Source organism: Haliotis rubra, unplaced genomic scaffold (genome assembly GCF_003918875.1).
Source record: "Haliotis rubra isolate DU_JTF1 unplaced genomic scaffold, ASM391887v1 Scf692, whole genome shotgun sequence".
NCBI classification, from domain to species: domain Eukaryota; kingdom Metazoa; phylum Mollusca; class Gastropoda; order Lepetellida; family Haliotidae; genus Haliotis; species Haliotis rubra.
Window position 1 is genome coordinate 490,254 of NW_025767404.1, and position 72,089 is coordinate 562,342.

Sequence of the window (72,089 nt, forward strand, 5' to 3'; positions counted from 1 at the left end):
GTGTGGTGGGTGTGTCCTGTATTGTGTGATGGATGTGTGGTGGGTGTATCCTGTATTGTAAAATGTATTGTGTGGTGGGTGTGTCCTGTATTGTGTGGTGGGTGTATCCTGTATTGTGTGGTGGGTGTGTCCTGTATTGTGTGGTGGGTGTATCCTGTATTGTGTGTGTAGAGTGTATTGTGTGGTGGGTGTGTCCTGTATTGTGTGGTGGGTGTGTCCTGTATTGTGTGGTGGGTGTGTCCTGTATTGTGTGGTAGGAGTGTATCCTGTATTGTGTGTGGTGGGTGTGTCGTGTATTGTGTGGTGGAGTGTATACTGTACTGTGTAATGGTGGGTGTGTCCTGTTTTGTGTGGTGGGTGTGTCCTGTATGGCGTGGTGGGTGTATCCTGTATTGTGTGGTGGGTGTGTCCTGTGTTATTGTGTGGTGGGTGTATCCTGTATATGTGTGGTGGGTGTGTCCTGTATTGTGTGGTGGGGTGTGGCGTGTATTATTGTGGTGGGTGTGTCCTGTACTGTGTGGTGGGTGTGTCCTGTATTATGTGGTGGAGGTGTGTCCTGTATTGTGGTGGTGTATCCTGTTTTGTGTGGTGGGTGTGTCCTGTATGGTGTGGTGGGTGTATCCTGTATTGTGTGGTGGGTGTATCCTGTATTGTGTGGTGGGTGTGTCCTGTATTGTGTGGTGTGTGTATCCTGTATTGCGTGGTGGGTGTGTCCTGTATTGTGTGGTGGGTGTGTCCTGTATTGTGTGATGGATGTGTGGTGGGTGTATCCTGTATTGTGTGGTGGGTGTGTCCTGTACTGTGTGGTGGGTGTGTCCTGTATTATTATGATGATGGATGTGGTGGGTGTATCCTGTGTCCATGTATTATGTATGTGTGTAGTTGGTGTGTCGTGTATTAATGTGGTGGGTGTATCCTGTATTGTGTGGTGGGTGTGTCCTGTATTATTGTGGTGTGGTACTGTATGTGTGGTGGAGGTGTATCCTGTGTGGTGGGTGTGTCCTGTATTATTGTGGTGGTTGTGTGTGTCCTGTGTGCTGTATGTGTGTCCTGTATTGTGTGGTGGGTGTATCCTGTATTGTGTAGTGGGTGTGTACTGTATTGTGGTGAGTGTATCCTGTATTGTGTGGTGGGTGTATCCTGTATTGCGTGGTGGGTGTGTCCTGTATTGTGTGGTGGGTGTGTCCTGTATTGTGTGGTGGGTGTGTCCTGTATTGTGTGGTGGGTGTGTCCTGTATTGTGTGGTGGGTGTGTCGTGTATTGTGTGGTGGGTGTGTACTCGTGTATTGTGTGGTGTGTACTGTATTGTGTGTGGAGTGTAACCACTGTATTGTGTGGTGGGTGTGTCCTGTATTATTATTGGTGGGTGTGTCCTGTATGTGTGGTGTGTGTCCTGTGTGTAGTATTGTGGTGGGTGTGTCCTGTATTGTGTGGTGGGTGTGTCCCTGTACTGTCCTTGTGTGGTGGGTGTATCCTGTATTGTGTGGTGGTAATGTGTCCTGTGTATTATTGTGTGTGGGTGTGTCCTGTATTGTGTGGTGGGTGTATCCTGTATTGTGTGGTAGATGATATTAATTGGTGGGTGTGTCGTGTTAATTGTGTGGTGGAGTGTATCCTGTATTGTGTGGTTAGTTATTGTAATGTACTGTATTGTGTGGTGGGTGTGGGTGTGTCCTGTATTATGGTGGTGGGTGTGTCCTGGTGGGTGTGTCCTGTATCCTGTATTGTGTGGTGGAGTTGTATCCTGTATTGTGTGGTGGGTGTGTCCTGTATTATTGTGGTGGTGTCTGTGTGTGTGTGGTGGGTGTATCCTGTATATTGTGTGGTGGGTGTGTGTGTGTATCCATTAGTAATGGTGGGTGTGTCCTGTATTATGTATTGGATGGGTGTGTCGTGTATTGTGTGGTGGGTGTGTCCGTGTATTATTAATGTGGTGGGTGTGTCCTGTATTGTATTGTGTGGTGGGTGTATCCTGTATTGTGTGATGGGTAGGTGTATTAGTGTATTGTCCTGTATTGGTGGGTGTGTCCTGTATTAGTGTATTGTGTGTGTGTGGTGGGTGTATTGTATTGTGTGGTGGGTGTGTCCTGTATTGTGTGGTGGGTGTGTCCTGTATTGTGTAATGGAAATTGGGTGTGTCCTGTATTGTGTGGTGGTGGGTGTGTCCTGTGTTATTGTGTGGTGGTGTGTCCTGTATTGTGTGGTGGAGTGTGTCCTGTATTGTGTGTAGTGGGTGTATCCTGTATTTATGGTGGGTGTAATGGATGGGTGTGTCCTGTATTGTGTAGATGTGGTGTGGTGTGTCCTGTGTGTGTAGGGTGGGTGTGTCCTGTATTAATGGTGGGTGTGTCCTGTATGCTGTGTATTGGTGGGTGTATCCTGTATTGTGTGGTGGGTGTGTCCTGTATTGTGTGGTGGGTGTGTCCTGTATGTATTGTGTGGTGGGTGTATCCTGTATTGTGTGGTGGGTGTGTCCTGTATTGTGTGGTGGGTGTATACTGTTATTAAGAGGTGGGTGTGTCGTGTGTGTGTGGGTGTGTCCTGTATTGTGTGGTGGGTGTGTCCTGTATTGTGTGGTGGGTGTGTCCTGTATGTGTGGTGGGTGTGTCCTGTATTGTGTGTGGTGGTGGTGTGTCCTGTATTGTGTGGTGGGTGTATCCTGTACTGTGTGTGGTGGGTGTGTCCTGTATTATGTGTGGTGGGTGTGCATCCTGTATTATGAGTGTGGTTGTGTGGTGGGTGTATCCTGTATTGTGTGTGGTGGAGTGTGTCTATGTATTAGTGGGTGTGTCCTGTATTGTGTGGTGGGTGTATCCTGTATTGTGTGGTGGGTGTGTCCTGTATTGTGTGGTGGGTGTATCCTGTATTGTGTGGTGGGTGTGTAATCCTGTATTGTGTGGTGGGTGTATCCTGTATTGTGTGGTGGGTGTGTCCTGTATTGTGTGGTGGGTGTATCCTGTATTGTGTGGTGTGTGTGGGTGTATTGTGTGGTGGAGTGTGTCCTGTATTGTGTGGTGGGTGTGTCCTGTGTATTGTGTGGTGGTGGGTGTGTCCTGTATTGTGTGGTGGAGTGTGTCCTGTATTGTGTCCTGTGGGTGTGGTGGGTGTATCCTGTGTGTGGTGGGTGGGTCGTGTGTGTGTGGTGGGTGTGTCCTGTATTGTGGTGGGTGTGTCCTGTATTGTGTGGTGGGTGTGTCCTGTATTGTGTGGTGGGTGTGTCCTGTATTGTGTGGTGGGTGTGTCCTGTATTGTGTGGTGGGTGTATCCTGTATTGTGTGGTGGGTGTGTCCTGTATTGTGTGGTGGGTGTGTCCTGTGTACTGTGTGGTGGGTGTGTCCTGTATTGTGTGGTGGGTGTGTCCTGTATTGTGTGGTGGGTGTGTCGTGTATGTGTGTGGTGGGTGTGTCCTGTATGTGTGTATCCTGTATTAATGTGGGTGTGTCTGTATTGTATTGTGTGGTGGGTGTGTGTGTGTAGTGTGTGTGGTGTGTGTGTGTATGGTGGGTGTGTCCTGTATTGTGTGGTGGGTGTGTCCTGTATGGTGGTGGGTGTGTCGTGTATTGTGTGGTGGGTGTGTCGTGTATTGTGTGGTGGGTGTGTCCTGTATTGTGTGGTGGGTGTGTCCTGTATTGTGTGGTGGGTGTGTCCTGTATTGTGTGGTGGGTGTGTCGTGTATTGTGTGGTGGGTGTGTCGTGTATTGTGTGGTGGGTGTATCCTGTATTGTGTGGTGGGTGTGTCCTGTATTGTGTGGTGGGTGTGTCCTGTATTGTGTGGTGGGTGTGTCCTGTATTGTGTGGTGGGTGTGTCCTGTATTGTGTGGTGGGTGTGTCCTGTATTGTGTGGTGGGTGTGTCCTGTATTGTGTGGTGGGTGTGTCCTGTATTGTGTGGTGGGTGTGTCCTGTATTGTGTGGTGGGTGTGTCCTGTATTGTGTGGTGGGTGTGTGTTGTGTGGTGGGTGTGGTGTGGGTGTGTCTGTGTATTGTGTGGTGTGTGTCCTGTATTGTGTGGTGGGTGTGTCCTGTATTGTGTGGTGGGTGTGTCGTCGCATTGTGGTGTGTGTGTGGTGGGTGTGTCGTGTATTGTGTGGTGGTGTGTCGTGTATTGTGTGGTGGGTGTGTCCTGTATTGTGTGGTGGGTGTGTCCCTGTGTGGTGTGTACTGTACTGTGTGGTGAGGTGTGTCCTGTATTGTGTGGTGGGTGTGTCCTGTATTGTGTGTGTGGTGGGTGTGTACTGTACTGTGTGGTGGGTGTATCCTGTATTGCTGTGGTGGGTGTATCCTGTATTGTGTGGTGGATGTATCCTGTATTGTGGTGTGGGTGTATTGTGGTGGATGTATCCTGTATTGTGTGGTGGGTGTGTCCTGTATTTGTGTGGTGGGTGTGTACTGTACTGTGTGTGGTAGGTGTGTATACTGTACTGTGTGGTGGGTGTGTCCTGTACTGTGTGGTGGGTGTGTCCTGTATTGTGTGGTGGGTGTATCCTGTACTGTGTGGTGGGTGTTTACCTGTACTGTGTGGTGTGTGTACCGTAGTGTGTGGTGGATGTGTACTGTATTGTGTGGTGGGCGTGTCGTGTATTGCGTGGTGGGTGTGTACTGTACTGTGTGGTGGGTGTGTACTGTACTGTGTGGTGGGTGTATCCTGTACTGTGTGGTGGGTGTGTCGTGTATTGTGTGGTGGGTGTATCCTGTACTGTGTGGTGGGTGTTTACTGTACTGTGTGGTGTGTGTACCGTACTGTGTGGTGGGTGTGTACTGTAGTGTGTGGTGGGCGTGTCGTGTATTGCGTGGTGGGTGTGTACTGTACTGTGTGGTGTGTATCCTGTATTGTGTGGTGGATGTGTTTGTCGTGCGTGGTACATGTGTGTGTATTGAGTGCAATAGTTTGCAGGAACATCCGTCTTGTAGTCTTCATCTCTTGAAGCTTCAATCTCAACACTGTGTGTGAAGCAATGCCCGCCAGATCCAGCATGTTCAGAAACATCACCAGTGGCCACCGTTTGGTCTTTCGTTTTGTGGTGTAGCATGTGCCCTTGATCCATTGTGTCTGCGGCGCCCTTTGTACTGTACTGTTGTAATAGAGGATGATCTCGGGCTTCTTCTTTGGGGGATCGCCAACATCAGGTCTATCATGCATTGTGCTCTACCCTTAACAACTTCACTAGACTTGAAATACACAATGCCACTTTATAAAGTGGTCAAATGTAACATATGTTATATTTGGGATTACACTTTCTTAGCAAAGTTAAGATTCTAGTACTATTTGGGGTTGAGTCCTATCCTGGATTCAAACCCACACCCTCAGAGTCAGACACCTAATCGCCAGCACACAAAGTCAGACGCCTAGACCGCTCAGCCACCGCGGCTTCCACAAAAATGGAAGTCGGATAACTGGTAGTCTAGACTGCGGACTTTGTGTACCCCTCTGATAAGTGTTAATTGGCACGGCTTATACAAAAGATACATATCTCCAATGGTTTCAATACAAACTGCTTCATCATATTTGGCCAACGAATAATAGACTTGTTAGAATGAAATATATTGACTATTACCAATGTAGCTATTGCTCAAGTTCTATAGAAACAACACCCCACCTCTTGTATGATTGTAGCAAGGTTACCCATGTATGGCAGGAACCCCAAGTTTGACTGAATGATAAACTTGATTTGAAAGTCATGTGCAGCCAAAAAAAAAACAACGTAATTAAAACACAATTATCACTTACTCATGACATATAAGATACATTGCTGATTATGAAAAAACATATACACAAAATTATAAGCGTACTATCGCAAATCAAAAGTGCAATATTTTGTACTTGGGTTTACTTCCCTCGAAACGAAGCACCTGCGATACCAAACCCAGTCAGAGCGGGTGGGTGTGCACTCAACTGTAACGAAGCTTTCATTGGCTGGTTCATTTGCCAGTGACCTCACGGTTCATTGTGTGTTATGTGTGTGTGTGTGTGTGTGTGTTTTGCGTGCGCGCGTGCGTGCCTGTGTGCGTGCGAGTGTGTGTGTGTGGAGATGTTGAGTTTTGTAAATACATGCTCATTTTCTGTGTATAACATTTTGCCATCAACAGACATCATCACATGTCATGTGTACAAGTATCACACCTGCCTGTCTGTGTAATTACATAATGTGACAGAGACCGAACTCGGGGGCACGAGACATAAATCAATGCGTTTTGTTTATGGTGTATAGCCTGATAGGCGTTAAGTTCAAATTGCATGTGGTCAGTGATCGAAGTTGTGTATTGCAGGGGGGCCGTTCTCATAATCACACATCATCATTGGGCGTCTAGAAGACTCTCTCGTGTCAAGTCCTCTGTCTTTTTAATTTGACGGACAGTTTCACTATTTGCACGAACTCAGCATACTCACTATTCGACAGGAGCTTGAACTGTTGTTAGGTTTGAGGACATTGTTGTCGCCATGGAGATGGTGCTGTTGGGGACGCTGCAGTTGTGCGTGGGGTACTCAAGGCTAGACGGTGTTCCTACAACGGTGTAAGCCCCTATAGAGATCCAGAGAGGGAACACCAATCCCAGGACACCGCCGACCACTGCACCCTGTAGAACATAATACACTGTAGACAAGAACACCGCCGACCACTGCTCCCTGTAGAAAATGATGTACCGTAAACAGGAACACCGCCGACCACTGCTCCCTGTAGAACATAATACACCGTAAACAGGAACACCGCCGACCACTGCTCCCCGTAGAATATGATGTACCGTAAACAGGAACACCGCCGACCACTGCTCCCTGTAGAACATCATATACCGTAAGCAACATTCCAAGATTGAAAGATCAAAGGCGCCGACAATACTTTATCAAACGATGATGTACATATCTAGCATTACATCACAATGTATTGGCGCCACTACACCATTCTCTCAATGCCTCCTCATAATCAAACACTTTAACCTTACGTCACAATGTAATACCCCATTTCGCTGGGCTGCGATCACCATGTTTTCTTGCAACCCAGTGTACCTTATTCGCATTATCTTATGGAGACACACGGCAGCTTCAACCATAACATAACCACATCTGGACCCTCAGTGTTGAGAAGAAATTGCCATCGCTTTACAAGAATACCAAAGGCATCCTCCAGGACTCTCCTTGCTCTGGAGATCCTGTAGTTGGCAATCAGTTCAGCTTCTGACAGACGTCTTCTTGAGTATGGTTTCTTTAGATATTGACGAAGGGCAAATGCATCATCTGCAAGTAGTATGAAGTAAAGCATATCCAGATCATCATTTGGCAATGGTTCAGGTTCGGGCAAGCATATGCTGCTATCTTTTATACACTCCTTCAACTCTGAGGGATTGAAGTTTTGTGCATCTGACATATGACCCATGCGTCCGACGTCCACCTATAGAAATCTGTAATTATCATCTACAAGGGCCAACAGGATAATTGAGAAGAAACCCTTGTAGTTGTGGTAGAGGCTTCCACTACCAGGTGGCTTACGAATCGCGACGTGTTTTCCATCGAGGGAAGCATGAGGGAGATTTCATCTATGCTCGAATTCCAGACTGATGGTCTTCCAATCCCATTGAGTGACAGGACATGAATCACTGTATCCTTGTAGTGGTCCACAATGACTTGGCACACCTCTGGGATGGCTGTGGTGTGTCTTGACACTCTGAAGTGGTAGGAGAGGGAGGAGTGCTTGTCTCCAGAGGCTAGATGCCTTATGGTAACTGCTAACTTCAGACCTGTGTGCAGCGCTTTCCTGAACTTGGTGTCTTTTGGAGTAAGTCTGGGAGACAGGGAATGATGCAGTTCATCAACCATATCAGGAGGCATTCGCAGATAGTTGAAGAAAGAAAGTTCAGACAGGAGATTGTCATAGTTTCCAAAGTTTCAATCGTCTTTTTAATCACAACAATGGACGTAGCAAAAAACGTTTCTGTTTTCTTTTTTCTTTTTGGTGCCTGGTTCCTTCTGTATTGATAGATATCTATTTCCAATCCCATACGTTGTTGCAGCAGAAGAAGTAGTTGTGCAGCTGTGAGCATGTTGCTAGATAATAAGAATCGGCTGTCATTGTCAGTTTTTATAGCCCAGAATCGGGACCATTTCGTGGTTTGGAGGCCGATTTTACGTGTCTTACTCGGCAACTATACGTACTTTACTCGGCGTCGATCGGAAATATTGGTGTGTAATTGGCAATTAAGGCAATGAGTCTTCAATATTGTAAGCCTTACATGACTGTGTTGGCAAGCTTCGTGGGGAATCGGGAGTGAATCGTAGATATATATCACCGCAGAAACGGGATTTAAACGTAGCCAATCGGACAATACTGGGTGAAATCGTATCAACAACGGGTGGTCAATCCAGTGTTATCGAGTAGTATATACGCTATTGTCCCCATCAAATTAAAATCTACTTGAGATGGACCTAATTCGTACTGCTATTGCATAATACTACTGTTTGATGTGCATGTCAGAAAGGAGATACATGACAATTATTCAGCAGTGGATGATCTTAAAGGGACTGTATCGCGGGTACAATCATCAACTTCTCTCTGACGAATGCTCACGGCGGCCCATCTTTCAAGTAGTACAAGTTCGGTTCGCCGTCTTTGATGTCGACCAGGTCTACGTTGTACGCTTTCATGGACCATATGGGATCGGTGGCACGTTTTCTGCTGTCTCCCTCGTATTCTCCTGGCTGGTACAAGTACCTAACGCTGACACGGTTCGGTAACGTTTTCTCCGCTTTATCGTGACGTCGTGCTGCCACCGGTGACGAATCGATGGATTTCATTTTGATGGCTCTGACGAGTCTGGTGACTTCGTTGTTGATGGCAGCCACCACTCAAGGCAAGCGCACAACCCATTCCGTCTTTCTGTTTCCGGGATCCACCAAATCCCGTGAGTACTGGTGCGAGAACAGACGTTAGGCTAAGGTGCGATTGAATCTCTAGACTATGGCTTGGCTACGGTGAGCTCCTGCCACACCTCGTCACTCGTACTTTGTGCTTGGCCAGCACCTGCGACACGGCTCCCATGAACTCGCGTCCGGGATTGACTTGCAGTACGTCAGGCCATGTCAAGCGACTGCGTTTGTAGATGCGTTCCAAGGCTTTGGCGACTTCGTTCGAATCTTTGGTCGTCTCGACGTCTCTACTCCATATAGTGGGGATCCCAGCGAGAAAACTGGTATGGGCGTTTCTGTCTTCTCGTGTGTGCTGTGCTTCCAGGTCTTGTGGACGACCTTCCAGAGAAACACGGCAACTAGTGAAAGGTAGACCCACCTGCGGGCTGATTCTACCATCTGCCGCACCTTCTCGATATCCAGACGAGTCTCTTCTTGTTCCTCCTCGATGCTTTCTATTTCCTCCCGTAGTTCTTCGTTGTCATCCTTGTCTTGCCTAGACAAGATGTTGACCAACAAATTCGTGGTATACTCCGCACGGGCTGACAACATCGTCGCGCTTTGTTCCACATGAGCCTCGAGCCTCCCCAAGTGGTTGTAGAAGTCCTGGACGGTAGGCGCAGTCGACGGTTCTGCAGCAGGCAATACGGTTGTGCTGGAGGTAGACGTCAAATTTGGAGCTATCTCGCCGGCGGGCAAGAGGGTGTTGGTGGACGGTTCTGCAGTTGGCAATACGGATGTGCTGGAGTTCGGATTTGTAACGGGGGAGGAAGAAATTGGCTTTGCAGCTATTTGCATATCTTCTTCTGTATTCCATATTTTGCGTAGTCGATTGGAACCGATTTCAATTTGTTGTTTCGTTTCTTGTGCAGAGACTTTTCCACGCATCTTGCGAACCTCTTCCACTTGGTCTTTCGATAGTTGTCTTTTCGGAGGCATTGTGTTTGTACTATATATCTGCATTCGCACAATTGTTTATATGGAAAACTAGGCAGAACCTTGGCGGAATAGGCACGGCAAACTAGGTACAAACTCGGTGGCAACTAGGCAGAACCTAGGCACGAACTAGGTGGACTAGGCACACTAGGCAAACTGGTATTGTCCCACCCACACGCCGCAATAGAGTCGTTCTCTCCACCAACGTCGCCTTATTCGTTGTCCACCGGCCCTTGTCCAAGATGCCTATCCCATTTATACGCCGCGATCGCGTCGTTCTCTCTGTCAACGTCTCCTTATTCGTCTTCAAACGCGGGCAAAATTGAGACGAAAACGAATGATAAAAATGTTTCTATCGCCCGATGCTTGCCGTTCGACATACTTTATTGCAAAGAAAGACGAAAAAATCATCGTCTCATGGGCAAAGTGCTCGCTGTCAAGAGCCAAGAGACACCAGAGCGGATCTATTCATCAACATATCAGTTTGTTTTCGTCTCCCAAACACGAACAACGTCTGTCAACGTCGCTTTATTAGTCTTCCAATGCGGGCAAAAAACGAGACGAAAATGAACAAAACAATCCGTTCTGTTGCATGACGCTCGCCGTTCGACGACAACATCAAAAGCTCGAGAGTGAATACTTTATCGCAAAGAAAGATGGAAAAATCATCATCTCGTGAGCAAGTGCTCGCTGTCAAGAGCCAACAGACGCCCAAGCAGATCTCCATCAACACATCACTTTGTTTTCGTCATCCAGACGGAGCATTCGTTGGAGAGGATGATGATCGTACCTCGCAATACAGTCCCTTATAGATCATCCCCTGCTGAATAATTGTCATGTATCTCCTTTCTGACATGCACAACAAACAGTAGGATTATGCAATAGCGGTACGAATTAGGTCCATCTCAAGGGCTCAGATTTTTAATTTGTGCTCTTGGGGGGACCTGGTCCCGTACCCCCACTGTATATACTACTTTTAGGCATTTATACGTTAGTCTACAGTCTCTTCATCGTCTATTACGTAGGAGTACCGTAGATACTGTGTAGAAAGGAAAATATAAACAAAACCTGGCCGATTGAGAACGATAACATCGTAGGTGACAAATCGGGACAAGTCGAGGTGGTCTTGATAGGTTGTAGCCCAGTGAAATGGGGTTATAACCGACCTCACGATGCATGTCAGTTATCATCGCTTCATACAGTCTCCTACAGTAAACTGCTCGTAGCACCCAGTTTCTTTGTTTGAAGTTGCTTCACTCAGCTAACACCACTGGTAGAAATATTGCGCATACATTTTTCGACGGACATAATGTCTCAGTTCGACTCACAATAAAACAGCGGCATGGCAACGTTCGGAATGTTTACATTCCCACAGTGAATCCTTTGAATGTCGCTTGAGAAGTCAGCTTCATATGGATCTAAACTTACGTTGGTAGTAAATATTCGACGTTCATATTGCCCCATATAATTTAAGCTAAGCACAGATAATCAAACTAATTTAGACAAGATATTTAACCTGAACGTAAACCGTCATCAAACTGTTTATCATTTGTTTTGTTTTTTGTTTTTGGTTTTTCTGGTAGCGTGCGCCCTAATGTAGGGGGCAGACTCATCAAAAGAACAGTTTGCCCTGAACGAGGATTGTTAATTTAGGTTTCTGACACGGACGCTTTTCTGTTTCATTTCTGCCTTAGATTTATTGTCGGTAAGTATTAAATTCGGCATGTTAGAAAAGAAACACAGTTTGCTCTGCCACCATATATAATGTAAGCGTCCTCCTACTTTAACTGTAATAGTTCAGGGCGAACGTGTGCATTATTACACTTCACATGGGGGTAGTATACACCACATACCCATTGAAGTCCCGATGAAAGAAATAAGAAAACTACATTCACCATGATTTAAACCCTTAACACATCTTAACACGTCGTCAGAGAAACGACTGTCTGTCTGTCCTGGTACATATGTAAAGATCATATACATAAAGTGTCTATGTAAAGTAATGATGACTCAACTTACAATCCAGTTGGCCCACGGGAAGAACGCACCGAGGATGAACATGCCGAGTATCGGGCCAGATGCTGCACCCGTGAAGCTGAGAGACACCTGGTAACATCACAACATGTGAAGCTGAGACACACCTGGTAACATCACAATATGGAAATATGTTCAAGCGGCTGCTGTTGTGTACGTGCATCAACTGATCATCAACTACCACAATTTTATGAGTAACGTCCAGTTTTAGCGACCTACGATTTTAACAAAAAGTGTAATATATTATGTTTCATTATCATGTCACTATCTGTCAAAACATGGAATAGTAGTGAAAGCAAAGAACTACACTTCCTACCTATTGCTGCCAACCAGGGATCATTATTATACACATCATTAACAAAATACAAGTAAGTAGATGCCGCCCACTTATTGGATGTAACGTTTCCTGAGAAATCCCGTTGTTTTTCTTCATACTTTCATCTGTAAGATCTTCTTACAGTTTACCTCATGATCTCACCTGTAATATTGTTCCACCCAGGTGCATGGTCATAAAAGACACACCAATACCCGCGGCGCCAAAAAACAGCACTGTGAAGTAAAGGAAATGTTATATATTATGGCCGTGACTTATCACTTTGGATTGATCAGGAAGATTCTCGCAAAAAAATGGACGTCAATCATGTCGTTCATACGCTTCAGTTTCGCGGTCACGTCACAGAGCTCTCGCCCAATACAAAAGTGGCATATCGTGTGAACCTTACATCAAATACTATTGTCAATTTGTAGTTCTTTGATGAAGGGTGTGAGGTCTAACATCGTACCGAGCAGCTTGGTGATGAGTGTCTCCTGAGCTTCTGTGAGTCTGTCTCCCAGGACTGGTTTGATGAAATCCTCCCAACATACGGCAGACAGAGCATTGAGACACGACGACATGGTGCTGAAGTGATTCAATAGGAAGTATGACACACTCAATATATGACAGACAGAGCACTGAGACACGACGACATGGTGCTGAAGTGATTCAAGGGGAAGCATGACACACTCAACATACGACAGACAGAGCACTGAGAGACGACGACATGGTGCTGAACTGATTCAATGGGAAACATGGCACACTCAACATACGACAGACAGAGCACTGAGAGACGACGACATGGTGCTGAAGTGATTCAATGGGAAACATAACACACTCAACATTCAACAGACAGAGCAGTGAGAGAGGACGACATGGTGCTGAAGTGATTCAAGGGGAAACATGACACACTCAACAAACGACAGACAGAGCAGTGAGAGAGGACGACATGGTGCTGAAGTGATTCAATGTCTCAGCACCTTAGACCATGGACCAGACAGCAGCAACGTACAGCATCTGTAATGTACAGCCTATACCTGAGTGATCCACGACAATGAACAGTCTCTACCTGAGTGATCCACGACAATGCACTGTTTCTACGCGAGAGTTCCACTTGAATGAACAGTCTGTACCTGAGCACTCCACGACAATGAACAGTTTCTACCTGAGTGCTCCACAACATTGGACATAACCTACCTGAGTGCACCACTGAAGAGACTCGACATGAAGAGTCCCGGGAGGCCAGGATAACCAAGCACTTCCATCACGAAGTAAGGCACCAGCTGGAATAAAGAGTGAGTGAAAGAGGTCTGCATAATGGCACGTTTAGCAATATTACCGCAATATTAGGTCGGAACACCAGAATTGGGCCTCCATCATTCTGACCGATCTGACCAGTAAATACTAGATCTGTCTGGTTACACCAGTTCTCCTGAGTGAAAACAGAGAGGGCTTCTACATATACTCATTTATAATAATAAAAATGTCAATTGTGTCAGAGCTTTTAATGGCACCAGTGAGAGAGTTCCAAAGCACAGGTGCAGTGTTGGATTTCAGTTTGTAAGATGGGATGAACAGTAGATTTTGTGAGTTTGAGCGCAAGTTGCGTGCGGGAACATACGGATGTACGAGCCCAGAAAAGTAGGAGGTAGCCAAACCATGGAGTAGTAGTGGTAAGGGGTGTTTTGGACCACTTCCGCTCATGGCGTTATTTATGGTTAATTAAACTCCCAGCGTCCCTTACAAATGGCGGTGGATGAGTGCATGAAAGAGAATTTTTTTATGATAACCATAATAGCTAGTGATTATTTTATAGATAATTTCTGATATAAACTGTTCGAAGACGACTAAGGAGTAGGTTGAGTACGGCGCAGGGCGTTTTGTTTGTCTCGAGGCCATAATTGACTAAAGCATCCATAAGAAGTTCTAACTATTGTACAGGGCCTCGAATTGACCTCGACTAATCACTCGGCATTGACCTGAATAAATATTAAGAACTTTCATGTCCACCCCGACGCGATTGAACAACCGTTTCTCGATCAATCTTCACATGATATTCCTCTTTTATATTCACTATTTTATATCTAATAGTGAGGGGGGTAATGTCGTGTGGTGAGGTACGATGAGCAATTCCTCTCGCACGAATCCCCTGCCTGTCCGTTCTTCAGTATAATACAAAAAGGTTTCACCTTCTTTGATATCAACCTGATCGATACTGTCTGTTTGATGGACCACACGGGGTCGGTGGCGTGTTGCCGACTGTCTCTCTCGAGTTTGCCGGGCTGGTATAAATACCTCACGCTGACCCGACCTGAAAGTTTCTGCTCTTTACTCTGTTACCATCTCTTGTCCATACTGAAACCTGAATAAACGTTCGGCTAATGTTCAAATATATTCTCTCAACAATAGCTTGGCTGTGATGGGCCCCCGCTATTCTGCACCTGACACTGACCTTGTGTTTTGCCAGCAGCTGCGATACAGAGCCCATGAACTCGCGTCCGAGGTCGGCTTGTTATTCTGTAGGCCATGCCAAAGGACTTCGTTTACAGATACGCTCCAGTGCACGAGCCACGTGAGTCGAATCTTTTGCTGTTTACGGCGACATCCACGATGGTCAGGGCATATTTATACATTTTGCGTCTCACCCTATTGTGTGGGCTTGATGTACCCTATTGGGCGTAGAAATATCAAACTTTTTCCTCAGTATATATCGTGGAGCCGGCATGTAGATTTGCCACAGAGCTTGTTTCTTCAACCAAGTTTTAGTGACCTCTTTGGAGACCTTCGCGGCTTCGACAAGCTTACGGATAGAGCGTGTGCCTTTCCAACATCCCCATGGGCTGTAGTAACTTTTATTCATTATTTATTTTATTATATTCCCCTTCACTAAACCATACGCGCATGCATAAGTCGTTACACCATCGTTAGCAATCCATCTTTTTGTATCCATTGGCGACAATGATCTTTTGTTAAACCTCAAACCATATATCCTATGGTTGTCACTTCTCAGAGTACTCATTTCGTGTTTGAACATTTGACTATGGAATAGGGCCTCTTTGAATTGTTCGTGTTTTATTGTTTTTCACCACATATTCCTTGACACCCTTAGCCTTTCTTATCTCACCGCAATCAGCTTTTTCATGGAATACATTTTAGGCCTTAACCCGATGTACTCAACAATTCGGGTCCCAACACTTTCGTCTTTCATTTTCCCGTGTATCTTTTTATTCGCCATGCTGTGTACATCGTGGTCTTTTGGGTAGTAACTCGTATCGTACGTGTCTGTTTCGCCCGCCATGTCCTCGTTCATGTCCATGGTTTGAATTTCCATCAATCGGTGTTGGTATACAACACCTTGCATCTATGGCGGTATTGTTTCTTGAGTGTCTTGTAAAAGTCGTACATCAAGTGTTTAGAGAGATCAAGAATACTCATACCGACGTACACTGGTCTGGTGAACTTGAGGTGGCTCTTGGTCATGTGCAATGCCACTAAGTCATCGTCGAATATTTTACTTCTGTTGAAGACCGGGCTCACTATCAGTTTCCTAAGTCTTTCTTCCTCATGAGATCTAGCTAACTTCACATTCATGTGCTTCCTTAAATTCTCTATTGTTTTACCAAATACCGAGTTGTTCATGTGCTTAAATAGATTCTTTTCAAAATCACTGGTGGCCCGTTTTCTTAAACCTGTGTTCAGTCTTATGTAAGGTTCCATCCAAGGACTTTGATTGGACTTAAGAACTCTTTTCTTTACCCAACGAAAAGTACAGCTACAGGTTACGATAGTGAATGATGTATTTGGTTTCATCAATTAAGTTTGGTACGAGTTTTTCACTGTTAGCCAGTATATTATTTCCCAAGAAGTTTCGTTGATATTCAGACATCCAGTCTTTGTCAAGCATTAACCTTTCGGGAGCGAGTGGATAACTGTTGTGTGACTAGGGTGTTCCAGGTCAACTTCCAGCATGTATAATTTGTTCGAGTCCGACGTGATACTAATGACGTCAATATCGGGGGAAACCCATTCAAATCCTCTAGTGAGTAAAGGGTGACCCATAGCCCAGCCATAGAGACTATTAGCATCGAGATAAAGTATATGGTTCAATGGTTTACTCGAGTCATAGCCCAGCCGTATAGATTATTAGCATCGAGATAAAGTATATGGTTCAATGGTTTACTCGAGTCATAGCCCAGCCGTATAGATTATTAGCATCGAGATAAAGTATATGGTTCAATGGTTTACTCGAGTCATAGCCCAGCCGTATAGATTATTAGCATCGAGATAAAGTATATGGTTCAATGGTTTACTCGAGTCATAGCCCAGCCGTATAGATTATTAGCATCGAGATAAAGTATTTGGTTCAGTGGTTTACTCGAGTCATAGCCTTCCACGTATTTATTGTTGGCTTTAGCCTATGGCTTAGCAGCTATGGCAATTACACTTCAAAGCCCTTTCTCGATAAACAGGTGCATACCATAGTTCGTCAACAGTTTCAACTCCACACCGGTCTTTTTCAAAGAGACTGGGGCTGGAGTAATACCATGCTGGGTCTAGGCCATATTGTTTCAAACATGTTTTTCTGAATATCTTCAATACATCAGCGAGCAGTAGTAAGTCAGTTTTAAAGTACAGATCGTGGAAGATACCAAAATTCTTGTAGCCTAGTTTGTCCCATACCTCAAGGGCGTCCTGGTAATCGTCATCGGTTATTTTTTATTCGGTTAAGTTACTATAAAATGATTCGATGGGAGGCAGTTTCGTAGATTACAATCTAGAGTGAACAAATGTCTAATTGGTTGTCATATAACTTTGAGTGAATAAATGTTTTATTGGTTGTTTTTAACTTTGAGTAAACGATAAGCGTGGTGGGCGAGCTGTCTAAAGCACCAGGCTAGCAGTGTAAAACTCTGAGATTGTTGGCATATCACCGAGTGATTACAGCTGTTTTCCCGTGATGAGATAATATTGGTGCATTGCCTCATCTACGTCCTTAAACATTCGTACTGCGAGACCTTCTCGTTTCAGTTGTTCATTGATAAAATCTATTCTATGCATTCTTTTCGGATTGCGCTGCCAGTAATTTCTCAGTGGCAATGTCATGTCTTCAGCGTTCAGCTTCGATCTCTGCTGCCCGCCTCCGTGGTGTAGTGGTTAGAGCGTCCGACCGCGTAATACCAAAAGACGTTAAAATATAGTACTTGTTGGTCCCTGCCTGGCGCTTGGCATTAATGGGTACAACAAGGACTGGTCAGCTCAGAGTCAGTAAAATGTGTCTGAGTGGGGTATTCCTGCTTCACTGCGGCATGGTATCTCAGTGGGCTAGCACTATAAAACCAGCTTCAGTCTGGGCTAGTACAAGCAGCCGCACATATGAGCGAAATATTCTCAAGTACGACGTTAAACCCAATATCACCTCACCTCACCTCGATCTCTGCTGCATTGGATGATTGTAATTCAGAAAAGAAATAATTGCTACCTGAAAATGCGAGAGCTCCACCAACCAATCAGGCAATGCTAGTCATTTATTTATAAGTGTATAACATTACTTTAAAACGTTTTCTTGGATGATCCCTTGCTGGATAAACCTGTCTTTTGTGGCCATAGTCTGTCTAAAATCAAGCAAAAGCATATTCATATCATAAGCATAACAATCGCGTTTTGGTAGTTCCGATTTGGTGACCATTTTACCTAAACGCGCTTAGCCTATAGCCAAGCCACTGACCACGGCGGCGTGATACGCATTGTGGACAAACGTCTTTCCATCTGTGGTAGACATCTTTATAACATAGTATGTGGGTTTACCATTAATTGTTCAACCACTGGCGGAGAAGGTGCCTTTTCGTTGTTTCACTTTCTATAACCATGGTTTACATGACCACACAGCTGTGACGATAACAATGATGGCAGCAATGGTGTCGGAGATCCATTGGTTATTTATTTGTTTATTCCCAGCTAAACCACCTTCTTTACCAGTGGTTACTTTTTTAAGGATTTTTAGGTATCTTCGTTACAGTATCAACAACTTTCGGCAGTTACGGTTATAATACCTGAATTGAGTTTAAAGTCTAATATAACAAATATGAAATAACCAAAAACATAAGAATGAGAATTTCAAAACACGTAGTTACAGGTCCAATCTGCTTAGATTTGCCAAACAGTTGCTAAGCAATTGCTAAGCTAGCACACGGTATAACCATTTTCTCACGCGGTCTTGCAGTCGGTCTCATGGTATTACATCGTTTTCTCGTAAACATTCCTCGAATGAACCCCTGTCCTTACCTCGAGTCTGTTCTCTGAGATCTTTCAGGACTGAGTTGAATTTTTGCGTGAGTACCCAAATACTGTGTTCCATATGACGACCTGAGAATGCTAAATATGACAACATATCTCTCGTTTTAACGATCTCTTTATTCCCGCTGCAATCATGTAGGATAAACATTGTCGACTCTCCTTTAAACTTGTCGGGACATGCTCGTAACCTGTCCTGTAAACATACTCTTGGGTGATTTTATACACCTCCATTACGTTCATCACCCACGCTCTCTCCATGTACGTGTTATTGACGCTTAACGTAGGGCAAAGATTAACGATATGATCGAAAAAACACCTTGATAATAACCTTCCAACATATCCAGCATAAGTCAGGTCATAATTGGTCCTGGTCATAATTATGCTGGCGAGTCGACCAAATATCCCAAGTACTAGTTTACAGTTGTTTGTTGAATTCGATAAAGTGTTAACTATCTTAGAAACGACTCCACTAAATTGTACACTTTATATCAAAGTCTTTCCCAGGGAGGCATCACCAAAGAAGATGTTAAAATTATAACAGGGGTAAAACTCTGTTGGCCTTGAAAACATCAATGGCATGTATGTACGATTTATATACAAGCAGATACAAATTCTTACACGAGTCTCGAGGGGGTTTCACTCGCTAAAATTATTTTACTAATGAGATCCATCTACTAGCAATCAGCTGAAAGTTTACAGACGTGACATTGTCTAAAAATCAATTGTAGACTATTTCATAAACTAGTATTATCATGGTCGATGCTTCTGGTCCCGGAATGCAAAACCCTAGTAAATGGTGGAGTGGACACTGCCCTCGTAGCAACCAGCATGGGGCTCGGTGTAGCCGGCGTCAGTTTATTATTCGCTATCATTGCTGCACCTGTCGTCCTCGGTCAGGACATAGCATCAGGAGTCTCGGGGTTAGTGGGAAGAGCTCTTAAATCTATTACACGTTGATTGCAAAAGAAGGCATTGAAACACGAAGCAAAGTTGAATAGCATCGGGGATCATATGTCAACAGCGCTCACAGATATTAAGGTAACCGAAAAAGAGGTTCATTTAGTGATGTCGGAACTCACCAAATACAACGCGACGAAACAAGAGATTCGAACAAAGTCTCGTAAAACTAATGGTATCAGCGAAGAATAGAACAGGGGAGGGAACAAGCCCGTCAAGCATTCCTTACCAAAACCAAAGAAATCATAGGAGATTCCGATTAAACTGTTTCCTCGATGTCAATTCATATTCCTAAAAACATGTAAAAGTTTTATATCCCAGGGTGATTTGATCTCAAAAGCACTATATTCTATGTCCTGTTAAGAGGGTAAGGTGGTGCTATTTATAGACACACCATGACTGAGCTCCCTCCCGCTTGGTGTCCAAACATGTTCACTGCACATTCTAGGAATGTGTGATTCAGAAATCGAACAGTTATTTATCCCTAGGGGGGGGGGGGTGGGGGGTGGTGGATTAGACCTCCTACAGGTGTAGTATTCACACTGTAATTCAGGCTACGTTTTGAAAGCTGAGAGACTACTTGACCTAGGTCATTTTAGACTGCTGGATCCAGATTGACGAACATTGCCGAGTTGTTCTATAGCTTAAACCTGATTGGCTGACGGAAATCTACGAACAGTGAATGATGCAATCTCGGGATAGACCAGTAAAACCGAACACTTGGCTATCTGTCCCCGGTAGCTCAATCGGTTGAGTGGTGCAGCTTATGATGCAGAGATGCGCAACTCTGCATTGTGAGTTTGTATCCCGCTGATGCCTCTATGGATACCTTGTTCGAATCGGTTTCGTTAGTAAGGTATCAATAGCGTATCAGTGGGGATCTTGAGAAGGGTACTGTCAAGGTGAGAGGACAGTAATTCCCTGGGGAGAAGCTGCGCAACATCAATCTTTCGATCTTTCTCCCTATCGGATTGTGGCTGACGGGCACATTTTGCTAATTTATCAACCTTTTTATCTTTCTATCTTTTTTAAAAAAAAAGATTCAACCCGGGACAACAAACGATGCCCCGTATTCAACCTACTCTTTTGTCGACTTCGAACAGTTTATGTTAGACCCCATCCATAACATCATCGCTAGCTATTATTATTGTTAAAAAAGTTACCTTTCATATAGAGGACATTGTTGGATGTCCCCGCTCATCCACCGCCATTTGTAAGGGATCACTGGGAGCTTAATTAGCCATAAATAATGCCATGAGCGGAAGTGGTCCAAAACACCATTTACTACTACTTGTCATGGAAGCACTTGTATGGCAGACAGAGGATCTTAAAGTCGATTCTGGCCCTGATCAGTAGCCAGTGCAATCCTGTCAACACGGGTGTCATATGGGAATCCTTAGCAGTCTTGCTGCTGATGCGGCATATTTTCAGAGGCATGCAAACAGGTGAAAACAAATGATAGACAAACAACTAGACCTGAGGACCTTACTTGGTTCGGGTTGCTGACTTTGCTATCTGACAAGGGATCACATCCTTTCTGGGCGTAGTAGGCGAATATGATGATCCCCGCCAGACACACAGAGGTATTCATCAGAATGACCCCGCCAATGTTTAGGATCACCGATCTGAAAAAACCAACATCACACAATTACCGTGACTAATCACACTTTATTACTCGCCCGTGCAGTGTAATATTTTCACGGCAATTTTACACTAGTGTAATACCGCTAGACATATGACGTCATAATGGATACAGTTATGATGTCACAATGATAATGCCTCTGTCGCAATGGTATTAGGCCTTGCTTGACTCGCGGAAAGCTGAGAGTCATCACGCTGTGGGCAGTTTCTATCACTATATATATTGGAGAGTAATAAACAGAATACTAAACTCACTACCGTGAAATACCATTTTTATTTAACTCGTGAAAGGTTTAGTACCAAATCATTAACTCGTCAAATAATATTGCTATTGCACGGAAAGTCGTTTAGAATCCTCTATGAGTTAAACAGTTCACTCCAAATGATAACAAGAGGTTAAAGTGGAAAACAGTGTTTAGGAAACAGTTATTTTAGGCAAATGCCTGTGGAAGTATGCTGAGTAAAGAAATATTTGAAAAGACGCCGCACTCAGCTGTTTTGCGGCTATATCCCCCTGGGTGCCACAGGGACATTATGTCCTTCCCCTTCAACCCTCAATTTGAAGTCCAATAAAATCAAAATATCCCACGCACACAAATACACTTTACAGTTTCGAATTCCGCGAGAAATTTCCTGTTTCTTGATACCATCCACTATTATTTATACAAAATTCAAGTGCTGAAAATGACCTTTGTCACCAACACCAACTGTCCAGATACAATGAGAAAAAAATAATGGGTGTGAAAACGAACGCTGTGCTTGAAAGACTGCGCTTGTTTGAAATGTAAACAAAAACAAATTCCGATTTTACACTGCGTAGCATTTTCTGAAATTTTCAAACATTCATCCGTCTATTCATTGCTTGCAATGGCTCAATACCTTTGGAATATGCAAGGAAAGAATATCGTAGCAAGAAATCGGATATTATAAATAGATACAACGCGTGACGCCATGACTGACTGGCGTGACGCCAAGACTGTCGCCAAATCACGCAGAACGACAACGGTAATTATCTGCATTTCTGACTTCTTCTCTTACTTATAATGAAAACGATAAAAACATATAACAATACAGAGATAGTCAGAATCATTCTGATTACTTACATCTCATATTTATGTACAAACGATCCCTGAATCAATGGAAGTGTCCTCGCAAAATCCTGTGTACCCTTGTCAGCAAAGCCGCCATTTTGTAAGAAATCGGTCATCGGTAGTGATGTCATACGTCAACATTGTTGTACATATTAGGCAATTTCTTTGAGGTGAAGGTCGGTCGAACAAGAGTAAACACAATCGCCAAATCCTTCCGATTACACTGTCAGTATCATGACGTATATTTTGCGTGTAGTTCATATATTTTTTCATGAAACTGACTTCAGTATCTACATTTAGCCTTGTTCAATATCATATCATACGTGCATATAGGGTTTACTGTGTTTTATTCTTTGAAAGTTTTTGGTGGTTTGAATAATATTTACATAAGAAATTGACACATTTAGTGCAGTAAACTATATTCTAAATCTTTACACAAGTGTTAGAAGATCAAACGTAGCCATAACTGCAACTACTTTAATTCCTATGATGTACAATATTCAATTTATTTGGACTAATATTGCAGTTTCATATGAACAGGTGAATGAACGGCGATTTAATTCAACCTTATAAGTAAAACTGATAATATTAATGAAAATGATTTATATATGTTATGAAATATATAAGCACACATATTTAAAGGAATTGTCTTGTTCAATGCATATTTTTGTGTCGTTTTATAGACTAAACAATAAAAATGTATATTTAGTGGCCAGGCGCGCGTTTGTCGGAAACGTTTTTTGATTCACTATAATTGTTATCGATAATATAATCAATTCATATTCGATAAAAAAATAATGTGATGACGGGATATCAAACTCTAACTATATTTATACGAAAATTGTTTAAAAATATATAAACCATGTCATGTCTTAATTTGGACAAATCTTACATCCATATTTTAATATATTGTTCCATATATAAAAAGCTATCTTTTTGCATTTTTCATTGCATACTTATGAAGCGAAATAGCTACATAGTCATAAACAAAGAAAATTCTTATCCAAAACAAAATATTCGGGTGTTGTGAAATATTATTTTCCACTTACGTTAAATTGATGCCAAACAGGTGCGCGTGTTGTTCACAATAAGATACACAGTCAAACCGTCTAATTGTTGATATATTCAGGACACTATATAAATGGTAAAATCAGTCAGTTTATGTTTTGTCTAAAGAGTGTTAAATTCTGACATAGAAGCCGAGACCTTTTATACAATAAATGGAAATTGGGTGAGATATATACTAATCAGAATATACCAATGTCGTCTTTTTCCGACGTCGCAAAATGCATAAACAAGCAATGACGTCAACTGAAATGTTGTATTATTTTCAGAATAATTACATTTGATGATATGGCTAGTACTCTGGTAATAACGATGCAAACTTAGTCAAAATACATCTACACAAACAGAAGAATATGGGGAATCTAAGAACTAACTTATATATCGGATAGGGCCATCCAAATCGCTATTCCGTGATTTCACATGTAGTACGTTGTCATCTTTTCTTATAAATTGTGAAACTACAAAAGCGTATCCGCTCACATTGGGGAATTTTGAATTGGAATAGTTTGGTTCACCGTGAACAAACAATACCGAAAATATAGCGTCCGTATCCACACCAAATTCTCTCCATGTGATCTGAGTTACATTGACCTAGTCTTAAGCATTACGGAGTTATGCCCCCTTATTGTTATACGTGTATGACCTCTCTGTCGTCGTTTGACGTCATAGAAGAAAATCCATTTTTGACATTTATTGCGAGTCATTTTTAATGTTAAGCGTATAACGTTATGCATAAGTACATAAACCCAATTCATATACACTTATGTCGTTCAGATATCAGATTGTATTTTCTTCGCTCACACTTTCCGTAAAGATACCAAATTGAAAAAAATCGTAGCACAGTGCTTTTATCGGTGCGCGATAAAAAGCTGAGAAATTTACTGTTTTTAACGCATAACAAAAACTTGGACAACATTTAGCAAGGTCTATTTCTCAAATGCCGGGGAAGTTGCACTTATATTTATACCAACTGATAGGAAATTTTATATTCTACATGTATGTGAAATTTTATAGCCGTACGTAGATCCAGGACCACGCGAGCGCAATTCTCGCACAACGTTCACATTTCAAACCGTATGAAAATCTGCGCCTGAAAAAAATCGGCATCCAGGGGATATGGCGGCGGTCTGTAAATATTCGATACTTGACCAAAGAGTCCAGTGATCAATAGCATGAGCATCTGTCTACGCAACTGAGATGCGATGACTCGGGCATGGGTTGCTGAAGACTAACCCGGATCTAACCCGGATCTTCACAAGTGTAGATAAGCACGGGTTGTGAAGAGCAGTTCTAACCGGTATCTTCACGGGTCCATAGATTACATGTATATATGTGAACGTCTGTGCAAGAACATTCAGGTAAAAAAGCGGCCACCCCAATGGACACCATCTTTACATCTTCTTGGTGATTATTTTCGTGATGCAGATGAAACAGAATGTAACTTACAGTCTGGCCTGTCGCAGCGTGGGCAGCGCGCAGTACCGCTGGACAGTGACCTGGCTCAGCCCGTATGTGTAGGACCAGGCTATGGCTGTTCCGATGACCAGTGACCAGAAAGACTGGCGCACAGTAGGGTCGGGGTTGAAGCTGAAACAGGAGCATTGTGGCAGAAATAGCACTTTTCTAGCAGTGCCGATATAACCCGTGAGTCCAGTGACTCGTTGAAGTGTCTGCATTGTAGTGATTGAAAACACCATGTCATGTAACTAGCACGCATTTCGTCCTGGAATCTTTTGACTGAAGGTGAGTGAACTGGACAGTTTAGACAGCATCATTCTGTCATCGTTTGTCACAGAAAGGTTAATTGAAGCATGCGATCACGCGGGTGGATTAAATAATATCCCTAGAAATAGAAAAGGGTACATTTACATTTCTCTTTGATAATATGTTTTTTACTCCTCTTTGTACTGAACAGAATGTATGTCTACATGTCCTCTACACCAGTCCGACCCCACACCCACAGACACCCACAGACAGATCCCCCCCTCCACACACACACATCCGCACCCACACTTACAAACAGATCCCTCCCCTCCCCCAACACCCACAGACAGACCCTCCCCCAACACAGACACCCAAAAACAGATACCTCCCCCACACATACCCACAGACACCCACATCCGCACGCACACCTACATCACCCACAGACAGATCCCTCCCTCCCCCACACCCACAGACAGACCCCCACACACACGCACATATACAATCACATACACAGACACACAGGCACAGGCACACACATACAGACCGATCCCCCCCAAGACACCCCACACCGCTCCGCACGCACGCACGCACGCGCGCGCGCACACACACACACACACAGACATACATACATGTACACACACACATCAACCCCTGGAGAGTTTCAACAAGTAAGTTCGATACTTACTCAAAGAACTGAATCCTACCCCACTCTTCGTTGATTCTCCACACCTCACTTAACCCGCCGACAGCATACGTTCCCTGCAATATGAAGGAGGTCCACAATCCATCAAACCTTGTCACGTTTCTACCCTCTCTATGTGTAACATTTGTACCCACTCTAAATGTAATATTTGTACGCACTCTAAAAGTAACATTTGTATCCACTCTAAATGTAACATTTGCACCCACTCTAAATGTAACATTTGTACCCACTCTACATGTAACATTTGCACCCACTCTAAATCTAACATTTGTACCCACTCTAAATGTAACATTTGTACCCGCTCTAAATGTAACATTTGTACCCACTCTAAATGTAACATTTGTATCAACTCTAATGTAACATTTGTACCCACTCGAAATGTAACATTTGTACCAGTCTAAATGTGAAATTTGTACCCGCTCTTAATGTAACATGTGTACCCACTCTTAATGTAACATTTGTATCCACTCTAAATGTAACACGTGTATCCACTCTTAATGTAACATGTGTACCCACTCTTAATGTAACATTTGTACCCACTCTAAATGTAACACGTGTACCAACTCTTAATGTAACATGTGTACCCACTCTTAATGTAACATTTGTACCCACTCTAAATGTAAAATTTGTATCTGATCTAAATGTAACAAGTGTATCCACTCTAAATGTAACATTTGTACCCGATCTAAATGTAACATTTGTACCCGCTCTTAATGTAACATGTGTACCCGCTCTTAATGTAACATTTGTATCCACTCTAAGTGTAACACGTGTACCCACTCTTAATGTAACATGTGTACCCACTCTTAATATAACATTTGTACCCACTCTAAATGTAACATTTGTACCCACTCTAAATGTAACATTTGTACCCACTCTTAATGTAACATTTGTACCCACTCTTAATGTAACATTTGTACCCACTCTAAATGTAACATTTGTATCCACTCTAAATGTAACATTTGTACCCACTCTAAATGTAACATTTGTACCCACTCTTAATGTAACACTCTTGTGTACCCACTCTTAATGTAACATTTGTACCCACTCTTAATGTAACACTTGTATCTGATCTTAATGTAACATGTGTACCCACTCTTAATGTAACACTTGTATCTGATCTTAATGTAACATGTGTACCCACTCTTAATGTAACATTTGTACCCACTCTAAATGTAACATTTGTACCCACTCTTAATGTAACATTTGTACCCACTCTAAATGTAACATTTGTACCCGATCTTAATGTAACATTTGTTCCCACTCTAAATGTAACACGTGTACCCACTCTTAATATAACATGTGTACCCACTCTTAATGTAACATTTGTATCCACTCTTAATGTAACACGTGTACCCACTCTTAATGTAACATGTGTACCCACTCTTAATGTAACATTTGTACCCACTCTAAATGTAACACGTGTACCCACTCTTGATGTAACATGTGTACCCACTCTTAATGTAACATTTGTACCCACTCTAAATGTAACATTTGTATCCACTCTAATGTAACATTTGTACCCACTCTAAATGTAACATTTGTACCCACTCTTAATGTAACACGTGTACCCACTCTTTATGTAACATTTGTACCAACTCTTAATGTAACACTTGTATCTGATCTTAATGTAACATGTGTACCCACTCTTAATGTAACATTTGTACCCACTCTAAATGTAACATTTGTACCCGATCTTAATGTAACGTTTGTTCCCACTCTTAATGTAACACGTGTACCCGCTCTTAATGTAACATTTGTACCCGCTCTTAATGTAACATTTGTATCCACTCTTAATGTAACACGTGTACCCGCTCTTAATGTAACATGTGTACCCACTCTAAATGTAACATTTGTACCCACTCTAAATGTAACATTTGTACCCGCTCTTAATGTAACATTTGTACCCACTCTTAATGTAACATTTGTACCCGCTCTTAATGTAACATTTGTACCCACTCTTAATGTAACATTTGTACCAACTCTAAATGTAACATTCTTTATGCATCCGTATGTTCTTCTTACTTATTACCGTTTCAGAAGGATAATGTTTCACATGATGATTACTTACTAAATGCATCATATTCGTTAGAATAACAACCAAAACAGACCCTGACGATTATGGCCAGTACTCCGACAAGCATCACGACACACTGAAACACGTCTGCCCATACAACTGCTTTCATTCCTCCCTGAAATAATAAAGTTTTTTTTCAATATTCGCAGGTGACCTGAAAAATGATTTGCTTTCTGCCACGTGAGAACTATTCAGAGTAATTTCGTATTATCAGCTGTGTAGAGTGTTGAGGAGTGTCCCCAACAGGGCAAGACAAGCACACCGAGCACGAGCACCTGCTTCAAGCACTAACTTATAAACGTACCTTTATAATACAGTCCATCTATTACACCTGACGTACCTTTATAATACAGTCCATCTATTAAACCTAACTGTTCAGTCAGGTGCATCAAACTTGTGAGAGTTGTCCATCGTGTTTTCTACCTGCCACTGAGGTGAGAGTATACACTAAACGCCAAAAGAAACGTTACCCTCCTTCCTTAATGACGGAGGTACCTATCTTCAGCTGGCGCTGTGATGCGTGGACGTCCACTTCTTGGTGTCTACGGTAACCCCAGTCTGTCTGAAGCCCTGAATAAGTCTTATACCCGTGATACGGTGGCATTACAATGGCTCTGATTCTCTCTTCAGCTGTTGATGTGGCATATTCCTCGTACTTGTGTATCATATCATGCATTATAGGCTCTCTGTAGACCCTATAGAATAATTCTACACGTGAAATGGATGCAAATACTGCATGAATATTGCTGCGTATTGTCGATTGATATTGCTATGTGTAAACCGAAAATGGAAAAATGTTACCTTGCAAGCAAAAATGCTAACAAAGATAATTTTAGATGTTCCTAAACATTTTTTCACAATATCAAAGACACGCTTTACTCGTCAGTATCAGTAGAAAATGTTTTAAAAGACTGAAATCATATGAATGATTATTTTGCAATTTTCTACACTCTACATCAGTTGTTTCTTGTTTTAATAGTTGAAAAATGGTGACTTTAAAAGGTTTAACTTTGTCTCAAAACAGAATTATGTTTCCACCTTTCTTGTGGACATCTAAATCACTGTGTATTGAACTCTTCAGCAAAAGATGCATTTCACCTAAACATGAATGCATTTGAGAATTGTTAAGCTTTCTTGTATACTAATACCTTCTAACATATCTAATGTAAATGTAAGGGGGTAACGTTTTGTTTGGTGTTTAGTGTATATGTGCTATTTGTGATCCACCTTTAAGATACCTCGAGAAGATATACAGATGTAGAAGGTAGACATATGCTCACAGTGTGACCTACCTACCAGATGCGTGTAGAAGGTGGACATATGCTCACAGTGTGATCTACCTACCAGATACGTGTAGAAGGTGGACATATGCTCACAGTGTGATCTACCTACCAGATACGTGTAGAAGGTAGACATATGCTCACAGTGTGATCTACCTACCAGATACGTGTAGAAGATAGACATATGCTCACAGTGTGATTCAACTACCAGACACGTGTAGAAGGTCGACATATGCTCACAGTGTGACCTACCTACCAGATGCGTGTAGAAGGTGGACATATGCTCACAGTGTGATCCACCTACCAGATATGTGTAAAAAATAGACATATGCTCACAGTTTGATCCACCTACCAGACACGTGTAGAAGGTAGACATATGCTCACAGTGTGATCTACCTACCAGATGCGTGTAGAAGATAGACATATTCTCACAGTGTGATCTACCTACGAGATACGTGTAGAAGATAGACATATGCTCACAGTGTGATCGACCTACCAGATACGTGTAGAAGGTGGCTACGAGACCAATCGTAATTATCGTGGCCCATGTTGGATACCCAGTCACTGTTTGAAACATGAATAGAAAAATAGCAGAAAATGCATAGAATTATTACAAATATTGACTTTTGTGAATTTCAGTTTATATATTGCATATATCACATAATGCATACATCGTAAAGAGGGCATCTGACCAACATCGGTATGGAGAGCATGTCGTTTACAAATATATAGCCACGTAAAGTGACCCCACCTTGCCTTGTATAATGTTCATTGAAAAGAGGATGGTGAATTATTGATGCGTTACAATTACAAACCTACCTGCTTCTAGAGCCGTCGATGGAGCAAGTGACGCCAGGCCCATATAGATCACCTGGGACAAAACATATCTACAAGTGCATGTACAACATACACAAAGCCACGTATCTACAAGTACAACGTACAAAAACACACGTGTCTACAGGTAGAACGTACATACAGACACGTGTCTACAAGCACAACGTATACAGAGCCAGATGTTTCCAAGTACAACGTACACATAGCCACGTGTCTAAAAGTACAACGTACACATAGCCACGTGTCTAAAAGTACAACGTACATGGAGCCAGGTCACCTGGCAGGCAATAATTAGGTAAGTGTTCTCAAACCCTAGACTCTATGTTTACCAGACCTCAGAAACTATTACATGAATTTAATTGACTAAAATACTTGTGTTAAATTAACCCGTTCACTAAATGCATACAAGACAGTCATAATCATAAAAAAAACTAATTTCAAATTTCCGTGTCTTCCGATCCTCCAATTGATTGTCATGTTGTTTACAGTTCCTACTTGATGACAATCATCATGCTGTTTGCAATGCATACTTGTTTGACAATCATTATGCTATTTACACTACCTAATTGTTTGACAATCATTATGCTGTTTACTCTGCCTACTGGTATGACAATCAATCTGCTGCTTTCCTACTTGCTGACAATCATCATGTTGTTTATACTACTTACTTGTTTGACAGTCATCATGCTGTTTACACTACCTACTTGTTTGACAATCATCATGCTGTTTACACTGCCTACTTGCTGACAATCATCATACTGTTTACACTACCTACTTGTATGACAATCATCATACTGTTTACACTACCTACTTGTTTGACAATCATCATGCTGTTTATACTACCTCCTTGTTTGACAATCATTATGCTGTTTACACTACCTACTTGTTTGACAATCATCATGCTGTTTTTACTACCTACTTGTTTGACAATCATCATGCTGTTTTACACTACCTACTGGTTTGACAATCATCATGCTGTTTACACTACCTACTTTTTGCCAATCATCATGCTGTTTACACTTACTACTTGTATGAGAATTATCATGCTATTTAAACTACCTACTTGTTTGACAATCATCATGCTGTTCACACTACCTACTTGCTGACAATCATCATGCTGTTTACACTACCTACTTGCTGACAATCATCATGCTGTTTACACTACCTACTTGTTTGACAATGATCATGCTGTTTACACTACCTACTTGTTTGACAATCATCATGCTGTTTACACTACCTACTTTTTGACAATCATCATGCTGTTTACATTACTGGACCTACATGTTGTTTACACAACCTGCTGACAATCATCATGCTGTTTACACTACCTACTTGCTGACAATCATCATGCTGTTTACACTACCTACTTGCTGACAATCATCATGCTGTTTACACTACCTACTTGTTTGACAATCATCATGCTGTTTACACTACCTACTTGCTGACAATGATCATGCTGTTCACACTACCTACTTGCTGACAATCATCATGCTGTTTACACTACCTACTTGTTGGACAATGATCATGCTGTTTACACTACCTACTTGTTGGACAAACATCATGTTGTTTACACAAACTACTTTCTGACAATCATCATTCTGTTTACACTACCTACTTGTTGACAATCATCATGCTGTTTACACTACCTACTTGTTGGACAATCATCATGCTGTTTACACTACCTACTTGTTTGACAAACATCATGTTGTTTACACTACCTACTACTTTCTGACAATCATCATGCTGTTTACACTACCTACTTGTTTGACAATCATCATGCTGTTTACAGTACCTACTTGTTGGACAATCATCATGCTGTTTACACTACCTACTTGTTTGACAATCATCATGCTGTTTACACTACCTACTTGCTGGACAATCATCATGCTGTTTACACTACCTACTTGTTTGACAATCATCATTCTGTTTACACTACCTACTTGTTTGACAATCATCATGCTGTTTACACTACCTACTTGTTTGACAATCATCATGCCGTTTACACTACCTCCTTGTTTGACAATCATCATGCTGTTTACGCCACCTACTTGCTGACAATCATCATGCTGTTTACACTACCTACTTGTTTGACAATCATCATGCTGTTTACACTACCTACTTGTGTGACAATCATCATTCTGTTTACAGCACCTACTTGTTTGACAATCATCATGCAGTTTAAAGAACCTACTTGTTTGACAATCACCATGCCGTTTACACTACCTACTTGTTTGACAATCATCATGCTGTTTACACTACCTACTTGTTTGACAATCATCATGCTGTTTACACTACCTACTTGCTTTGACAATCATCATGCTGTTTACACTACCTACTTGTTTGACAATCATCATGCTGTTTACACTACCTACTTGTTGGACAATCATCATGCTGTTTACACTACCTACTTGTTTGACAATCATCATGCTGTTTAGAATACCTACTTGTTTGACAATCATCATGCTGTTTACACTACCTACTTGTTTGACAATCATCATGCTGTTTACACTACCTACTTGTTTGACAATCATCATGCTGTTTACACTACCTACTTGTTTGACAATCATCATGCTGTTTACACTACCTACTTGTTTGACAATCATCATGCTGTTTAGAATACCTACTTGTTTGACAATCATCATGCTGTTTACACTACCTACTTGTTTGACAATCATCATGCTGTTTTATCAACAGTACCTACTTGTTTGACAATCATCATGCTGTTTACACTACCTACTTGTTTGACAATCATCATGCTGTTTACACTACCTACTTGTTTGACAATCATCATGCTGTTTACACTACCTACTTGTTTGACAATCATCATGCTGTTTACACTACCTACTTGTTTGACAAATCATACACTACCTACTTGTTTGACAATCATCATGCTGTTTACACTACCTACTTATTGACAATCATCATGCTGTTTACACTACCTACTTGTTTGACAATCATCATGCTGTTTACACTACCTACTTGTTGGACAATCATCATGCTGTTTACAGTACCTACTTGTTTGACAATCATCATGCTGTTTACACTACCTACTTGTTTGACAATCATCATGCTGTTTACACTACCTACTTTTATTGACAATCATCATGCTGTTTACACTACCTACTTGTTTGACAATCATCATGCTGTTTACACTACCTACTTGTTGGACAATCATCATGCTGTTTACAGTACCTACTTGTTTGACAATCATCATTCTGTTTACGCTACCTACTTTTATTGACAATCATCATGCTGTTTACACTACCTACTTGTTTGACAATCATCATGCTGTTTACACTACCTACTTGTTTGACAATCATCATGCTGTTTACACTACCTACTTGTTTGACAATCATCATGCTGTTTACACTACCTACTTGTTTGACAATCATCATGCTGTTTACAATACCTACTTGTTTGACAATCATCATGCTGTTTACACTACCTACTTGTTTGACAATCATCATGCTGTTTACACTACCTACTTGTTTGACAATCATCATGCTGTTTACACTACCTACTTGTTTGACAATCATCATGCTGTTTACACTACCTACTTGTTTGACAATCATCATGCTGTTTACACTACCTACTTGTTTGACAATCATCATGCTGTTTACACTACCTACTTGTTTGACAATCATCATGCTGTTTACACTACCTACTTGTTTGACAATCATCATGCTGTTTACACTACCTACTTGTTTGACAATCATCATGCTGTTTACACTACCTACTTGTTTGACAATCATCATTCTGTTTACACTACCTACTTGTTTGACAATCATCATGCTGTTTACACTACCTACTTGTTTGACAATCATCATGCTGTTTACACTACCTACTTGTTTGACAATCATCATGCTGTTTACACTACCTACTTGTTTGACAATCATCATGCTGTTTACACTACCTACTTGTTTGACAATCATCATGCTGTTTACACTACCTACTTGTTTGACAATCATCATGCTGTTTGTTTGACACACTACCTACCTACTTGTTGACAATCATCATGCTGTTTACACTACCTACTTGTTGGACAATCATCATGCTGTTTACACTACCTACTTGTTTGACAATCATCATGCTGTTTACACTACCTACTTGTTTGACAATCATCATGCTGTTTACACTACCTACTTGTTTGACAATCATCATGCTGTTTACACTACCTACTTGTTTGACAATCATCATGCTGTTTACACTACCTACTTGTTTGACAATCATCATGCTGTTTACACTACCTACTTGTTTGACAATCATCATGCTGTTTTACACTACCTACTTGTTTGACAATCATCATGCTGTTTACACTACCTACTTGTTTGACAATCATCATGCTGTTTACACTACCTACTTGTTTGACAATCATCATGCTGTTTACACTACCTACTTGTTTGACAATCATCATGCTGTTTTTACTACCTACTTACCTTTGTTTGACAATCATCATGCTGTTTACACTACCTACTTGTTTGACAATCATCATGCTGTTTACACTACCTACTTGTTTGACAATCATCATGCTGTTTACACTACCTACTTGTTTGACAATCATCATGCTGTTTACACTACCTACTTGTTTGACAATCATCATGCTGTTTACACTACCTACTTGTTTGACAATCATCATGCTGTTTACACTACCTACTTGTTTGACAATCATCATGCTGTTTACACTACCTACTTGTTTGACAATCATCATGCTGTTTACACTACCTACTTGTTTGACAATCATCATGCTGTTTTTACACTACCTACTTGTTTGACAATCATCATGCTGTTTACACTACCTACTTGTTTGACAATCATCATGCTGTTTACACTACCTACTTGTTTGACAATCATCATGCTGTTTACACTACCTACTTGTTTGACAATCATCATGCTGTTTACACTACCTACTTGTTTGACAATCATCATGCTGTTTACACTACCTACTTGTTTGACAATCATCATGCTGTTTACACTACCTACTTGTTTGACAATCAATCATCATGCTGTTTACACTACCTACTTGTTTGACAATCATCATGCTGTTTACACTACCTACTTGTTTGACAATCATCATGCTGTTTACACTACCTACTTGTTTGACAATCATCATGCTGTTTACACTACCTACTTGTTTGACAATCATCATGCTGTTTACACTACCTACTTGTTTGACATCATCATCATGCTTGTTTAATCATCATGCTGTTTTGTACCTACTTGTTTGACAATCATCATGCTGTTTACACTACCTACTTGTTTGACAATCATCATGCTGTTTACACTACCTACTTGTTTGACAATCATCATGCTGCTGTTTACACTACCTACTTGTTTGACAATCATCATGCTGTTTACACTACCTACTTGTTTGACAATCATCATGCTGTTTACACTACCTACTTGTTTGACAATCATCATGCTGTTTACACTTTACACTTGACAATCATCTGCTGTTTGACAATCAATCATCATGCTGTTTACACTACCTACTTGTTTGACAATCATCATGCTGTTTACACTACCTACTTGTTTGACAATCATCATGCTGTTTACACTTACTTGTTTAATACCTACTTGTTTGACAATCATCATGCTGTTTACACTACCTACTTGTTTGACAATCATCATGCTGTTTACACTACCTACTTGTTTGACAATCATCATGCTGTTTACACTACCTACTTGTTTGACAATCATCATGCTGTTTACACTACCTACTTGTTTGACAATCATCATGCTGTTTACACTACCTACTTGTTTGACAATCATCATGCTGTTTACACTACCTACTTGTTTGACAATCATCATGCTGTTTACACTACCTACTTGTTTGACAATCATCATGCTGTTTACACTACCTACTTGTTTGACAATCATCATGCTGTTTACACTACCTACTTGTTTGACAATCATCATGCTGTTTACACTACCTACTGGTTTGACAATCATCATGCTGTTTACACTACCTACTTGTTTGACAATCATCATGCTGTTTACACTACCTACTTGTTTGACAATCATCATGCTGTTTACACTACCTACTTGTTTGACAATCATCATGCTGTTTACACTACCTACTTGTTTGACAATCATCATGCTGTTTACACTACCTACTTGTTTGACAATCATCATGCTGTTTACACTACCTACTTGTTTGACAATCATCATGCTGTTTACACTACCTACTTGTTTGACAATCATCATGCTGTTTACACTACCTACTTGTTTGACAATCATCATGCTGTTTACACTACCTACTTGTTTGACAATCATCATGCTGTTTACACTACCTACTTGTTTGACAATCATCATGCTGTTTACACTACCTACTTGTTTGACAATCATCATGCTGTTTACACTACCTACTTGTTTGACAATCATCATGCTGTTTACACTACCTACTTGTTTGACAATCATCATGCTGTTTACACTACCTACTTGCTGACAATCATCATGCTGTTTACACTACCTACTTGTTTGACAATCATCATGCTGTTTACACTACCTACTTGCTGACAATCATCATGCTGTTTACACTACCTACTTGTTTGACAATCATCATGCTGTTTACACTACCTACTTGTTTGACAATCATCATGCTGTTTACACTACCTACTTGTTTGACAATCATCATGCTGTTTACACTACCTACTTGTTTGACAATCATCATGCTGTTTACACTACCTACTTGTTTGACAATCATCATGCTGTTTACACTACCTACTTGTTTGACAATCATCATGCTGTTTACACTACCTACTTGTTTGACAATCATCATGCTGTTTACACTACCTACTTGTTTGACAATCATCATGCTGTTTACACTACCTACTTGTTTGACAATCATCATGCTGTTTACACTACCTACTTGTTTGACAATCATCATGCTGTTTACACTACCTACTTGTTTGACAATCATCATGCTGTTTACACTACCTACTTGTTTGACAATCATCATGCTGTTTACACTACCTACTTGTTTGACAATCATCATCATGCTGTTTTACACTGTTTACCTACTTGTTTGACAATCATCATGCTGTTTACACTACCTACTTGTTTGACAATCATCATGCTGTTTACACTACCTACTTGTTTGACAATCATCATGCTGTTTACACTACCTACTTGTTTGACAATCATCATGCTGTTTACACTACCTACTTGTTTGACAATCATCATGCTGTTTACACTACCTACTTGTTTGACAATCATCATGCTGTTTACACTACCTACTTGTTTGACAATCATCATGCTGTTTACACTACCTACTTGTTTGACAATCATCATGCTGTTTACACTACCTACTTGTTTGACAATCATCATGCTGTTTACACTACCTACTTGTTTGACAATCATCATGCTGTTTACACTACCTACTTGTTTGACAATCATCATGCTGTTTACACTACCTACTTGTTTGACAATCATCATGCTGTTTACACTACCTACTTGTTTGTTTGCCAATCATCATGCTGTTTACACTACCTACTTTTTTGACAATCATCTTGTTTGACAATCATCATGCTGTTTACACTACCTACTTGTTTGACAATCATCATGCTGTTTACACTACCTACTTGTTTGACAATCATCATGCTGTTTACACTACCTACTTGTTTGACAATCATCATGCTGTTTACACTACCTACTTGTTTGACAATCATCATGCTGTTTACACTACCTACTTGTTTGACAATCATCATGCTGTTTACACTACCTACTTGTTTGACAATCATCATGCTGTTTACACTACCTACTTGTTTGACAATCATCATGCTGTTTACACTACCTACTTGTTTGACAATCATCATGCTACTTGTTTACAATACCTACTTGTTTGACAATCATCATGCTGTTTACACTACCTACTTGTTTGACAATCATCATGCTGTTTACACTACCTACTTGTTTGACAATCATCATGCTGTTTACACTACCTACTTGTTTGACAATCATCATGCTGTTTACACTACCTACTTGTTTGACAATCATCATGCTGTTTACACTACCTACTTGTTTGACAATCATCATGCTGTTTACACTACCTACTTGTTTGACAATCATCATGCTGTTTACACTACCTACTTGTTTGACAATCATCATGCTGTTTACACTACCTACTTGTTTGACAATCATCATGCATGCTGTTTACACTACCTACTTGTTTGACAATCATCATGCTGTTTACACTACCTACTTGTTTGACAATCATCATGCTGTTTACACTACCTACTTGTTTGACAATCATCATGCTGTTTACACTACCTACTTGTTTGACAATCATCATGCTGTTTACACTACCTACTTGTTTGACAATCATCATCATGCTGTTTACACTACCTACTTGTTTGACAATCATCATGCTGTTTACACTACCTACTTGTTTGACAATCATCATGCTGTTTACACTACCTACTTGTTTGACAATCATCATGCTGTTTACACTACCTACTTGTTTGACAATCATCATGCTGTTTACACTACCTACTTGTTTGACAATCATCATGCTGTTTACACTACCTACTTGTTTGACAATCATCATGCCTACCTACTTGTTTGACAATCATCATGCTGTTTACACTACCTACTTGTTTGACAATCATCATGCTGTTTACACTACCTACTTGTTTGACAATCATCATGCTGTTTACACTACCTACTTGTTTGACAATCATCATGCTGTTTACACTACCTACTTGTTTGACAATCATCATGCTGTTTACACTACCTACTTGTTTGACAATCATCATGCTGTTTACACTACCTACTTGTTTGACAATCATCATGCTGTTTACACTACCTACTTGTTTGACAATCATCATGCTGTTTACACTACCTACTTGTTTGACAATCATCATGCTGTTTACACTACCTACTTGTTTGACAATCATCATGCTGTTTACACTACTACTACTTGTTACCTACTTGTTTGACAATCATCATGCTGTTTACACTACCTACTTGTTTGACAATCATCATGCTGTTTTTACACTACCTACTTGTTTGACAATCATCATGCTGTTTACACTACCTACTTGTTTGACAATCATCATGCTGTTTACACTACCTACTTGTTTGACAATCATCATGCTGTTTACACTACCTACTTGTTTGACAATCATCATGCTGTTTACACTACCTACTTGTTTGACAATCATCATGCTGTTTACATTACCTACTTGTTTGACAATCATCATGCTGTTTACACTACCTACTTGTTTGACAATCATCATGCTGTTTACACTACCTACTTGTTTGACAATCATCATGCTGTTTACACTACCTACTTGTTTGACAATCATCATGCTGTTTACACTACCTACTTGTTTGACAATCATCATGCTGTTTACACTACCTACTTGTTTGACAATCATCATGCTGTTTACACTACCTACTTGTTTGACAATCATCATGCTGTTTACACTACCTACTTGTTTGACAAATCATCATGCTGTTTACACTACAATCTCATGCTGTTTACACTACCTACTTGTTTGACAATCATCATGCTGTTTACACTACCTACTTGTTTGACAATCATCATGCTGTTTACACTACCTACTTGTTTGACAATCATCATGCTGTTTACACTACCTACTTGTTTGACAATCATCATGCTGTTTACACTACCTACTTGTTTGACAATCATCATGCTGTGTTTACACTACCTACTTGTTTGACAATCATCATGCTGTTTACACTACCTACTTGTTTGACAATCATCATGCTGTTTACACTACCTACTTGTTTGACAATCATCATGCTGTTTTACCTACTTACTTTTGACAATCATCATGCTGTTTACACTACCTACTTGTTTGACAATCATCATGCTGTTGTTTACACTACCTACTTGTTTGACAATCATCATGCTGTTTACACCTGCTACTTGTTTGACAATCATACTGTTTACTACCTACTTTGACAATCATCATACTTGTTGTTTCATCATGCTGTTTACACTACTCACTTGTTTGACAATCATCATGCTGTTTACAGTACCTAATACCTACTTGTTTGACAATCATCATGCTGTTTACACTACCTACTTGTTTGACAATCATCATGCTGTTTCATCATGCTGTTTACACTACCTACTTGTTTGACAATCATCATGCTGTTTACACTACCTACTTGTTTGACAATCATCATGCTGTTTACACTACCTACTTGTTTGACAATCATCATGCTGTTTACACTACCTACTTGTTTGACAATCATCATGCTGTTTACACTACCTACTTGTTTGACAATCATCATGCTGTTTACACTACCTACTTGTTTGACAATCATCATGCTGTTTACACTACTACCTACTTGTTTGACAATCATCATGCTGTTTACACTACCTACTTGTTTGACAATCATCATGCTGTTTACACTACCTACTTGTTTGACAATCATCATGCTGTTTACACTACTACCTCACTTGTTTGACAATCATCATGCTGTTTACACTACCTACTTGTTTGACAATCATCATGCTGTTTACACTACCTACTTGTTTGACAATCATCATGCTGTTTACACTACCTACTTGTTTGACAATCATCATGCTGTTTACACTACCTACTTGTTTGACAATCATCATGCTGTTTACACTACCTACTTGTTTGACAATCATCATGCTGTTTACACTACCTACTTGTTTGACAATCATCATGCTGTTTACACTACCTACTTGTTTGACAATCATCATGCTGTTTACACTACCTACTTGTTTGACAATCATCATGCTGTTTACACTACCTACTTGTTTGACAATCATCATGCTGTTTACACTACCTACTTGTTTGACAATCATCATGCTGTTTACACTAATACCTACTTGTTTGACAATCATCATGCTGTTTACACTACCTACTTGTTTGACAATCATCATGCTGTTTACACTACCTACTTGTTTGACAATCATCATGCTGTTTACATATACCTACTTGTTTGACAAGGGGTAATGGGATAGGGAGACCATGGGAATTAGAGAGGGGGGTAATGGGATAGGGAGATGATGGGCATTAGAGAGGGGGTAATGGGATAGGGAGATCATGGGAATTAGAGAGGGAGGTCATGAAAAGGAGAGATCATTGGAAAGAGAAATCGTAGGAAAGGGAGATCATGGGAATTAGAGAGGGAGGTAACGGGAGAGGGAGATCATAGGAAAGGGAGATCGTGGAAATTGGAGAAGGGGGTAATGGGAAAGGGAGATCATTGGGAAGAAAAATCGTGGGAACGGAAGGTCATAGGTATTAGAGATAGTCTTCGTGGACAGAAGACATCCTGGGAAACGGAGATCATGGGAATTAGAGAGGGAGGTCACGGGAAAGGGCCATCATGGGAATTAGAGAGGGAGGTAATTGGACAGGGAAATCATGGGAATTAGAGAGGGAGGTCATGGGAATTAGGGAGGGAGGTCATGGGAATTAGGGAGGGAGGTCAAGTGGAAATTAGAGAGGAGGTCAGGGAATTAGGAGGGAGGTCATGGGAATTAGGGAGGGAGGTCATGCGGGAATTAGGAGGGAGGGAGGTCAGGAATTAGGGTGGAGGTCATGGGAATTAGGAGGGAGTGGGGAGGTCAGGGAATTGGGAGGTCATGGAGAGGAGGTCATGGGAATTAAGGAGGGAGGTCATGGGAATTAGGAGGGAAGTCAGCGGGAATTAGAGAGGAAGTCAGGGAATTAGGGGGAGGTCATGGGGAAACTTTATATTTACGCTGCATAAACGTTTGATTCGACTGACGAGTTTTCCAGCTACGGAACAACCGAATCACTGTCACAGTGTTCGGGATAGCCCACACTACGTCCAGACGGACTTTCTCTAGACTCACAGAATGCAAGCAAAACAGTTGGAATTAATGTCACGTGAATTCACACAAACTCTGGAAAGACGTTTTATAAATATTTGTATTAAACTCCTCCACCACCTACCTCCTCGTAACTCCTGCTTCTTCGTCTACTACAACTGCTACTACTACTACTGTTGCTATTGCCACAACTGCTGCTGTTACTACAGCTACTACTGCTGCTACTTCCACTACTACTGCTGTGACTACCACCACTACTACTTCTGCCACTACTAATCCTGCTGTTGCTTCTGCAACTGTTACATCGAATGACCTTGAAACGTCGGTATAAGCGAATGCTTGATTAGTGGCGCGCTGCAACAAACGTGTGTAACTACGAGTAATTTTACCTCAAATGAGCTTGTATACTTCAGTGGATAAAGGAGGGGAACGTACAGCACTGCAGACACAACAATGGCTATAGTTAAGCCGAACGTGTCTAGGTAGTACTGCGTCCCTTCTCGGTACATCTCGGCTGGAGTTCCCAGAATCAAGATGGCGGACATGAAGGACACTAGGATGGAAATGGCGAGGGGTACAGTCTTCATCTGTCTTCCACCCATGAGAAATTCCCCCGTTGTGTTTTGCTTGTGTCCGAAAAATGCATGGAAAATTCCAATTCCTGCAGACACGAGCAGCACCAGAGCAAAAACCACGTAATCACCAGCACCAAACACCATTTCCTGAGATGCCATGGTGACTGTCGGCGTTATTCAACAGATACAACTAAATGTATTCTGATACGATTGTGATGCTGGCTTTCAGTACACCATCTACAATAGTATACAGTGGGTAGGAGACCCCGGATGTGGTCACGTGATGCAGCTGTAATATGGAGGATGCGAGCAGGCTTCACGTGTCTGTACGTGTACGTGACACGCCGTCATGCACAAGTTCCTCTAAATTATTATATACTTTTTAATTGACACGCACATCTGGATATAATGAGATTGTTGATTTGATTATGGTGATCTATGCATGTGACCGACTATAAGTCGGAAATTTGATACCAGAAAATGTAGGCAAAAAATCAGACCCGACTTATACTTGAGTTCATTAATCTACCCAAAAAATTCCAGAGGTCAGGTGTGTGAATCTGCCAGCCCTGCGAACTCAACTGGCAATGTTTACACCGGCAGCAGGAAGCATATACGTACTGACAACGATTCCAAAGGTAAATGACATCGTGGGACAAATAAAACATAAAATATAAACTTTGTTGTTTGTCTTTTGTAAAATATATTTCATAGTATAAACAATAAATAAAATTTAATCAGATATTTTTATCACAGCTATGAACTTACCGGTACTTTGTTATCGAGCGATAAAGTTGGGCCACGTGACACGACTTGACACGACTTGTTTCACTTAAAGTAAACTTATTTGTATTCTGTGGCAGTTTTGTGTGGTGGTTTTGAAAAAATACTGTTAATGATTTAATAAATGCGGTACTACAGATGATATTAATCAAGAAATTACATCGAAGTCAAAAATCTGTGTCACTCGATCAGTCTCGGTAAATGAACCAGGACAGTAGCGTTCGCTCAATGCATCCCACACATTGCGTGTTCCCAACTGAACAGTTTTTGATACAAAAATATCATTTTGAAGCACATTTACAGAAATATTTACACATCGTAATTTTCACAGCAAACATATTTGACATGTCATAACATTCCCGTGACATTTTCTTTTATATTTTCATTTTTACGTAATCAGAAAATTATTATAAAACGATTTCTTAAATAATATGTATGGTCGCCTATTTCCCGATATCAGAGGCTTTTCGCTCGGTAACATGACACAACAACGGAAAATACCTCCGTTTTCGAAGCTTCGTATGAATAACATGCGAGGCGAATCGTTTGATGTCGGGCATCGTTCGAAAGCTCTGAACATCAACAATATCACTGTACCCTTGCCGAGAGTATTTTCACACCTGTAAGAAGCGATTTTATCGGATAAAAATTGGTTTCTAATGACGCTTTTTCGATACAGTCTGCCATAAGGGTCGTGATTGGTCAAAACCAGACACGTGACCTAAGGCAGCCAATCATATTACGGCAATGGATACCGTCCTCGTAAACGAAAACCTTTAGATTTAGACGAAAGTTTTGGGTAAAATAATGCTATTCTGAACATATTAAGCAAGAAATCGCTACCTATTCGTAAATTATGGGGATTTATTTGACGTATCGTGCTAGGTTATGACCTGTGACAAAAATGCTTCATGCATATATTTTCGCATTTAAACATCGTGTCCGAGCGTAAAGATTGAAGCGGCGATACCGATACGTACGGGGAAAGGGGCTGACTTATACTTGAGTTACATGGTTTTGGCAAGAATTTAGAGGGTTGAGAAAGGGGCCCGACTTATAGTCAGATCCGACTTATAGTCGGTCATATACGGTATTTTTGATAATTATCTTAAAAGATCTGAAAGAAGTTATGACAAGCATAACAAAAAAGTTCAATGTCAGTCAACATTTTGTCACAGAATGAGGAATGTCGAGACTAATGTTGCCAATAGCAACATCTCCATTGACGTGTTCAAGTTGGAGAGCCCAAGCCTTCAGGTTCACGTCATTTCACGTATATTAGAGAACCAGTGAGTGAGTGAGTTTAGCTTTCCGCCGCACTCAGCAACATTCCAGCTATATGGCGGCAGTCTGTAAATAATCGAGTCTGGACCAGACAATCCAGTGATCACCAGCATTAACATGGATCTACGCAATTTGGAACAGATGACATGTGTCAACAAAGTCAGCGAGTCTGCCCACCCGATCCCGTTAGTCGCCTCCCGTTAGTATAAGCATGGGTTGCTGGAGACCAACACTAACCCGGATCTTCACTGGTTCAAACGTTTAAAGGTCACATGCAACGTAAAACACAACTTTGCAGATTCTGATACCTTTCGGTATGGACTTACCGAAACAAAGCGTCAAAATGCAAATTCAACTTATAAAGTTGAAAAATAACGCGATGAAAAATAACGCGCGAAATCCGATTTCAAACGTTTCACTAATTTTCCCCGACTTTTCTGGGAAAACGGGTTTCAACAGCTGGGCTGCGCTAGCACGATGCGCAGTGAAATAGGTTCGCGCAGCTTGGAAGCGGGTTGTCCGATGAATACTCGGTGAAGGCTTTGGTGTGAGCTATTTTCTAATGTTTTGTTGATATCTCACAGGCGCGAGCTTTTATATGTTATGACAGTAAATTAACTGTTTATATAATTTCATTTGTCTATTTCACCACACGTTCTTCTTACCCAGTCACTTTCTCAGTTCGATACTTAAAAGCAATGTCATTATTTAGCGTTGACAGAATTTCTAACTGTGATATAGATATGTCGTTGTCACAGACAAAACTCAATGTCTTGTTTTATTGACACCTGTGTGTCTGCCTGCCTGTCTGCTAATGACAATATTCAATACACAGCTGCTATCACTGACCACATGCAATTTGAACTTAACACCAATCAGGCTATACACCATAAACAAAACGCATTGATTTATGGCCCGAGTTCGGTCTCTGTCACATTATGTAATTACACAGACAGGTAGGTGTGATACTTGAACACATGACATGTTATGATGTCTGTTGATTGCAAAATGTTATACACACAAAAAATGAGCATGCATTTACAAAACCCAACATCTCTGTATATACACACACAATGAGCCGTGAGAGCATCTGCAAATGAACCAGCCGTTACACTTGAGTGCACACCCACCCGCTCTGACTGGGTTCGGTATCCCGGCTGCTTCGTTTCTTGGGAAGTAAACCGAAGTACACAATATTGCACTTTTGATTTGCGATTGTACGCTTATAATTTTGTTTATATGTTTTTTCATAACCAACAATGTATATTATATGTCATGAATAAGTGATAATTGTGTTTTAATTATGTTTGATTTTTTTGTTGCATGTGACAGCACCGGCGACTTTGGTTCTTTTTCCAAAGTCGAGGTGGAAGGCGACGTGTTTACCAACATCGGGCGTTTGGCATAGAACTGCATTCGATAGTCAGTGGCGTCGGTGAGATGGCCTTGGAAGTCGCCAACACAAGTGATAATGAGGTCACCTATATGACGCTGAACGCCACGCGGTTGGGACATGCTCTAAGCGCAACGTAAAGGACATTATTTCCCTGAAACTGCTGAAAACGTTAAAACGAGGCAACAAATACAGACTGTAGAGGTTTACAAATAATGAACCAATATGTTCAACACAATATGCTCACTCAAGCAGAAGCACCTGATGTTGAAAGCGTTTTTCTTGTATAACAATCCAATTCTTATGATATCGACGTGTTATGATCATTATTGAAACCTGTTTATTCAAGTCTTTTCACTGAGGTGTTCTGCCTGTTGGAGCGTACCGGGCTCTAGGCAGCAATTCCCATTTAGGGTAATGAATGTTCTAATTTGAGTCGAAAAAGCAAATATACTGAGTCAAAATATAAACTTCACAATTCATATTTGTAAATAGAAATATGAATTGTTATAGCAGACAGTTTTCAGTTATCATAATACTAATCCCCAAGTATCGACTCAAGAAAAAAATCATCACAGCACAGTTAAGTCAATCCAAACACCGTGCACCCCGCAATAGTGCTAAAACGTGTTTTTTTCACGTTTTCCACTTGTCACGTGATCTTATCATTGCACGTGCATTCGATCGCTTTTATGTTTCCATCAATCATACAAAAAGCGAAAAACACTTCATGTTTCAGGAGCACTATTCAGAACGGCCAATTCTTATGCCGCAAAATGTGCAGCGTGAACGTGCCGTCGGCATGCTGGAAGCGGAAAAGTCAGTAAGACTAGTGACGTGGCCACGACAATGGGGTGCAGCCGCCTGACGTTTATGATTTACAGACTCGACTGCAGCAAGCTGGCAAACAGGCACCTCTGCTGATCGCCCTAGGCCAGGTGACGTCACAGGTGGAGGACCGTCAAATTCAGGTTACCTCACCTCCGTAACCGTTTTTGATGGCTACATGAATCAGAAATGAGCTGTTTAGGGGTCGATTGTGGGACAAACCATCCGAGCTGCACACCTTTGAGTTTGACGACCATATCACGGAACCATTTTGACGCCATTACATCGATGTCAGCGTTTGCTGTGAGGCAGACGGACACCACCGATGCACTCAGAGTGACTGGAATCGAGTTGTCTTTAGTGATGAATCAAGATTTACCCTCAGATTCACTGATGGTAGGATGAGAGTGTGGAGGCGACGACGTGAACGGTATGCTCAGTTCTGTGTACAGGAAGTTGACAGATTTGGGGGCGCATGTGTCATGGTTTGGGGTGCTTTTTGTGGAATTGAAGGTTCTGGGAACCTTAGTGCTGTAGGTTTACGCGACCAGCCGATAGCCCCTGAACTTACTCCATTCAAGGCAGCACATGTCCAATTCTGTGAAAGTGTTGCCAACATGCCAGACCCCATACAGCCATCTTCATCAGGAATTACCTGCAGAACGCAGGAATCGACGTTCTTGACTAGCCGTCAAGGTCACCTGATTTCAAACCAATCGAGCACATCTGGGAAGCTCTTTGTAAACGTATGCGCACTCTCAGGAACCAACCCCAGGGGCGGTACTCTTAAAAGGACTTCAGTCTAAAAAATGACTTAAGTTCCCAATAAAAGCTTAAGTTTTGACTTAAGACTTATGTTTTTTTAGTCATATTCACAAATAGTATTAGACTTTAAGTTTGTCTAATTTTCGACTTAAATCCTAAGCTTGCTGTTGGCTGGGCTTAACTCTATGTACAGCGGGTGGCCATATTATTACGTACAAACATGGCGGACCGATTGTTGACGACAAATTTACGCGGGAGTTCAAAGTGTCATAACTCGTTAACTATAAACAGGCTTACCTCAATATTTTGTGATGTGTCCCTTTGTTCCTTATTATTTTCAACATCCGCCTTGGAATCGATGAATAAAGATTTCTGATGAAATCGAGGGGAATATTTTCCCCAGATGTCCCGCACTTCGCGTTCCAAGTCGGCAGCCGACTGAATGTTTCTTCGGCGTCCCTGAAGTCTATTCTTCAGGTAGAGCCAACAGTTCTCAGTAATGTTTGCGTCTGAACTCTGTGCTGGCTACAACATTCGTAATGTCATTTTGTCGCTTGTAATCTTGAACGACACGGGCCCGATGTACAGGGGCGTTGTCATCTTGGAAGATGTAGCGGTTTCCCGGAAAAAATCTGGCTATAAAGGGCCAAAGCATATCATCGAAGATTTCTGTGTATTCCTGGGCATTTATGTTGCCATTAACAACACAAAATGGTACAAATTAACACCATGCCAGGTGATACCACCCCATACCATCAAACTGACGCGTGGCTGTCGTCCCGACAAAGACATTGTGGGGGTATTATTCTTCACCGGGCTGTCTCCAAACAAAACACGATTGTTTTCCCCAATGATAATTTTACACTCGTCAGAGAAGATTACTCGATTCCGGTAATTATTCACTGTACGATATCGTTGCCTCCCTTGCCCAGGCCAAACGTCTATGAAATTGATTTTCATATAATCGTCTCCTTACAGTCCTCGCCGATACACGTGTAGCCCTATTGTTGTTCAAATTCTCAGTTATTTCACCCGAAGGTGAAATCCTATGGTCTCTGACCAACCGATTGTCCTGAGGAGTCAGTTTTCTCATACGGCCTGTTCGAGAGCATTCTCGACTGTTCCACGTTGATTAAAACCGCTTTACCACCGAATATCACGGCTGCATCGAGGGATTCCAAATTTTTTGCAAATGTTAAACATTTTCGCCACTTCTTTGAAACTTTTCACAATTAATTTCTTAAGTGACTCCGACAAATCAGCCAATTTCCCCATTGTTGCCGGAAATAACCACAGAATATGTAGCAGACGACAAGTGGATTAAAAATAGACATCATGGCCGATCATGTGACAAAATATTACGACGATACTTGCTGTCGTTTTTTGAGTAACGAGTATGTTAAAAACGGGCATCGCCATACACGATATCAACGCCGGTACAATTGGTACGTAATAATATGGCCACGCGCTGTATGTAACTTAAGTCAGTTGACAAAAATGGCCGCCAGACATGCCAATAGAAGAATTTACCGTCCACGAAGTAACCGTTTTGAGGACTTAACTGATGAAGAACTCATTAAACGGTACCGTTTAGACAGGGGCGGCATACAGTTCGTAATTGATTGGTATCAAATGCCATTCAGCCTAACACAGCAAGAAATCATGCAGTCGATGCCACCGTGAAAACATCTCTTTGACATTGCGCTTCCTAGCAACAGGAAAATTCCCGTTATGTAATGGTGATGACCATGGAGTTAGTCAGCCTACTGTGTCCTATGCTGTACAGTGAACTGTCGCGACACCGGATTCTCACTAGATGTGTTCTCTTTCCGACACAACCCAACGAGATCCACAGGAATCAAATGGCGTTCTATCAGGTGGCCCATTTACCCGGAGTTATTGGTGCGATTGACTGCACTCATGTGCAGATACAGGTTCCACGTGTCAACGAGCATATCTATGTAAATAGACATCACTACCACAGTATCAACACACAGGTAGGGGCCTATACTTCTACATTCTAATCACTACACGTCAATTCTTATGAGTTTATCAAATTGCTTCAATTAAAACAGCTATCTTCATTACTTTATGTAATAGTTTGTCAAGCTGTCATGTTGGTAAATATTCACAAGTATCTTTACCTTAGGACATTTTATTTTCAACAGGCTGTCTTTGATGCTGATGATAAAATAACTGACATAGCTGCACGGGTGGCCTGGTTCAACGTATGACAGCCGGATATTGACAGAAAGCGGACTGCACCGCTTAATGGAGGGAATAATCTGCCAGCCGGCGCTCATCTCCTCGGAGACAGCGGATACCCTCAAAGCGGTGGCTCCTGACACCCTGACCTCAGACCACAACCCGGTCAGCAGACAAATTACAACAGGTAAAAGTAACAGTAATCACCGAACAGTCAGCCAAAAACTTATCTAATTAGAGTTGTCCCCTTCTTAGGGTTAACGTACAAAGCTGAAATGGGTGTGTCTAAAATAAGATTGTGGTGGAAAATGTAGATACTTAGATGTAATAATAACAAGACTGATTAGTCATTTTCACTTTAAACAGTTTAAAAATAATCATATGACTTACATGAAATAGAATTAATTATATTGATTTGAAATTATATTTAATTATTATGATTTTTGTCTCTGATTAATCCGGTTAAAGGTCACATGCAACCAAAAAATCAAACATAATTAAAACACAACATATGTTATATTTGGGATTACACTTTCTTAGTAAAGTACAAATTCTAGTACTTTTTGAGTTGAGCCCCATCCGGGATTCGAACTCACACCCTCAGAGTCAGGCACCTAATCGCCAGCACACAAAGTCAGCCGCCTAACCCATTCAGCTACCGCGACTTCCACAAAAATGGAAGTCGGACAACTGGTAGTCTAGACTGCCGGCTTTGTGTACCCCTCTGATAAGTGTTAATTGGCACGGCTCCCACGGCCGAAAGCTATGATTACACAATGCCATTTAGAAGAGTGGTCAAATGCAGCATATGCTATATTTGGGATTGTTATCTCTTAGTAAAGTACAAATTCTAGTACTTTTTGAGTTGAGCCCCATCCGAGTTCAGACTCTACACCCTCAGAGTCAGGCACCTAATCGCCAGCACAACAAAGTCAGCCGCCTAACCCATTCAGCTACCGCGACTTCCACAAAAATGGAAGTCGGACAACTGGTAGTCTAGACTGCCCGGCTCTAAATGGCATTGTGTAATCATAGCTTTCGGCCGTGGGAGCCGCCAATTAACACTTATCAGAGGGGTACATAAAGCCGGCAGTCTAGACTACCAGCTGTCCGACTTCCATTTTTGTGGAAGTCGCAGTAGCTGAATGGGTTAGGCGGCTGACTTTGTGTGCTGGCGATTAGGTGCCTGACTCTTGAGGGTGTGAGTTCTGATCCCGATTGGGGTCAACTCTCAAAAGTACTAGAATTTGTAACTAAAAGAAATAATGTAAATATAACATATGTTGCATTTGACTACTTTCTAAATGGCATTGTGTAATCATAGCTTTCTTCCGTGGGAGCCGTGCTAATTAACACTTATCAGACCGGTACACAGTTTGGCAGTCTAGACTACCAGTTGTCCGACTTCCATTTTTGTGGAAGTCGCGGTAGCTGAATGGGTTAGGCGGCTGACTTTGTGTGCTGGCGATTAGGTGCCTGACTCCTGAGGGTGTGAGTTCGAATCCCGGATGGGGCTCAACTCAAAAAGTACTAGAATTTGTACTTTACTAAGAAAGTGTAATCCCAAATATAACATATGTTGCATTTGACCACTTTCTAAATGGCATTGTGTAATCATAATTAAAACACAATTATCACTTCTTCATGACATATAATTTGCATTGCTGATTATGAAAAAACATATAAACAAAATTATAAGCGTATAATCGCAAATCAAAAGTGCAATATTTTGTACTTGGGTTTACCTCCCTCGAAACGAAGCAGCCGGGATACCGAACCCAGTCAGAGCGGGTGGGTGTGCACTCAAGTGTAACGGCTGGTTCATTAGCAGATGCCGCCTTCACGGCTCATTGTGTGTGTATATATAGAAAGTTGGGTTTTGTAAATACATGCTCATTTTTTGTGTATAACATTTTGCAATCAACAGACATCATAACATGTCATGTGTTCAAGTATCACACCTGCCTGTCTGTGTAATTACATAATGTGACAGAGACCGAACTCGGGCCATAAATCAATGCGTTTTGTTTATGGTGTATAGCCTGATTGGTGTTAAGTTCAAATTGCATGTGGTCAGTGATCGCAGTTCTGTATTGAATATTGTCATAAGCAGACAGGCAGGCAGACACACAGGTGTCAATAAAACAAGACATTGAGTTTTGTCTGTGACAGCGACATATCTATATCACAGTTAGAAATTGTGTCAACTCTGAATAATGACATTGCTTTTAAGTATCGAACTGAGAAAGTGACTCGATAAGAAGAACGTGTGGTGAAATAGACAAATGAAATTATATAAACAGTTTATTTACTGTCATAACATACAAAAAGCTCGCGCCTGTGAGATATCATATCAACAAAGCATTATGAAAAATAGCTCACACCAAAGCCTTCACCGAGTATTCACCCGACAGCCCGCTTCCAAGTTGCGCGAACCTATTTCACTGCGCACGTGCTATGAGCGCAGCCCAGCTGTTGAAACCCGTATTCCCCAGAAAAGTCTGGGAAAATTAGTGAAACGTTTGAACTCCGATTTCGCGCGTTTTTCATCGCGTTATTGTTCAACTTTATAACTTGAATTTGCATTTTGACGATTTGTTCCTGGTAAGTCCATACCGAAAGGTATCAGAATCTGCAAAGTTGTGTTTTACGTTGCATGTGACCTTTAATATTAATATGTCAACACATATCTTTTTCCAGATCACTTAAGAGAACAAGAAGTTCAGTGGAGAGAGGATTTGGTCAGCTGAAAAGAAGGTTCAATGTCCTTCATGGGGATGACTGACTGACTGACTGAGTTTAGTTTTTTACGCCACTTTGTAATATTCCAGCACTGGGAATGCAGACTTATCCGTCTTTGGCACTCAACCGAGGAAATTCAGTAGAATGTCAAATGGACACGTGTGGTGGCGCTGAAGTCCACCGTCCACCGTACCTCGTGTGACCACCGTGGGCATCCAGAACTGCACGGCATCGCCTCGGCATCGAACGAATAAGTCTCAGAATCTCGTGTTGCCCAATCGCAGCCCACTCTTGCCTGTAGTGCCTGTGCGAGTTGCTGAAGTGTCTGGGGCTGAGGGTTACGGCGCCGCATCCGTCTGTCCAGGGCATCCCACAGATGTTCGATCGGGTTTAAGTCCGGTGATCTTGAGGGCCAGGGAGCACATTGATGTTGTGGTTCTGGAGGAAGTCTCTAGTGTGACGTGCTGTGTGGCCTGGCATTGTCTTGTTGAAACAACTCCCTCTGGTGATCAATGATTGGAAGGAGGTGTGGGCGTAGGATTTCGTCACAGTACCGTTGAGCTGTCAGGTTGCCCTGGATCATCACCAAATCACTTCTCCTACGGCAGGTGATCTCTCCCACATCATAACACTGTCCCAGCCGAATCTGTCCACCTGGGAATGCAAGCGTCGGCGAAACGTTCACGTCGACGTCTGTACACCCGCATTCTTCCATCGCGTCGTTCCAATAGAAATCGTGATTCATCACTGAACCAGATTCTACGCCAATTCGGTAGGTTCCAGGCCTGAGCATTGGTTCACCATTGAACTCGATGTCGACGATGTTGTTGTCGAAGCACAGGGCCAAAATAAGGTCTTCTGGCACGTAAACCAGCCTTTCAACCTGTTCCTGACGGTCTGTGCAGAAAGCCTCCTCAATCCGGGTATTTGTCGAGCGGTACTGGTCGCCGTAGCTGTTCGATGACGCAGGTGATGTACCCGGATGTAGCGATCCTGCGCCGCAGTGGTCGCTCGAGGTCGCCCACTAGGAGGGGCATCTGCTACCGCATTCTGCCGGCGATATCTCCCAGAGCCGTGAAATGGTGCTTTGGTGAACATTCATGCGTCGGGCAACTGCACGTTGAGGCTGGCCAGCTTCAAGCAAAACCAATGGCGATATGACGGTTGGCTTCACTTAGACGTGGCATTTTGCGTTCGTCAACAATATTCAAAATACAGTGAATAATCGACAGACAGCGATCAACCTTTTATACCCATCATTGAGACTATCTGATCCCCAACTTTCACGTGCATTGCATGTGAATTGTGTATTCTGTGACACTACACGCCGAAATTGAAAATCATGCTGTTAAATACGGGTATTTTACGGTTAGTGCGTTTTGTTGTGATTTTTCACAACATAAACAACATAGGACTCATAAACAGAGCAAAACCTTTTGTAAAATGAATCACGTTATAATTCATTGCTACATGAAATTGCTATTTTCATGATGCGTTTCCTTTTGGGAGAGTATATATATGTTTTATTTGAAAATGTGTTATGCCACCAAATGTTGTAAATGTGATTTGAAATAAGAATGATAACATCATTAATTGTGAATTAAAATCTGAAAATTTTATGAGCAAGAAATTCATATGATATATAACTTTATAAAACTGTGTTTCTATTTGAGGTCATCACGGCATGTGCTGTATTGCATAATATTTGCAAAACCAGGAATATTCCTCTTCCAAATCCTGATGGCCACCACAGGGTCAACCTCCCCAACAAAATGGACAGCTAGTTCTGCCTGCACAGGGTATCGTGGGAGTTTTATACCGGGAACAGTTCGCAATTACAAACTTTCCTTGTGAGTATTTAAAAAAATGTCTTTAATTAGTATCTTTCTTCCTATTAATCAAACAAATACAACATGTTTCATTACTGCAATATATCATGACGATATACAACAAGTTTCATTACTGCAATATATCATGACGATATACAACAAGTTTCATTACTGCAATATATATCATGACGATATACAACAAGTTTCATTACTGCAATATATCATGACGATATACAACAAGTTTCATTACTGCAATATATCATGACGATACACAAAAGGGCTGTTTTCCGGATATCGTCCCCCTTTTTTCTCCAGAAATGACCAACTGATTAAATTTCAAATATACAATAGCGAATACTTGTAAATTTTCACTGAGATGAAATTACAAGATCATTTAAAGGAATTTGTAGGCATGAATATGCTGATCCTAAATCCTCAATTCACAGACTGCATGACATTCTTAAATCTTGCTTATAAATTGAGCAACAAATAGGTTCATTTAAAATGAAAACATACAATCTGTTCAGTTTCAAAGTTTAATCAAAGCTAATAGTGAATTACTCTTCCATATTAAGTTTCTGCTTGAGGTAGCGCTTCTTTAACTGAAGACATTCAACCTCTAACTGCAGTTTTCTCTCATCAGAGCATGCCCGTGGATGAAGTGGCTGAGGCAGCTGAGGCAGCTGAGGTTGTGGTGGGACCTGTTGATAAAGCTGAGGTGACTGAGGTGATGAACTGGAATGTGAAATACCTGTGCTGGTTCACAAACTTGTTCACAAAATCGGCAATGGATAAAGAATGTGAAATTGAAATACAGAATTAATAAAATAATGAAGTGAAATATGTTTTTCGTCTCTTTTCAGTCCAACAAACTCCTGAATATAATTATTTTGATTGAAGTGTAAATTATTTGACAAATGGGACGGGGACAATAAAATAGATAATAATAATGGACATTCTTTATGACACTGTTATAAATTAAAATATTGGAATTTATTTTTAGACACATTTATCAAAAAATAGATTTTGGGATTTTTGGGTCTAATTATTGTTTTTCATGCTTTTGAATATCAGAATAATCAGAATAATTTTGAAACTATCAAACAAAGCGAAAAAGGAGCTATGAATTCTTTTTAATTTTATCACTAGAGATGTGGCATTATGTACGATACAACTATAATCAGGATTTGATCCACATACCTCTTGATCCGTAGCTGTACACGCTAACCACCCAATCCATCCCGAATCAATATTGGAAATTATAATAATGAATATAGATATTGGCTACAATGTTAACTGTTACTTCATGACATTATACATTTGTGTATACATTTTGATATCCTTAATCCTAATTGATTCATTTAATTTTGGCTTTTTTAATCAGAATATATTACTTTTACATTTCTGTATTGACACATTTAATTTCTTATCATATACCCCTGTTATTGGTTGCATATTCAAGATATGCAGCATTGTAGAGTCCATGGTCTGGATTAATCCCTGTTAGATTTCCTCTCCCAATGACGTCAATGACATTGTCAGTAACATGACTGAGTGGTGTTGGTGGAGGACTGCCGCCTGAAAACAAATTTATTGATCAATTTCATAATACATAGACAGTGATTTTTTAAAGTCAAATAGGAATAATCATTTATGTTACAGACATTTATATTATAGACATTTTAATTGGATGATATTGTGATGAAAATACTCCATTAATGAGTGTTCGATACATACCAGTAGTTGTTGTCGCCCTGTGGAAGGTTGAGTAACTCTTTCTTTCCAAGTTTTCATATTCTTCCACTTCTTTTCGATTTCTTCTTTGGTCCTTTTCACTGAGGCCCATGAATTAGGGGCGGTCAAGTGATACTCTGAAAAAGATTCATTCTATTAAACTCATATTATTTTTTAGAACCACATGTTATAATAGTTCTTACATTTTTTTAACAAAAAATTATCAACACCATAAATTAATTTCTTGCCAAATTTTGAAAATCATTGAGCAAAACGGACACAAATTGAAGGTAACAAATGATATTGTTTTTAAGCAATTCAATTTAATCATTGTGAAATATATAATATTCAATAAATAGGTTACTGTTCTTTAAGAAATCTTATAGCAGCAGGTAATACATTATTTGGTTGATGTGTAAATGACCATAGTTTTTACAAATGACCTAGCATGGCCACATGTTCAGTGATTTGTGAACATATTTTGTCTTTCAGTTGTCAACATAAGTTTAAAAAGGAAAGGATATATTTTGTTAGGAAGACTATAGATACTTAACAACAAAATCCTCTATCCTCTACATCACGCAATCTTCAAATGGTCTGTAAATAATCGAGTCTGGACCAGATAATCCAGTGATCAACAGCATGAGCATCGATCTGCGCGATTGGGAACCGATGACATGTGTCAACCAAGTCAGCGAGCCTGACCACCCGATCCCGTTAGTCGCCTCTTACGACAAGCATAGTCGCCTTTGGCAGCAAGCATTTATTGGAACAACAAAATTTGACATGGAATGATGTTGTTGAGTTCTACTGAAACAGGCATTAAATCAGTGCTGCCAGGATGATAGGGTTTGTCTTTATCACAGTAAGATCATTATTATTTTAACTTGTATTAAATCCAGCAACCAATGATAATGTTTATTATGTCAACAATTTCATGGTTTTAACCAAAGTGAAAATCCGAAGGGACAAAGCATACATTTAGATCTATATTTTTTTTATAAAATACCCAAAAAAACTCAACTGCATTAAATGGTGGGAAAGATTTCCGCCCGTATCCCACCTTAAATTTCATTCCAGTCAAATCATATCACCTGAATATGTATTCCTCATCTGATAAGGATGAGTTTTAACAGTAGTTCCTAATGGGTACGTATTGATAATTTCAGTAATTGTTCTCGGACCAGGCCTAACTCCACGTTCTTATTCACATTGAATGCACTCACCTGCTTCACCGCCTCCTGTCTGTTTGCCGAAGTCGTTGTTTTCAAACCTGGCCCATTATTGAATTTTCCCTCTATCAAAGTCTTCCTTTGCTTCACAACTTCTGATAACTGCAAACATTCGTGGTCCTACTCCAAGTCGGTTTTCTTTTGCTTGCATCATTGGTCCCAGTTTCTGCCATTTTGATCGTTGTGTTTTCGTCTGCGGTTCGATGACAGAAGGGAATCCCCGCTTGACGTAACTTTTTATTTTCTTGCATTAAAGAGTTCCACCGGAAGTTTTCCGTTGCTGGTATTTTTCCCATTGGCAGCGATGCGCACGCACATCGGCTATGAAGTTGTCAAGTTACTGATCGACTTAACCTCCGACTAAGCTAAGTTTTTGACTAAGTCACTTTGTGAATACGAACTTAAGTTTCTGACTTCGCTAAGTCAATTTTTCAAAACTTAAGACAAAACTTAAGAAGAAAAATCTAAGACTTTTTTGAGAATACCGCCCCAGAATCTTGGTAACTGTTGCTGCATATTTGCAGGAACAATGGCATAACCTATATAATGTGTTAACATGCATCAGACAGTCCATGAGTAGGCGTTGTTTGGCAGTTTTGAACGCACAGGGTGGCCATACACGCTGCAATGTAATACTCTTTTCATTGATAAATTATGTAACCACATGGAACCGATTTTGGGCATTGGGATTATTCTCAGTTCATCCTATCGACCTAAACAAATAAATGATAACCTCTATACCATATTCTTGTGTCCTTTCTTTTATAGTGTGCAGTTTCTAGTTTGACTTAGTATATATTGATTTGCAAGGATCATAACATATACTCAACAGAAATGTGATACATGTATTATATTTGTGAATGTTCCAAATTTAGATGAACTTAAAACATTTACAATATTAAAGAAATTATGTTTGAGTACTAAACGCCAGTACAGATGATATTTGTAAAGCTATATCGCTTACTGAAGATATTTTCAATTGCAAGTCAAATATAAAATCATCAAGATCAGATGGTGATTATCTTGTACAACTGAACTGCTACATTCTGAGAGTCGACTTCATGTTTGTAGTATGAGGTAACTCGAGAACATCAGATGATACAATTTTCTTGATATCCACCACTGGTTTCTGGGATATTTTGATAAAAATATCATAACGATGAGGCCGAAGTTTGCGTTGATACATGCACGGCAGTGGCTACTGGTTGAAGATACAGTTGATTGAAAAAGACTTGGTGGTGTTCCAGTAGAGTGATCTTACCCGCTTGTTTCTGATCCCTCGTACAACCTCAACCCAGACAGGCTAAGTGACGTATGGACAAACAACCGGCCTTTGTAGTATCGCAAGGTTATGATGCCCTAGAAACAAAGTAGTAGATCTTTGTCTTTTGCATAAAAGGTCGTGGAGAACGTGTCTGTGGTGTTGACAATAGAGTGTTTGCATGGAGACCGTGTTTGACGTCTTGACAACAGACAATGTGTGTGGATACCATGTTTGTAGTCTTGTAGATAAAGTGTCAACATGTTTTCAGTGGAGATACTGACATGCATACTTGTAACAGGTGAGATATGTCACCAGCATGTTGTCAGGGGGTGCTACTGACATAGATACTTGTTACAGGTGAGATATGTCACCAGCATGTTGTCAGGGGGTGCTACTGACATAGATACTTGTTACAGGTGAGATATGTCACCAGCATGTTGTCAGGGGTGCTACTGACATAGACACTTGTCACAGGTGAGATATGTCACCAGCATGTTGTCAGGGGGTGCTACTGACATAGACACTTGTCACAGGTGAGATATGTCACCAGCATGTTGTCAGGGGGTGCTACTGACATAGATACTTGTTACGGGTGAGATATGTCACCAGCATGTTGTCAGGGGGTGCTACTGACATAGACAGTTGTCACAGGTGAGATATGTCACCAGCATGTTGTCAGGAGCAGCTACTGACATAGACACTTGTCACAGGTGAGACACGTCACCAGCATGTTGTCAGGGGGTGCTACTGACATACACGCTTGTCACAGGTGAGATATGTCACCAAGTAGTATATACAATGGGGGTTTTGGACCAAGTCCAACAAAAGCCTATGCAAAGTCGGACCCTTGATCCAGCTATCATTACCCCCTACTATAAAAAAAGTTTGAGGCGCCAGCGGGATACGAACTCCACATGTATAACCTCACACTACACAGCCGCGCCACTTAACAAACTGAGCTACCAGGGACTTGGCTGAAGTATGTCGGTTTAACGGGTCTATCCTGAGATAGCGAACTGATCATGTGACATGTCGTGTTGACAGGGTACTATACTGGTAAGTGTTAAATATTTTGTTTGGGGGGTAACATTGTGCCGTACGGTACGATCAATAATTCCGCTCTAACAAACCCTCTACCTGGCCCATCCCTCAAGTAGTACAAGTTAGGATCGTCTGCTTTCATGTCCACTTTATCTATGTTGTAAGTTTTGACTGACCATATAGGATCGGTGGCTCGCTTAAGGCTATCACCCTCGTGTTCCCCCGGCTGGTATAGATACCTAACTAGGGCCCTATCTGGTATCTGTTTCTCCTTCCCACGCAATGGAGCAGCCGACTCTGCCACTATTGATTTTAGTTTGATAGCGTCTGTCGGTTTCTTGCCGGTGAGACGGGTGGCTTCATGGTTGATTGCCGACACCACCTTGGGTAACCTCACGACCCATTCAGTCAATCTTTTCCCCGGGTTGGCCATCTCTCTCGCATACTGATGCCCGAATAAGCGCTCAGCCAAAGTTCTATTGAATCTCTCAACTATGGCTTGGCTGCGATGGGCTCCAGCCATGCCACACCTGACCTTTGTATCGTGTTTGTCTAACAGGTGTGACACAACACCCATGAACTCCCGCCCGGGGTCAACTTGCAACTCTGTTGGCCACGTCAGCGTTTGTATATGCGTTCGAATCCTCTGGCTACCTGGGCCGAATCTTTCGCAGTCAAGGGTTCGGCTTCCTTGTAGCGACTGGCTACGTCCACTACGGTTAAGGCATACTTGTAACTCTTGTCGTGGGGTAGGAACAGTAGGTCTGCCTGGTGAACTCTATTGGGTATGTTAATACCAAACTTCCTTCTATGCACGTAGCGTGGTGGCCGCAAATAGATCTGCCAAAGTGCTTGTTTTTCAAGCCACGCTTTGGCCTCCTCCAGGGATACTCGCGCCATTTTAGCCAGTTTATCTACAGCGCTAGCTCCTTTCCAGTACCCACGCGGGCTGTAGTAAATAGCCTCAAACTTTCTCTGGTTCTGTGACATGTCGCCTCGACAGGGTATTGTATTTATACATACACCTATGTTCTTGGTTCAATTTTCTCATGCCCGTACGCGTACGTGTTTATCCCATCAATAGCTATCCAACGTTTAGTGTCCATCGGCGACAGGGACGTCTTGTTTATAGTCAGTCCGTATATCCTATGCCCATCACTTCTAAGTGTGTTCATTTTATGTCTAAAGGTACGGGTCTTGAACAGGGCTTCCTTGAATCTGGCGTGTTTGATGTGTTGTTTAACCACGTACTTCTTAACACCCTTAGCCTTCCGGATCTCACCATTGTCGGCTTTCAGTATGGAGTACATCTTAGGCCTCAAACCTATGTACTCGGCTATGGGCATGCCAGCACACTCGTCCTTCATCTTACCTAGGACCTTTTTATTTACCGTGCTGTGTATGGCATGGTCCTTGGGGTAGTCGCTGGTGTCATACAAATCGAGGTGTTTTTTCATGTCCTCGTACACGTCCTCGGTTCGAATCTCCATCAGCAGGGAATCCATATCAGTGTACAGCACTTCACACCTGTCATCGTACTGTTTCTTAAGCTCGTTGTAGTAAAAGTCGTACATCAGGTGTTTGGATAAATCATCCCCACGTAAACAGGCCGGTTGAATTTTATGTGGCTTTTCTTCATGTGTAGGGCAACTAGGTCATCGGTGAATATCTTGCTACGGTTGAATGCCGGACTGGCTATCAATCTCCTGAGCTTGTCTTCCTCATTCGACCGAACCAGCTTCACGGTCACGCGTTTCCTCAGGTTCTCCATAGTCTTACCGAACACCGAGTTGTTCATGAGCTTATAGAGATTTTTTTCAAAGTCACTGGTGGCAAGCTTTCGGAGGTCTGTGTTCATTCTGATGTAAGGCTCCATCCATGGGCTCTGGTTGAACATGAGCACCCTGTGTATTTTGGTCAGCCTCATACCCAACGACAGGTACAGCTGTAGGTTGCGATAGTGAACTATGTACTTGGTCTTATTCATTAAGTTGGGCACGAGTTTTTCAACGTCTGCCACCCGCCCACCTAACAAGTTATGTTGGTACTCAGACATCCAGTCTGGGTTAACCCTCATACGTTCGGGGGCCAGGGGGTAGCTGTTGTGTGATGTGTGTAATGACTTGGGGTACTCTAAGTCAACCTCGAGGATATAACCTTTGTTTGAATCTGGTGCGATGCTCATAACATCGACCTCATGTGACGCCCATTCGAATCCCCCTGTGGGTAGATACTGGCTCGAGGTAGAGAATGTGATTGGTTGGCTTGCTTGGATCGTAGCCCTTCACATATTGATTATTTGCCTTCGCGTATCGTTTGGTTGCCATGGAGATCCCACCTCGCAAGCCTTTCTCAATGAATAGGTGCATGTCATAATCTGTAAGCAATTCCAACTTAACTCCGGTCTTTTTAAGTAAGGCATCCCACGACAGACCTGGGCTGGTGTAATACCATGCGAGGTCGAGTTTATACTGCTTGAAACATGTCCGCCTAAACGTCTCAAACACGTCGGCTAACAGCAGTACATCTGTCCTCAAGTACAGGTCGTGGTAGTCACCCAGATTCTTACAACCCAGTTTATTCCATACATTAATAGCGTGTGAGTAATCGTCTTGGGATATTGCTGAGTCAACAGATTGCTGTAAAATTCTCTGATTGGGGGTAGTCTGGTCTCGGCGAACTTGGGCCAACCATCCATGTACTCATAGGGGTACACACCCTTCCTCATCAGCAGGGGTCTAGTCTCGGCGTCTGTGTATCGATCGGTAATAGGGAAGGTATCGTTGGCCTTGACCAGACTGTCGAGTGACGACAGTAGGAACTGAACCAAGTCGATGAACCTCAGGCCGTTTAAGCTGAAGGAGATGTATCTCTCCATGTTGTTGGGGATACACGTTATATTACCGTCTATTTTCGCGATGGCCTGCATGATTAAGTGAGAGTAGTACCCTCTCAAGTTGTGAAAGACCACGGGGATGTTTATTGTCTTGGGGGTGATTCTAAGCTTGAGGTTACACGCGCTGTGAGCGGCGCCTCTATACTTAGCTGTTACGTGACAGTGATCTCTCACGGAATCACCATTCAGTGGTGAGTCACACACGTGGCAGTTAGTGCTACAGGCGTGAGCTAGCCGGTCGGCTTTGGTCATACGCATGGGGGCGACTGTATACAGTGCATTCCTAATAATTTTTTCTTCCTCCTGCAAACACTTAAGAAACCTTTCAGCCGCGTCGGGACCCTTGTACACTACCGGAGCTTTCGTTTTCCCATCACACCGGACGACCAAGTATCCAAACCCACAGGCTTCATGCTCTTGTGTTTTGAGTGTGGTGGGAGTATCCCCAACAGCCCCGCCGGCGGCAGCCTCAACAGGTTTGACCAAGGCTTCAAAGTCGGCATATATGATATAAGGCACAGACATTTGGTTCTTGTGGTTACCGAATTTTAGGATATTATCACCTTCCTTAGGCATATCGACTCGTATAGCCGTCTGCCCCACACCTTGGCAATCCTCCCGGTGGGATTCTAATAAATCAGCTCGTGTGAAGCCATGTAGGCACCGTTCGCAGAAGTGGGTCTTTTCTCTGTGTGCCGATTGGTCATACAACAGCCTGCTAAAGTGTTTTATCCACACGTAGTAGTACTTGTCACCTCGCTGGATCATGAATATATTGATAACACGGTGGGGTTCCTCCAACACTGGGCTTACTCTGTGCACTATTGTTGTGTTACCTTCATGCCCAAAGACATTTATAGCTAGATTATTCTGTTTTTCTCTTTTAGTTATCTGGGATGTAGGGGTGGGTTCATCTATACCATCCCAGTTGAGCCCATCGTCTTGGGGATAGCTAGACAGCCTGTCTGAATGAGTGTCAGCTGGAAACAAGGCTGACCTGATAGCTACCCTCAGGCAATCGTCTCCTCTATTCTTGACGTTGACCATGGCATGTTTTTTCCTATAGTAGGGGGGCAAGTCTAGGTATGACCCGCCTCTGAACGGCACGTAATTAGCTATGTCTAGATAGACATTATCGATTTTATCTACAGCCCACCCAGACCCCAAGTGTGTGTAGCGTTCTAGGTATTCTCGTATCTGCTGAAAACTGGTATCGATTGATGCGTCTATGGTCTCTATATGGGTCACGACCTCTGGCCTACCTCGGAAGTAAGGCTGAACGTACTCAGTGACCCCTTCCCCAACTTGCTTATCGAGCGACATTTTCACTGTGATCTGAAATTTGATAATTCCCAGACTGTTTAGTTCCTGGTTGACCTTATCAGCTATCAGAGGCTTGATATCTGTGATGTCTATATTCCTATCAACATGCATGCGCCAGCCTCTCAAATAGTTGCCTACAGCGCGCTCAGTGTGCACGAACTGTAGGTCAATAGCTCTATTCTGCCGTAATAGTTCTACAAGCTGTGGTTTCCTCATACGGGAATATCCCCCTAAACCCAAATTACATACCTCGGCTTTTAATTGTTTTACAGTGGGGAGCTGACGGTTACCGTTCAGCGCTACGGGGGCATGTGATAACAATGCGATTAACCCGGCTCTCCCCAGGTTTGAATAACCCATGAGCCCAAGCTGTTTTGCTTGAGCTTTTAATTGTTTTACCGTAGGAGGGGCTTCTAAACCTAGTAATCTCAACAAGGCTGGCTTCCTCATTCGAGAATACCCGATTACACCTCTCTGCCTGGCGATCCGCTTAAGTTCACCAACAGTAGTCATAGTTGCGTACACACCTAAGAAGATCAATCTCTAATTGGGCCGCTGTAAAGGTAAAAAATCTAGATACACCTTATCGATTATTCCCTCGACCCACCCGGAACATGCGCAGTATAGTAGGGTGTTTTGTATTACTTGCAACGAGTCGTCAACAAGTATATCTATCTCCCCATGCACATCTACTCGCTCCCCATCAAAGTAATTCCAAGTGTGCCCAGCCCATGGCACATCAAACCCTACTTTTACCATGATTGTAAACGAGCACCCCTTATATAGTTCACTAACAATCATGGGTTTGAGGACACTGATATCTATACTTTTCCCCACATCCATCTGCCAGCTTCTCAGGCAACCTTCCCTGGACTCAATTTCCACAAACATAGCTATACGTAGGTGTGCATAATCTCTAATTGGGGCACTGTCAAAGGGAGGTAACTCCTCCAGCCTTACACTGCTATCCTGAGAAGTCGCCTACGTTCTTTTATGTAGGCCTTTTTTTTCTCGTAGATGAGATGATGTCTGACTAACGTTTCGCCCGTGAGCTTTTTACATAGGCAGTAGTGCCCTTTAACCCCTATACCACACACAGAACACGTGTAGTTAGGACTTCCCATGTGGAAACAACAGTACCCCTCAGTCCTGCATCTCCTAGCACAGGCTTCTTTCTTCCCCGTAAGTATGTATTCGTGATCGGTATGGAGCAGGTCTCATGTTTAGCATACTTATATGAGTACTTAGTCTAATTGTTTTAGCAACCAACGCAGTCGCTGCTATACCCAGCGCTATGAAGACCAGTTCAGGGTCCATTTGCCCTTGGATGGTGTGTAGTACTGAGCGAGTGTGGGTTTATTGAGTGGTTGCAACCGTTTACCAGTTAGTAAGTAGTATTCTCGCTGCGTCAGTGGAGCATCTCTCGGAATGTTTGAGCGGCATGGTTTTCACGCCTGAGTTGTTAGTTAATGTAATCGATCCTCTGGAGGTGTTTTATAGCGTGCTTTCGGATTGTGTGGCCTGTAATTTCTCAATAGCGAGGTCGTGTCGCTTCCTTTCTTCCTGTATTTCAGCAGCGTGTGACTCTCGTAGTTTCGAGAAGAGAAATTACTCCCGGAAAATGCTAGGGCATTTACTAACGCCCCAACCGACCATCATGGCAATCATTAGCCATCCTATATTTACTTCATAATATTTTCAGGTAGTATCCCTTGTTTTACTAGGATGTCTTTTGTAGCCATCGCCATACCAAGGTTCATTATGAGCATACCCATATCCTGCAGGTTGAAATCTAGCTTGATAGTCGGTTGTTTAAGCACCATTTTGTTCAACCGAGCGTACCCTACGGCTAGACTGGCGACCACGGTGGCGTGGTATGCGTCGTTGACGAACGTTTTCCCCTCAGACATTATGTCTATGATATAAAAATATTAAATTATAACATGATATGTGGGTCGACCTCTAATTGTGCGGGTTTCTCCCCAGGAGGGTTTCCCTCACTGTGTCGTGTATATAACCATGAGATAACCACGGCAGCAGTTACGCCTACAACCAACAAGAGTCGAGCCAGGTGAGTCACCGTGATAATTTTATGTTGGTTACACCACCGTTTTTTACCGGCAGCTACTCTCTTAGGATTCTTCTGCCTGGTGACTGTAGGGGGTTGGGGTTCCCCCATCCTTGGGTTCACCTCGGGAGGGTTCACCTCCAGTTGTGGGGTCACCTCTGAAGGGGTCTCCAGTTGGGGTTCCCCCGACTTTGGTGTCTCCTCCTGTGCAGCATCCACCTATACTATTATTATTATTTTTCCCCTCCTTAAATTGGCAATACTTTACCGTGATAATCGCCGCCGTAACCGGGGCTAACAACATACCATATTTGTGGTACAGCTCGCAGCTGATAGAGCTCAAGGCGTGTTCAATAAAAGGGTCTTTCTCAAGGTCTTCCCACAGGTAAAGTCGTCGCTCCGGGGGGATGGGAAGGAAGTATGACGCAATACCAGTGTATATCTGGGTCATAGCCGATCCTATTGTCTTTGTCATCTCTGCCCCGAGCCGGGACTCGTATCTAGCGTACAGCTTATCGATTTCTTTGGCTGACATTTTGTGAATTTTATCTGGAGTGTACTCCCCAAAGTAATGTTTGGCTTTGCCACCAACAGCCAACGCCACCAGTTTCTCTCGCTTATCATCGTCCACTGGCACCAACAGTTGCTCTAGCAATTCCTCACACTCCATCTTATTATGTAACAAGTAAGTTTTAGTTTTAACAATATAATACCCGATGCAGGCAAAACACAGAGAAATGAAGGTTAAGTTGCACACGACGAACACTTCAAATACCATAGCTATAACTGATAAGTGCTAAACGCTAAGAGCTAAGTATTGCTTAGCTTTGCTAAGCTTTGCTAAGCATTTACTTAGCATTTACTAAGCTTTGCTAAGCATTTGCTAAGCTTTGCTAAGCATTGCTAAGCTAAAACACCCTATAAGCCACGGGTTGGTCGGTCTTGAGCACGAGCTTATAGTGTTTAGTTTCAGCGAGCTGTTTCTTCACACGTTCCCTATCATGTTTGCTCATCACATCGTTCTCTCTCAAACACTCCTCGAACGAATCCCTGTCCTTGCAGTGAAATAAGGCCACACATCGCGTCTGCTCCCTGAGGTCTTTCAACACCGAGTTGAACTTCTGCGTTAGTACCCAGACGCTGTGATTTGCATGCCGGCCAGAGAAGGCCAGGTACGATAGCATGTCTCTCTTTTTTGTTATCTCGCGATTAGAGCTGCAGTCGTCTAGTATGAACAGTGTCGACTCCCCTTTAAATTTCTCGTGAAGAGCTTTCAACCAGTCCTGCAGGCGAGTTCCCGGATCGACTCTGTGTACGTCCGGGTCCGTCATCACCCAAGGTCTTTCCGTGTACGTTTTATTCATGCTCAGAGTAGGACACATAATAAGGATGTTGTCGAACACATCCTTGTAGTAACCCTCCAACATATCCAACACGAAAACGGTCTTCCCACAACCAGTCTGCCCACACACTATGGCGCAGTGTGGGTCGCGGGGTAAATCAATAGATGGTCTGCACGAATCTCCCACTGTCTATATTAATTTGCGCGTCCATAATAACGTACAGATATAATTTCAACTTGCCCGCGGGTTGAGCCTTCTTGGTAATCTGGATAGTTATCCCCTCACTGCCGTTGTCTATGCGGCAACCGCTACCGTGCAGTTTATCGTCATCCGTGGATCGCATGTCCAACCACAGCGCGTACTTGGTGGTCAGGTATTCACCGATCTGCACGGAGGATAGGTCCAGGTCCTGGGTTATGTATGGGTGTTGTTTGATGGCTGGTAGCTTTTTTATCTCATCCCACTGCTGGTATGCCCTCATACCATGACTGAATAGCTGGTTGGGCACGCCCTCTATGGTCACTTCCACCTTTTCAATCTCGGGGTTCAAAAACTTCTCGCTGTCCTCTCGAACGCTAGTAATCCTCACCGCGGGGACGACCAGGATGCCTTTCATCGATCGGCGCCTCGCACGTTCAGGTTGATATTCCACACAGTGTCGCTCTTATCCCGCACGACTGATCTATGCCTCAGTATGTGGTCGTACAGGATGGCCATCTTCCCTGAGTACTGGCTTCGGACCTGCCTGGCCAGCTCCGGGCTAGTGACCATGTCGAACTCCAGAGAGATGTTGTCGATGGCGTAACTGGCCTGATCGCCATTCAACGTACGCACTACTTTGCTGTAGTCGTTAAACGTTAGCTCGTATTCAAGCCTATCACCCAGCGCGGCCTGGTAAAACGGCGCTTGTCCCGTGAGCAACTCGAAGTCGAGCGGCATGCAGAACCTGTTTCCGTACGCTTGGGCGATGTCCTTTTCACCGTCCGATATCTTGTCTAGCTGGACTTGCGTGAAGCCGTACCCCATGCGTAACCGGGTCGATTTGCTGATACCTTGATACACGTCATTGACGCGTTCTCCCTCGCTTTTCTAGAGGTCCCTGTAGCACTGAAAGACGTCGCTGTCATCGATGCTCAGCACCTCGTTGCCGCTGATCTTGATGGTGGTTTTCTTGACGATGGCTCGACCTACGCTCCGCACTAGCTCGCGTTTGTCGTTGTTGGAGGTCAACGTGAGGTTGAACGCCAGTCAAACCGTGCCTGGTACAATGACGTCATTCTCGCCAAGGTTCGGGAATCTAACCAGCAGCGTTTGGTTCTGGTCTATCTTGCTGGGATTGTTGGTGATGGTCACCGACTGGCACACGGCTCTGACGCCTAGAGGCTCTCTTGATCTTCTGAGAGGATCTACCGTACATTGTTATATAAATGAAATATATAAGTTTTAATACTAAATAATGGCTGAGTACATACCTATGGATGATATGTGGGATTATAGTGCCCAGGCATTCGAGGATGACACCACATTCACGCAAGGCAACGAACTCGTGAAGCAGGCCGACAACGGGTTTTACGATGGTTTAAAAGGGGATAAAAATTACGTAGAGCCATGGGGGCGAGACTATTCCAAGTTTTTTGTTGATGACAATGGCACGCTACGACTGAGGGGTCGCCCGGAGATCAATCTCATGAATAAGCGCACTAGAGAACCGCTTGCCTTATCAACACTCGGCAGTCGCCATGGGAGTGACTTTATCCGCGATGAACTAGGCTTCATAGATTACGGTGGCGGACGGCCTAAGCTTCCCAAGGAGGCCGTTCAAGATCTGCAAGACGTCAGGGGCGCCACATCGGACCAAGACATGACTGATAACATTGAAAAGCTGTTGGCCACCTACCATAACAAACCCTTACCCGGGTTCGAATTTACCGTTCGGGAACTACGGGGGCTGGACAAGGCCATGCAAACCATTCGCGGACATCTCGTGAACAACATGGCCAAACTGGACGCCATAGACGACCAGATCGCCCATGAAAAGGCCAAACGCGGTGAAACGGAGGACGAGTCTCTGAAAGCCACCATCAAGGAACGAATACGTAATTTGGAAGAGGAAAGGAAGACCCGGCTGGAAACGGCATCCTCCTTCCGAGACCAGCTTTGATCCCAGGTCAGCCGTGCGCAGGAAACTGTTGATCGAGTCCTCTACCAGGACACCACGCTAGCTGACAGGATTCGGATACTGTTCCGGGAGCAAGGGATCACCATCGCCAGCATTCTGACTGCATTGGGCTTCATCATATCAACCCTGGTGGTGTCATTGACAGGGGGTACCCCCACGCCTGCCGGCAGCAGTGGTACACCACCAAGTGGTGGGGGCATCAAATCCTGGATAAAAAAACTAGGGGAGGCCCTGGCTAAACTGGCTGGTAAGGCTGCCGAAGCCCTACCCGGCATCCTGGGTAGTAGCATCGTCTCGTGGTTGCTGAGCGCTCTGGCTAAAACTGCCACGTGGCTTAGTCAAAACCTGTGGGCAGCCATCGTCGCCGTGGCGGGTCTGGTGTACGTAGCGGCTAAGGAATTTTTAACCAAATAAGTCCCAAAGCTACCCCACCAACCACCAGGCCTGATTTACGATCGATGTGCTGCTGATTGGACGCTGCAGGCTGTGGTGCTGTTGGTTGAACCCTAGGCTCCGGGGGTGGCGCCACTATACCCGTTTCACCGGTCGTGGGTGGTGGGACGTGGGGGACGTTGACATCGAGGTTGACGCCCAACTTTTGGTCCGCCGTGGCTATGACTATTTCGTTGTTGTAGCCCACCACTTTTTTTACTCTCAGTTGCATATCGCTCGGGGCCATGTACAGTCCCACGTCGAACACGTAGTCGACTTTCGACCTGGCATATTCCAACACGTTTTGGTAGCGTTTGATGGCACTCGGTAGATCAACTGGAGCATTGATAGCATCCTCAACGTTGACAACGAACTGTTTCTGAGTGTTGTAAGCAGTCCCCTTACCGAGGATGTTGGAACGGGTTTGCGTCTATGCACCCAACAGAGCCCACACGTACGTTCGAATCGAGTCGTTCAACCTGATTACCCCGGGCACGAGTAAACCCTTTCGACGTGTCCAACATAAACTTTTTCCAGTCATCCGCTGCCCCCTGCTCGAACCTCCAGACTCGGTAATCCTTGCTGTTGTTTAAAGTCATGTAACGGTCATCCCACTCGTTGGTTGTGAGGTGATGATACGACTTGTATCCCCATTCTTTCAACTTCTCACTGGCATCCACGAGGTGCATGTTGTGAATGATGGGGATACCCAACCCGTGGTTCGGTCCCGGCAAACGCCAATCCGTCTTCGGGTTCAGTTCGAATTCATTGCAAATACGTTCGTAGGCCCGCCTATCGTACTTGTTGTTTACTGTGTTCCATGCGTTGTCCTGTGGGACCGGAGCGCTGATTTCTTTAAGGATACGCCTGACCTGGTAGTACTTGTGGAACGTGAACACAGACTGACCCAGCGGTCCATGCCGAGTGTCGGTCAATGTCACACCACACCCCGTTGTAGCGCACCACACGGCGAAGTTGAGTTGATTCTGCCAGAACTGCATCGGGTTGTTGAACCAAGCATGAACTACCTTAGCGTTAGTCACCGAAAATTTATACAGGCTGAACACATCTAAGAGCTGGGCATCCCATCAATACATCCCATCAGCGACCGCGATCTTCATGGGTGAGAAATCTACGTCCAGTTTAGGGTAAAACACTCCAGGGGAATACATTTTAAAACTATTATATAATGAGCATATATACTCTAACATGTACATAACACTTCCAGGAATAACGAGCGGCAAGGCCGTTCAGCTGACGTATGCGATCGATAATACGTCAGGTCAACTCGAAGTCGCGACTCTGCGATATCACCTACCTACCGCAATGGACTAACATCAGCGCCAGCAACAATAAGCTGTTCGTCAGTGGAGCTCGCAGCCAGATAACTGACGGCTACTACAGCGTGTGCTCTCTAGCGACGAGGTCTTCAAGCCCCTGGGAGCCGAACTCAAGATGAACGACTCAAAGCGGCACAGTGGTGTTAATCAACAATGGAAGAAACTCCTTGAGGCTCGGCCGGCCATTAGCGAGGACACGGTATGTCGCCTGACGAGATAAAACCAACAACAACCGTCACAGGCATGAAGTTACCCCGACCTAGTACCGTATCGAGAGCTGTACATTCATCTCGGTCAGGTGAGCACAACGTACAACATTCAAGGGGGTCACCCTTCCACTATGCTGAGAGCAGTGCCGGTTAAAACGGAGAAATACAACGACGGTAGAACCGAGTCGTTTTCACCGCGGCAGTATAAGAGGTTGACTCAGGGCAACATACCTGAGCTGATAATATCGGTGTTAGATATAAATCATAATCCCGTCAATATAGGATACCTCAGCTTAACGCTTCACATAAAATGACCAGTGCACAAGGGCCGGGGTGAAAAATGCATCAATGTGGGGATCTCCGACCTTGGGGACACAGCGCGATTCGGACGCTCCCGGAGTAGATGGTAAATTGTACACCTTGCAACGGAAAGGAACATTTACAAACGCGCCGTGAAGTCCCCTCCGGTGGAGCCCTAGGTGATATAGTAGATACCACAAGAGCGACAGTCAACACTCAGTACACCCTAGTCACCACCGGGGATGATAAATGGATAATATACCCATCGTTGAGGGGCAAACTGTTCGACTTAGGCGATGTTGAGAGCACTACCGTCGCCGAAACAAGCCATATACGCTCGTCTTCACCGAAGATGACAAGTGGGTGTTGTTACCCAATAAAGACGACTGGTTTCTCAATATTAGGCTCGGCTCCCCCTACGTGTTCACGGATAACAAAGACAACCACCTAAACAAAGTTGTGAACAACGGAACCCTGCTCGTGGCTTACATCCTGACTCAGAGACGTAAGCGTAGTCATCAGCCCAGTCGCCAGTATGGCAGCCCACATGCTATTGAGTAAACCGGGAATGCAAAACGTGACATTGCAGTTGGTGTCTGAATTCGAAGGCGTGGTCAACATCCTGGAGAGTCTAACGGCGAACTCAACACTGATCATCAAAGTCTACCTAGGGAAACCATCACAGGGTGATGTCGAGA

At 42.5% G+C, this 72,089-nt stretch overlaps 1 protein-coding gene across 1 annotated transcript; it reads right to left on the bottom strand.

Moving 5' to 3' along the window:
• Positions 1 to 6,385: 6,385 nt before the first annotated feature.
• LOC124258422 (sodium-coupled monocarboxylate transporter 1-like) lies at positions 6,386 to 42,360 on the bottom strand. The gene is made up of 9 exons (XM_046692518.1): positions 42,062 to 42,360; positions 25,615 to 25,743; positions 24,672 to 24,812; positions 20,918 to 21,053; positions 13,375 to 13,460; positions 12,647 to 12,762; positions 12,343 to 12,413; positions 11,850 to 11,936; positions 6,386 to 6,574 (listed from the first exon to the last, which is right to left on the bottom strand). Exons 1-9 carry the CDS (start codon positions 42,358 to 42,360, stop codon positions 6,386 to 6,388), a joined length of 1,254 nt encoding a protein of 417 aa, XP_046548474.1.
• Positions 42,361 to 72,089: the final 29,729 nt, after the last annotated feature.

What these genes read in the sequence shown, in the direction of transcription:
- LOC124258422 (XM_046692518.1), bottom strand. Translation starts at nt 42,360, where the DNA reads ATGGCATCTCAGGAAATGGTGTTTGGTGCTGGTGATTACGTGGTTTTT. An exon ending in ACGCTGCGACAGGCCAGACT is followed by an intron (nt 21,054 to 24,671) that starts GTAAGTTACATT and finishes TGGTTTTTTCAG; the next exon opens with ATCGGTGATCCTAAACATTG. An exon ending in AAGTCAGCAACCCGAACCAA is followed by an intron (nt 13,461 to 20,917) that starts GTAAGGTCCTCA and finishes TCTTTATTCCAG; the next exon opens with CTGGTGCCTTACTTCGTGAT.